This window comes from Scyliorhinus torazame, chromosome 5 (genome assembly GCF_047496885.1).
Source record: "Scyliorhinus torazame isolate Kashiwa2021f chromosome 5, sScyTor2.1, whole genome shotgun sequence".
NCBI classification, from domain to species: domain Eukaryota; kingdom Metazoa; phylum Chordata; class Chondrichthyes; order Carcharhiniformes; family Scyliorhinidae; genus Scyliorhinus; species Scyliorhinus torazame.
In genome coordinates, this window is record NC_092711.1 from 182,008,116 (window position 1) to 182,080,204 (window position 72,089).

Below are 72,089 nucleotides of genomic sequence, written 5' to 3' on the forward strand. Positions count from 1 at the left end.
TCACTAAAGCAACTATATTCAAGGCTAACACGTCCAGTTTAGTCCAGCTATATTCAGGCACTCATTTTAGTGTTCTCCTATTGGCTCTACAGTGGATCTCCTCTGCCTTCCTACCAAATTATGTTATTCATAGGACTTTGCACTAAACCTCTTTTGTCACTTGTCTACTATTCCAGAGCTTTGGTTCTGTCCTTTTGACCTTTATCACTATCAGGCTTTCCATCCATTCAATGAGCTCGGGATTTGTTTGCCCTTTCTTTTCCCATTCACAGGAGATACCCTGACTTTTCACGAACTATGTGATCTTTAAATTGTTGGTTTACAATGATCTGAACGTTTGGAAATCGTAAAGCTGGTTTGTGATGTACAGCGAGGCCAACAGCACGGACTCAATTTCCATAACAGCGGAGGTTATTAATGAATGGCCTTCTAAACGTTGCCCCTCCCTGAGTTATGATGACCCTCAGGTTAAATCACCACCGGGTGTCTGGGGCTAAATCATCTGGGGCTGTTGCCACGTTCATTACCTTCACTAGTATAGTTACCCAGGAGAAGATTGAAGAACTAAAATCTCCTTATTAACTAAAATGCTGACACCGCTATCACCTCTAGACCCCCAGACATCTCAGTTACCACCCCTTCATCACTCCAATATCCTCCCTACCCCTATAAACATTTGAATACTAGTTATAATCCAACTCCTCAGACAACCCTGCTGATCCAAACTACTCCTCAGCCGATGACTAGAACCCTACCTCCGTCAATATCGAAAAGAGCCGTCGGCTACAACCCAACTCCTCAACGACTTCCAGACACCACCAGCACCCATCGCCGATTATCTCTCCAGATGCTCTGGCTACCTCCGAGTGCCCCACCCCCACCCCTGGTAACAGCCCTGACCACCGTGATTACAATTCACGTCTCCACATGTCATATGACTATACCCTCCTCACCGCCCGATAACAAGGTCTCCGACGATTGGCTGCTGGATATCTCTGATATCTAACAGCAATTTCGTTTCTTACCCATGCCTGACATGACGTGTGACTTCATGGGATCAGAAGCAGATGTTAGAAACTCTAAGGGCCTCTCCCTCCTGACTCAACCCCACAGTGTTCTTTTGCAGATTTGTGGGTCTGGCGGTTCATGATACCGCTCTAATGTTTCAAAACAAAATGCACCAATTCAAGCAGCTTAAATGGTCCGAATGGTTTATTCTTGTTCTCAAGTAACTGTCAAAAGGTCGTACCTCGACGGGAATATTCTCTGCCTTACTCTGGTTGCCATGCACTGACCAGAGCAGAATGACAATGACAGGAACGAGCAACGTACGGTTTTAAGTGTGGTGCAGGAGGGAGATTTTCAGATTCATGGAACAAAAGAGTCATTCTGGGACATTGGGTATGTGTTACATAAACTTATACTAAACAGGGCTCAGCCCAAATTCTTTTCGGGAAGGTTCACATCGATGTTTGGAGAGTTTGTAACTTAAGTTGTTGTGCGCTGGGAACAGCAGAGAGAAACAGAAAATATGCATCATTTGTATGAACATAGAATGCTGAGCAGCATTCCAAAAGAAAGTAGTCTCACGTTAGTTTGAAGCAGAATAAAAAGGACGTGGAAGAAAATATAATGTAAGCACAAACACATAAACTGTGGCGAATAATTGTGCTAAGGGACAAAGACAAAAAAATAACTTTGGAGATACGAATGTATCAGCAACAACAAAAACGTGCCATAAACTGACGAGGAATTGCCGATTAATGTACATAGATATGATGTGGTAAGCAAAGGTAGTGAAAGAAACATGAATTTGGGTTGGCCGCACTTATGGCGAAAAACAGAAGTGCTCGAAAGACGGGATGGATTCGAGTGAGCAAGGATAGTGTTCTTTTGGTTAAAACTGAGGAACAGAAACGCAAGTTCATGGTAGTTGGGGCAAATTGTAAACCATGAGGTAATAAAAGATACATTGAAGTCCAAAAGTGGAATGAATTCACAAAGACATGCAACTATTGAATAATGATTTTGAGAGTCTATAATTACACAATTATCGATTGGGAAAATATTACAGTAAGTGACCCTGGAAAATGGCAAGTGGAACAAACGAATGTGAGGAAGATTTGAGAAAGAATGACTAAGATGCCACAAGGCTTAGGTCAGTAGTGAAGAAGAGCTTGGGAAAATATCACAAGAGTGTTCCAGTGTGAAGGAGGACTGATTTCAAAGAGAACGTGATAGGCAGGTGAGACTGGAATTAGAGACTGACTGTAGAAACGGCAACATAAAAATGATGAACTCGAACGAAGAGATGCTTCTGGTACTCGATCGTTAAATTCCAGCAATGGGACAGTAACAGAGAGAATGGCAGATAATTTTACTTGGTGAAAGTGAAAAATATAACGGCCAAACAACAGTTGCAATGTATGTAGTGCATGTGAGATTAATTCTTCAAATAGGCTTTAGGTCAAATAGTATTGTTTGCGAGGACAGTGAAGGGGGTAATAAATAGTATGACAATAGAATTATAGATAACAAAAAAGGGAACCTAAAGATCCAGGGCAGCACGGTAGCATTGTGGCTAACACAATTGCTTCACAGCTCTAGGGTCCCAGGTTCGATTCCGTGTTGGGTCAATGTCTGTGCGGAGTCTGCACATCCTCCGGGTTTCCTCCGGGTGCTCCGGTTTCCACACAGTCAAAAGATGTGCAGGTTAGGTGGATTGACCATGATAAATTGCCCGTAGTGTCCAAAATTGCCCTTAGTGGTGGGTGGGGTTACTGGGTTATGGGGATAGGGTGGAGGTGTGGGCCAGGGTAGGGTGCTCTTTCCAAGAGCCGGTGCCGACTCGATGGACCGAATGGCCTCCTTCTGCATTGTAAATTCTATGAAATCTATTGTAAATTCTATGAAATCTTCGAACGGATGTGACAATTAAGGGGGTAATAAGAGTATGGCGAGTTCTATTAGGCCAACGCGGGTGATATTCTCTTGGAGCTTCACGGGAAGCGCTGAAATAGTAAATTTGGTTCCTTTGTACCGGTGCTTACTAAGTATGATGTTTCTTAAAATATATAGGCAGAAAAACGAGCCAAGGAAAGCGGTAATGCGACGAGCACTGGAAAGTCTGGCCATGTTGCAATTAGACGTGTCCCCTTCTACGAATGGCCTGCATCCGTGTTGCTCAACCAAGTAGTGTTGGAAGGGTGTGTCTTACTATTGCTATCTGCCTTGTATGTGCGCCAGGTTTCAAATGATTGAAGAATAGTAATTGAAGTGCACACCTCGTAGGCACATGCTAGTCATGTGAATATTAGTGTTGGTTACGTTTGTGGGTATTATAGTCAGCGGGAAATTGGACAGATGCTTGGACTACGAAGCTCGAACAGCGAGTGTTTATAGCCGGTGTTATTGCACGAGGATCCATCATTGATGCAATGGGCCGAATCCCCTCCTTCTGTGCCGTTAGTGCCAATATGAGTGGATGAAAATTGTAAATCCCAGTATGAATTCTAGGTGATTTAGATGTCTGCTCCCAAGTATTAGCCCCACACTTTCACATCAGTAAGCAATCATATAGTAGGACGCAGCAGTGAGTTATGATCAACATGTCTCTTTAGCCAATCACTTTACTTTTCTCTTGCCATGCTTACTCGGGCCCGCTATATTTCTTCAATCCCATGGATTCCGATGTATTTTCCATTGTAGCAGAAGACAGACAGTCTGACAGGTCTGTAATAGCTCCTGGCATATGAGCGTCTCTGGAAGGACCACAATTTACTAGTTGTAAGGAGATGCTGGATCAGGTGTAATGTCACTGGGCCAATAATTCAGAGGTGCAGGCCAATGATTTGTGCACACGGGTTCTACTAAGTCATAGAACATAGAACAGTACAGCACAGTAGAGGTCCTTTAGCCCACAATGTTGTGCCGACCATTTATCCTAATCTCAGATCAACTTAACCTACACCCCTTCAATTTACTGCTGTCCATGTGCCTCGCTAAGGGTCGCTTAAATGTCCCTAATGATTCTGACTCCACGACTTGTGCTGGCAGTGCATTCCACACACCCACCACTCTCTGTGTAAAGAACATACCTCTGACTTCTCCCCTATACCTTCCTCCAATCACCTTAAAATTATGTCCCCTCGTGACAGCCATTTCCACCCTGGGAAAAAGTATCTGGCTATCCACTCTATGCATGCCTCTCATAATATTGTACACTTCTATCGAGTCACCTCTCTGCCTTCTTCGCTCCAGTGAGAAAAGCCCTAGCTCCCTCAACCTTTCTTCATAAGACATGCCCTCCAGTCCAGGCAGCATCCAGGTAAATCTCCTCTGTACCCTCTCCAAAGCATCCACATCCTTCCTGCAATGAGGCGACCAGAACTGGACACAATATTCCAAGTGTGGTCTAACTAGAATGTTATAAAGCTGCAGCAAGACTTCCGGTGACGGCGGGCGGGAGGCGGCCGCACAATGGAGAGCCCCCGCTCGGGAACGGCAATTTCGGGGCTTTAAGCCCGGTCCCAGGGTCCGCGGAGGCGGCAGAAGCAGGGAGAAGGCACGGAGGAGGCACTGAGAAGACACAGGAGGGAAAAAAACCCCAAAGAAAGATGTCGAGGGTGAGCAAAAAAACGGTCGAAAAAAACCCATCTGGAGGTCCGTCGGGGAGTGGAAAGGTCACCGCGGGGTCACCAGGAAAAATGGAGGCTGGAGCACCAGGGAAGGCCGCACTGCTTATGGCTGAAGAAATAACCAAGGTGATGGCTGCGGAATTTGAAAAGCAGTTGGCGCAGATTGCGAAATGCATGGAGACGGTGAGGAAGGAGATGAGGGAGTCTTTGAGTGTGCTGGTGGAGGAGGCAGTTTCCCCGGTGAGGACGGAGGTGGCGAGCGCAGTGGCGGAGGTGCGAGAGCAAGGGGAGGTGCTGAAGGAAGTGAAGGAGACGTTATTGCAGCACGGTGATCAACTTGCCTCGATGGGGAAAGAGATGCGGAAGGTGATGTATACTAACAAGGATCTGCAAGGAAAAATGGAAGACCTGGAAAATAGATCCAGGCGACAGAACTTGAGGATTGTGGGGCTGCCCGAAGGAGTTGAAGGACCGAAGCCGACTGAGTATTTTGCCGCGATGCTGGCAAAGCTACTGGGGGAGGGGGCGGACCCCTCCCGATATGAACTGGATCGGGCTCATCGGTCGTGGAGGCCTATACAAAGGCGAGTGAGCCGACAAGGGCAGTGACTCTGTGCTTCCGTAGGTACAGGCTGAAGGAGAAGGTCCTGAGCTGGGCCAAGCAGAAGCGGGTGGTGCAGTGGGCTGGAGCTGGTATACTGTATACCAGGACTTTACGGTGGAGCTGGCAAGGAGGCGGGCTGCCTTCAACCGGGCGAAGAGGGCACTGTACATTAGCAAGGTGCGGTGCGGCATTGTATATCCAGCGAAGCTGAGGGTGACTTACAAGCTCAGGGACTTTTATTTTGGAACGGCGGAAGCAGCGGAGGAGTTTGCGAAAGCAGAAGGACTGTAGCAGAACTGACAAATTGAGGAATGGCCATGTGCCGATGTAACCTCATGACTGTATTTTCTTCTTTTTTGTATCACTGCGCGCGGGTGTAGAGATTAAAGGAGCCAAGGTGGTATATATTTGGACAAGGGAAGAGACGGGACTTTCACTCAAAATGAGAGTTCTTTGGGGTGTAGGTGGATAGGCGGGGTTTGTGTGCTAAAAGGGGATCTTTGGGCTTTCCTGCGGCCGGGCAAGTGGGAAAGGGACCCGGGCGGGGGCCTCCACGCTGGCCGGTTTAAGCCGGCCAGTGAACGGGAGTGAGGTGGGGGGAGGGGCTGCGGCCATCGGAGCCTGGCAGAACAGGGTCCGAGTGGTCTAGCCAGGGTGGAAAGTTGCGGGGGAAGGAACCGAGGGTAGGGGGAGGAGTTTTACAAGAGGCAGTGGACGGGAGGAGCTGGAGACCTGGGGTGGGGGGTTGGGGGGGGGGGGTGTGGGTGGGGGGTGGGGGGGGGAGCTGTGTAAGATTAAGGGTGACTACGGGTAATCCCTGATTTATTTTTGTCATTTGTTTATGTAAACATGCGTGTTGAGGTTTGGGGATTGGTGGGTAGATGGGATCGTTGTTGTTATTATGGGGACTGACATATCTTGCTGATTATTGTTTATTGTTGATGGATGTAAATGTGGGAGAAAATGTGAAAATGGAGGAGAATAAATAAAATAAAAAAATAAAAATAAAGCGGCTCTTAAACTCAATCCCCCTGTTAAAATGAAAGCCAACACATCATACGCCTTCTTAACAACCCTATCAACCTGGGTGGCAACTTTGAGGGATCTATATTCGTGGACCCCAAGATCCCTCTGTTCCTCCACACTTCCAAGAATCCTGCCTTTAACCCTGTATTCAGCATTCAAATTCGACCTTCCAAAATGAATCACTTCACATTTATCAATGTTGAACTCCATCTGCCACTTCTCAGCCCAGCTCTGCATCCTGTCAATGTCCTGTTGTGAATCTGCTTGTGGAATTCAATTCAATTCATAAATCTAGAAATGAAAGTTATTCTTAGTAATGGTGACCATGAAACTATAATCATTTTTTATGAAAAACACATCTAGTTCTCTAATGCTGTTTATGGAAAGAAATTTGCCATCTTAACCCAACCCTGACTTCATGACAATCCATATTCACAACAATGTGCTTGACTGTTACCATCTCTCCTAAATGGTCAAGCCAGCCACCCAGACCACCAGCAATTTAATTGGATAACATGGGGAAACGAAACCAATGTCCGGTCTATTCCTAAGCTAATCACTTGTAGAATATTTTGTCCAGCTTTGATATTGTTTATTTAAGGAATGATCCAAATGCATTGGATTTATTTCACTTGCTTGGTTCCTGGAATAAGTTGTATCAGAAGAATATAAGGGGCATGGTGGATCTACTTTCTCTGGAGTTCAGAAAAGTGAGGTCATTTGAGGCAGTCAATAAGATCCTGATTTGATTTGACAAATTGGACGAGAAAAATGCACTTCCCCCTGTGCGTGAGTGCAGAACTCGGGAGAATTCTTTAAATTATTGATCGCCCTTTTAGGATATAGATTAGGAGATATTTGCAATTCACTTTCCCCGGCACCGTATGCCTGCCCACGGGTTTCCATGTCCGTGGAGTAGCTGCACTGGGAAGCCCTATTAACACGGGAGTATAGAATGCCACCAAAGGCGGACCCGCCACCGAGAAACAGGTGTGACCGCAGGATCAACTTTTGAACTCTGCTTCAGAAGGCTATAGAAATGGAGACATTTAACATTTTAAAAGCGGACGTAGATAGATTCTTGTGAGGCGGGGAATGAAAGATTATCGGAATACACAGGAATTTGGAATTCATAGCAATGTAGCCAGAATTCTTGGGTCGTCAGGATTCATTTTTCCCATCGGCAGCGCACACCGGCCAGCGTCATTCGCGGTGGTGTAGGGTGATTTTAATTGGACATCTCATTGACAATCAGCGGGAGGATAGAATCCCACCATCAGCAAACGGCGCCGCCAAGAAGTATACGGCTAGGGGACTGGAGAGTTCCGCCCCTTATTGAATTGCAGAGCCCTGTCGAGGGGCCCAGTAACTCATTTATGCTCGTATTGCAGGTGTTCGGCTGCATGTATATAACTGCCCATGTTGAAAATATTTTCATAGAATCGGCAAATTGCTACAGTGCAGAAGAACGCCATTCGACCCTACCAGTCTGCACCGACTCTCTGAAAGAGCCCTGCATCGAGGTGTAGGTGACCGTATCACACGTAAACATATTTGGACATGGGGGACAGTAATCATGGCCATGACATGACTGTGGGGAGAAACCAGAACAGCTGCAGTAAATCCACGCAGACACGGGGAGAATTCGTAAACTCCACACAGACTATGACGACTTTATTATAAGAATCGTGAAGCAAAGAATTTATGCAACAAAAGTGCGCCCATTGTAAAACGGTACAAGCCATTAATTTCCACATGGAAAAAGGGATTTAGTAAATTAAACCAGATTGTTCTCATTGCCGCCTCTTGTGTACTCCTGTTTATTTTGATTTCTGCCGTGTTGTAAAATGTTCAATACAAATATAATGAAGCTCTTGACTAATTGCAGGAATGAGGGGTAATACATCACAGGAGACGCAGGCACAGGTACATTAGTATCCTAATTTTAGAGAAGTACACGGACAGCAATCACCAGTTCCTCTCTGTAACACGTGAAGGGTTATTCTACAAAAGATGAAAGATCTTCGGATGTGATTCCCTGGTCAGGTCGGCAGTGCACCTCCGCCACTGGATTTTACGGTGGCATGAGTTGATTTCTTTAATAAAGACAGGGAGAAGTCCAAACCGAGTGAAATAACGTTTATTTACAAGAACAATATGTACAATAACCGGTAGATCCTTGCCGGATTCTTCTGTGGTCGGAGCCATAGTGGCCGACCTTTTATACAGCGATTAATGAGATACGCCGCTCCTGGACCTCGTACTCCGAAAGGAGCATGAAGAAGAGAGGTATTCCCACCCCGTAGGTCCCGTGCGGGAAATTACATTCCTCCCCGCCCCCCTCCCCCACAAAGTTCAAAGACCACTTCGACGAGCGATGATTTAGATTTAGATTTTGTTTATTGTCACGTGTACCAAGGTACAGTGAAAAGTATTTTTCTACGAGCAGCTCAACAGATCATTAAGTACATGAAAAGAAAAGGAAATAAAAGAAAATACACAATAGGGCAACACAAGGTACACAATGTAACTACATAAGACCGACATCGGGTAAAGCATACAGGGGTGTAGTGTTAATGAGGTCAGTCCATAAGAGGGTCGTTTAGGAGTCTGATAACAGCGGGAAAAAAGCTGTTTTTGAGTCTGTTCGTAAGTGTTCTCAGACTTTTTAAAATCTCCTGCCCGATGGAAGAAGCTGGAGGAGTGAGTAAGCCGGGTGAGACGGGTCGTTGATTATGCTGCCTGCTTTCCCCACGCAGCGGGAGTTGTAGATGGAGTCAATGAATGGGAGGCAGGGTGGTGTGATGGACTGGACTGTGTTTATGACTCTCTGAAGTTTCTTGCGGTCTTTGTACGGGCAGTTGCCATACCAGGCTGTGTCAGCCGGACAGATAGGATGCTTTTTATGGTTCACCTGTAAAAGTGGGTAAGAGTTAATGTGAACATGCCGAATTTCCTAAGTTTCCTGAGGAAGTATAGGCGCTGTTGTGCTTTCTTGGTGGTAGCGACGACGTGGGTGGACCAGGACAGATTTTTGGAGATGTGTACCCCTTGGAATTTGAAACTGCTTACCGTCTCCACCTCGACCCCATTGATGCTGACAGGGGTGTGTACAGTACTTTGCTTCCTGAAGTCAATGACCAGCTCTTTAGTTTTGCTGGCATTGAGGAATAGATTGTTGTCATTACAGAGATGAGGAGAAATTTCTTCAGCCAGAGAGTGGTGGGTATGTGGAATTCATTGCCACAGAGGACGGTCGAGGCCGGGACGTTGAGTGTCTTTAAGACAGAAGTTGATAAATCTTGATTTCTCGAGGAATTAAGGGCTATGGAGAGAGAGCAAGTAAATGGAGTTGAAATCAGCCACGATTTAATGGTGGAGTGCACTCGATGGGCCGAATGGCCTTACTTCCACTCCTATGTCTTATGGTCTTATGGTCTTACACCACTCCACTAGGTTGTCAATCTCCCTCCTGTATTCTGATTCATCGTTATTCGAGATCTGGCTCACTGTGGTCGTATCATCAGCAAACGTACAGATGGAGTTAGAACCAAATTTTGCCACGCCGTCGTGTGTGTACAGGGAGTATAGTAGGGGGTTAAGTATGCAGCCTTGCGGGGGCTCGGTATTGTGGCCTATTGTGGAGGAGGTATTGTGTTTATTCTTACTGATTGTGGTCTGTGGGTCAGAATGTCGAGGATCCAGTTGCAGAGTGAGGAGCTAAGTCCTTGCTTTTTGAGTTTTGATATGAGCTTGGCTGGGATTTTGCTGTCGAAGGCGGAGCTGTAGTCAATAGATAGGAGCCTGATGTAGGAGTTCTTGTTGTCGAGAAGCTCTGGGGATGAGTGTAAGGCCACAGAGATGGCGTCTGCTGTGGACCAGTTTGCGGCGGTACGCGAATTGTAGTGGATCAAGGCATTCTGGGAATATAGAGGTGATGCGCTTCATTACCAACCTCTCGAAGCACTTCACTATGACTGACGTCAGGGCCACAGGACGGTAGTCATTGAGGCACGTTGTATCAGTCTTCTTTGGCACCGGTATGATGGTGTTCTTCTTGAAGCAGGTGGGGATCACGGAGCGGAGTAGGGCCAGGTTAAAGATGTCCACGAACACATCTGCCAGCTGGTCCACGCAGTCTCTGAGTGCATGACCAGAGATCCCGTCCGGACCCGTCGCGTTCTGAGGGTTCACTTTCAGGAAAGCCAATCTGACTTCGGAAGCTGTGATGGCGGGTATGGGTGTGTTATGGGCTGCTTGGGCACTCGACAGCGGATTGTTGGTTTCCTGCTTGAATAGAGCATGCAATGCACTGAGTTCATCGGGGAGGGAAGCGCCGCTGCTGGAGATATTGCTCGGCTTCGCTTTGTAGCCCATTATTTTGCTTAGGCCTTGCCACAACCGCCGAGAGTCTGTAACGCTATTCTCTCTTTGCATCTCGGACGGCCGTGCGGAGGTCGTACCTCAATTTCAGGTATGGGTCAGGGTCGCCTGACTTGAACGCCTCACACCTGTCCTTCAGTAGGGGGTCAATCTCGCGATTGAGCCATGGTTTCTGATTGGGGAACGTACGCACTGCTTTCTTTGTCCACACATTTGCTGAAGTCTGTGCCGGTGGTGGCATACGTATTTAAGTTGGTCGCTGAGTTTTTAATTATCCTACCTAAGCCCACACCTCCACCCTATACCCGGAACCCAGTAACCCCACCTGACCATTTTGAACATTAAGGGCAATTTAGAATGGCGAATCTACCAAACCTGCACATCTTTGGACTGTGGGAGGAAACTGGAGCATCCGTAGGAAACCCACGCAGACACCGGGAGAACGCGTGTGGACACACAGTGACCCAAACCGGGAATCGAACCTTGGACCGTGATTCTATGAAGCAACAGTGCTAACCACTGTGATACCATGACGCCCAATATTTCAATTCCCGTTTGCTGTGTTAATTTCCTGTCTTTGTCATCTACCATCAATTACTTTATTCTATCCCCATCATGAGCCCAGGAAAATATTTGCTGCCCAGGGAAATATCTTCATAACATCTTCAGAAGAGACTGAAAGCTTTCTATTTGATTCCAGGCAATCAACTTTTGATTACTTGTTCTTTGTCTTAAACGGAATTTTTTTGTGTGAAGATAACTTGCTAAGTTACAGTGATGTTGCACTCTGTGAATTGTCCCAAATTCAAACAGTAGTGTTGTTGGCTTTCAGCTTTTCATTAGTGTCTACATCACCTGGTCTCCAAAAGAAGATTTATCCTTCTGGCCATGGAATCCACCTAAACTGCGTGTTTGCTTTATGGTCTTCTTAAAATCCCTTTAAATGTCAGTTTTTTTCATAACCATTCTCGTTGAATAGATTACACTTTTAATTTCGTGCCACCTTGTTGTATGTATTTCTCATATGCGACAGCAACCGCCGAGTGCCTGTTGGAGTAATGGACCACATGTTGCAAATTAACTCAATATTGTTGGGTCAGCAGGGCAATGTAATAATCCCCATTACTATGGCCACATACGTGGAAGGGGAGGGTAGGGGGGGGGGGGGGAGAGAGGACGTCTAATTTTGCTAATACTGTTGCGAAGACTTGTCTGATACTGATGAATGGGACCTCGCACTGCTCCATCTATTCTGTTTTTTTTAATAGCTTCTTATTAAATGCCCATCCCGCTTTCATTAAGTTTTAAATCGGGACGACTATTGTTGCAACATTGAAAGCCTTACTAAGGGGGTGGCACGGTGTTTAACACTGCGGCCCCACACCACTAGGGACCCGGGCCCAATTCCAGCCTTGGGTTACTGTCAGTGAGAGCTTGTACCTTCCCCCCGTGCCTGCGAGGCTCTCTGGGTACTATGTTTTCCTCTCACAATCTAAAGATGTGTAGGGGGAGGTATACTGGCCATGATCAATTGCCCCGTAGTGTCCAACAATGTGTATGTTAGGTGGGTTTAAGGGATTAGTTCGGCGGAGTGGCCCTGGGTATGGTCTCTTTCAGAGGTTGGGTGCAGAATCAACGGGCCGATTGGCATCCTTCTGCACCGTAGTGTTTCCATGATGCTATGATTCTGTCAAATACATGTTCAAATTCCTGCGCTACTGCAAATCTGTAAAACACAAACATCCATTCTGCTTGTGTCAAAATAGGTCAATTAATCTGAACATATCTGCCAATTCAAACTTAAAATTCACAATTTCTGGACTAAAATAGAAATACAACTTTTTCTGATAACAGGCAAGGGATAATTCTCTGCTGGTTTGAAAATAATGATGGGATCAAAATGTTCAACTGGACGTCATTACGTCAACCGAACCAGAGACTCAATCGGGGGCCCCTTTGTTTAATATTCTCGATATTAGTCTTTTTTTACGATCTCTCGAATCTTTCCTCCTGTCTTTCTTTCTCGTTGTCTCAGCTGTGTCCGGCATAAGTTGTATTTGAACCTGAGAAGAAGTTGTGGTACGAGATTGGTATGGATTGACCATATTCATTTATGATATCCCAAATACCAATCAATCCTGTTGAATTAAAATTATCTCACTCTTACAGGTGTGAATTGTATCCAGATTAAAATTCCCACATGTTTATCAAGAATATCCCGGAATCATGCCTCTGCCAGGAAAACATGACTCCAGGCTTTGTTACCTGGTTGATTCAAATATCTTAAATTATAACCTCAACGATCACAATTTCAGAGAGGAAACATTAACGCCTGAAACATTCACACACGAATATCATACATACACAAGCAGCGAAACACATCAGCTGCTTTAATTAAAAAATAAGAGAGATGAATTATGTAAATATCCTTACGGTTTCTGTTCTAATCTTCCAAAGTGTCTGTTATTAAAGACCTCAATGTTAATTTCCCCATAAAAATAAACCTTAACAATAACATGACTCTACGAACCTCCACATGAAAAAACAAAACACACAGCTCATAAATCGCAAACAGTTCATCCTCAGCTTTCTCTCGCACCTACCAATTCATAAAGGGACAGAGCACTGCTCACTCACAATCTCTTGATTAAAATAAATACGATCCTCCGTTCTACTTGCTATAAAACTTAAATTATTGCCGGGCTGCACAGTGGTGTGGTGGTTATCACTGCTGCCTCACGGCGCCGGTTACCCGGGTTCGATCCGGGCCCCCGGTCACTGTTCGTTTTCATATTCTCCCCGTGTCTGCGTGGGTCTCACCACCCACAACCCAAAGATGTGCAGGGTAGGTGGATTGGCCACCCTCAATTACCCCTTAATTGGAAAATAAATAGGAAAAAAATAAATTATTGTAATGCCTGATTATTTGTTGATTCGATATCTCAAAAACATTGTGACCAAAACACATTATGACCTACAAAACCGTTGTTCCTTATCTAGGGTGATGTGATAGCACAATACAATTCTCACATTTGTTCCAAATTCCGCCAGGGGTGATTAGATTTTCCACTTTTCCCACGTGTCATTGAGATCCCATAAATCCACAATTAAACCATATATCAAGTAATTTTGACACGTACGTTTCTGACAATTTAAAAAACAAATAATTGCCTGCTGAAATTTTCTGCTCCAATTTATTTTCCCATAACCTCTTGTTTTCCTTTAAACCAATTTCAATTTCGTTGCTTAACCAAGTTAAAAATAAATCTCAACAGTTCATTTTTAACTTGTTTTGAACAGTTCAGATTGGATCGCGGCCGAACTGCAAGCTTATAACGTGATCCTGGCCCGGAAATGAATTGAAGAATTGTTTAACACAAGCTTGTATTTTATCTACAACTTCATTAACTCTGTATTTGATTAATTTTGTTATGACGTTTCTCTTCACGGTCGCAAAAGACATTGTTTCACGATTTCTTGACTGAGTATGTTTGCGCAGTGCTTTCACAATCAGTTAAAAAGGGGCCATCTGTACCATTGGGCGGAGGTCAGCGGCCTCTCCCGATAAGCCACAATCACTGATGTTTCCGGGAGGAATTAGTCTGCTGTGGTGACCTGCACCGGAGCGAGGAGAACCACCATCACTAGATATGCCTGAAAAGGCTTGTTTGTGCTTTCCAGTCCCTTTTTGTACAGCACCTTAGAATGTTGGAATTCACCCTGTTTTTACATTTTATCAATTGGGATGATTTAGGAAAATGGACAGTCACGGACTTAAGTTGTACATGTCCAGATTTAACTTTCCCTGACATTCTATTTTATTTCCCTATCCCTGCCAAGAGACCAAACAGTATCTAACAGTAATAGAAATATTTAAACATTTATAGAAAGAAACGGCTGTGCGAATTCGGGCCACCCTATCTCACTTCTCTAGGCAGAGCGGCTCACTCCCCTCACCGCTCTATAGAGGAGCACTGCGTCGCTCCCTTTCTGGTCTCACTTGTTTCTCTAGGCAGATTATCTCACTCCACCCAATTCTCTGGAAATGAAAAGTACGTCGCTCCCTTTGGGGCCTCAGTTGTTTCTCTAGGCAGAGTATCTCACCACCACCCCCCCCCCCCGCCCCGCCCCGCCCCCCAATGCTCCAGAGATGAGCAGTAAATCGCTCCCTTTGGGGTCTCTCTGGAGAGAAGCGCTCTCTCTCTTTTCCACACACTCCCTTAATCTGGTCTTGTTTACCCTAAATTCGGATCCGCCCATCAGTTGGCAAAACTGCACGCCAGCACCCAGTCAGGAGTATAATCGAAGATAATACTCGCCAATCTGAGGTCCTATTGTTACGTATAGCCCAGGTAACCAACCTCTGCTGCCAAACTATTGCGGAGAATAGTAAAGCTATTTGACCTCAGTATATTTCACTGCTCCATTCATGAGATACCAGGAGAAGGCCCTTGGAGTTAAGTATCCAGTTTATTCAAGCTATAGCGAGGGCCTCTGGCATTCCTAAAGGGACACCAGGGAAGCGCAACTTTAGCGATGGTGCAGGCATTTATACTTCAAGATTCGATTAAGTTAGCATACATCAATCAGTTGTTACTAGTTATCTATGTCCAATCAGGATTATTGATTAAGGTTACATTATGCATCGCATATGAGAATAAATAACCAATCAGGTTAAGCGTATGCATGCTTAATTAAACTATCCAATAATTACAAAGGCATGTTGTTGCTTTGCAATTGGTGCTATCGGTGATCTGGTATCGAGGGTGCAGCCATCGATCACCTCCCCCCTGCCATTTTAATGGCTCCTTTATGCCATTCATCCATCCTCCCCGCTGTTATCAGCAGTTAGATCAGAGGCGCAGCAAGTGGTATAGTGTCCCGCGTTGAGCAACAAACCTTGAGACTTAAGACTTGCAATTTCCACTCCTGGATATTGGTCACTTCATTGACAAATTGGGTCCTTGTATTATTAGACTTAGCAGCTTATTTTTAACTCTGTACCTTCTCGCAGTATAATTGAACTAAAGGTTTTAAACTGACTTCAATGCAATATTTATCTACTGGTGCCCAAATGGCTCTCTTCAAGTAACAACGGTGCATATAACGATTGAGCGTCAAATTGAGTTCTGAGATACCAAATGTGTATACAACTGAAAGAAAGACCACACATAGAAGACGGCAAATCCGCATAAAGAAAAAATAAACATTGTGAACAAGGAATGAGCGAAGCTATTTATTTATAATTGAATAGATACAATAGGGGATTGGGAAGCTACAATTACAATTAAGGCACAATTTTCTTGCACATTTCAAAGATGAAAACGAAAATGCTGTCTATGTTTGTCACAGTTACAGATTCAGAATCATGAACTGGTCGTATTTCATTTCTAGAGTCCCCAAGAGAGCATGTTTTAATTTCGGACAGCCGAGTTCTTAATAAACATCTGAGGAAAATCTTTGGAGTCAGAAATTAAACGGATCACTTTACCTGCAAAAGAGGGAGGAAACAATGAGCAGATGTTTACATCGGAAATGTTAATCATTGATTCATTTAGAAATTTTCTAATCACTCTGACTGAAGTGTGATGGATTAAATATCCTCACCTTCACCAGTGTAACGGCTGTGCTGTAGAAAATACTCAAGAAGAACAGGGTGATGAATGTAGAAGCAGTTGTCCAGATGTTGCCATTATCATCCTCATAGTCTTCAGTCCAGATGCGGTCTGTAGAATCTATAGAGATAAAACCGAGGACATATAATTCGATCGTTTATGAATGCAGAATGTCCTTGTGATTTATTCATACATTCAATTGTAGCATCCTCAAGATACAGACTCTCATCAATTTCTGACTGCTATTGACACCACCGACGTTCTTCCTTTACATTCATTCTGTCCAAAAATAGGATTTTCCTGTGTGGAAGTTTCTGTTGGTTGACTTTCATACAGTCTCTAAATGTAGAATATTATAATGGATATTGCGAGAGGCTCACTAACTGAAAACAATTATTTTAATGACAAGTACTGATAATTAACCATCTGGCGACTGTGAATATACATGTTCAAGATACCTGATGTGAATTAACATCTTGTCCGTTTATGTGTGATCGAAATACTTTCACAACTCCATAACATAAATCAGTTTCCATGTGAGAACATTGGCTCAGTGTGTTTATTCGGCATTTCATTTTTACGGCAGGAAAGTCTGTTAGAAAAACGCATTGGAATTGTACTTTCGTCTATAGCCTGACACATGTATTTGTTTTAATGTGTGTGTGTGAGTATATGTGTGCGTGCGGTTGTGACCTTCTGTCTGTGTCTGTTTTCGTAACTTTCTCCTGTGTGTAAGCATTTGTCTGTGTTTGTGACTCTGTGTCAAAGTGTGTGTGTCTGTGATTGTGTGTGCCCGCGCATTTGAGTGTATCTTGTGTTAATGTGCGTATGTTTGTGTTTGAACCTGTGTCAGAGTTTCTATTTGTGTGTGTGTTGCCCAGCGTCAGTGTGTGTATGTGCCTGTGTGCGTGTCTGAGTGACCTTCCCACAGTCTGCTTAAGTGTGTGTGTGTGACCTTGTACCTGAGGAGAGAATGGTGTTTCTGTGGTTGTGTATGCGTGTGCTGATTAGATTGTGTCAGGGTTCCTGTGAGTCTTTATGAATATGAGTGTATTTGCGACCTTGTGTCAATGTGTGTGGGAGTGTGTTTATGTCAGTGCGTGCGTGTGCGGGTGCTTGAGTGCCTGCTTGCGTGACATTTTATGTGTGTGTTTGGGTGTGTATTTATGCTCCTAAATCAGTGTGTACACGCATGTCTGTGACCGTGTGTGTGTATGCAAGTGCATGCATGCTCCTATGCCGGACTGTGTATGCGTTTACGAGGCCCTGTATGTATGGCGTTATGTCAGTGTCTGTTTGTGCATGTTTACCTTGTGCCAGTACTCGTGTCTGTCTAATCTTGTGACAGCGTGTGTGCATGTGGTTGTGTGTGTTATGTGTGTTTGTGTATGTGTCAGTGTGTTTGTGTGTGTTTGTGAGTGACTTTGTCTTTGTGTGTATGAGCGTGTGTGAGTGTGTACGCTATGTTGTGCCACTGTGTGTATCAGAGTGTGTGCATCTGTAATGGTGTGCTTGTGAACTTGTCTCAATGTGTATACTGGAGTATGCGCTTTGGCTGTTTGCGCGGGTGTATGTGTGAACATTTTGCCCCCATATGTCTGTACGCGTGAGTGTGTCTTTCTGTGTGACCTTGAGTCAGTGTGTGCGAGTGATAACATTTGCGAGTGTTGGGTTCGATTCATTTTGTGTGATTCTGTGAACTTGTGTCAGTGTCTGTGAAGATGGGCAGCACGGTAGCATTGTCGATAGCACAATTGCTTCACAGCTCCAGGGTCCCTGTTTCGATTCCGGCTTGGGTCACTGTCTGTGTGGAGTCTGCACACCCTCCCCGTGTGTGCGTGGGTTTCCTCTGGGTGCTCCGGTTTCCTCCCACAGTCCAAAGATGTGCAGGTTAGGTGGACTGGCCATGATAAATTGCCCTTAGTGTTCAAAATTGCCCTTAGTGTTGGGTGGGGTTACTGGGTTATGGGGATAGGGTGGCGGTGTTGACCTTGGGTAGGGTGCTCTTTCCAAGAGCCGGTGCAGACTGGATGGGCCGAATGGCCTCCTTCTGCACTGTAAATTCTATGATAAAAAGATATGTGTGTGAGAGATGTACGTGTTTTGTGTGTGTTTGTGACCAAGTTTCACTGTGTGTGTGCGGATATGCATGCTCGCGTGTATGAACTCTTGTTTATGTATGCTCGCCTATGTGTGACCTTTTGCATGAGTGTGGGCATATGTGTGGGCATATAGTGTGAATGTTGGCTTGCGTGTCTGTTTGTATGTATGCATCTTTTTGTTACCTTGTGTAAGTGTGTGTCCCGGTCTGAGTGCATGCACCTGCAGGATTGTGCTTGTGAGCAGTGCGTGTATGTGAGTGTGGGTGTGTTAATGTGTGTGACCTTTTCTGTAAGCGTGTGCGTGTGTGTGTGACTTTGTGTTAGTGTATGTGGGAGTGTGTGTGTTCGTGTTTGTGTGACGTGTGTGTGCACATGTTTTGAGTGTGTACGTTGGCTTGACCTTGTATCAGTGTGCATTTCTCTGTGTGTGTATATCTGTGCGTGTGTATTGTGTATCTCGTTCTGTGTGTTTTTCTAAGGAATTGTGTCTTTGTGAATGTGTGTGTGTATTTATGTGTCTGGATGTGACGTGGATGTGTGAATATTCGTCTGTGTTTTTGTGACCTGGTGTGTATATTTTTATGTGTGCATTTGTGTGTTTGCGGCGTTATATCTGACCTTGTTTATATGTGTGTGCTCCTTTCTTGTTGTGTGTGTGCGTGTCTGCTTATGACCTTAGGTCTGTCTGTGCTTGGGTATGTGCAGGCGTGTATCTTGCATAACTGTGTGTCTTTGTGTGAGTGTACACATCGGTATGATTGTGATTGTGAACTCGTGCCTGTGTGTTGGTGTACGTGTGTGTGAGTGTGTGTGTCGTTTTCGTCATTGTGTGTTTGTTACCTTGTGTCAATTTAAGTGTGAGTGTGATCTTGTGATAATGTGTGTGTGTGCCTGCGTTCTGTGTGTCTGTGTGTGTGTCGGTGTGTGTGTGCAACCTGTTGTCAGCTGTGTTTCATTGTGTGTGTGTGTGTGGGGGGGGGGTACGTGTGTGTTCGTGTGTCAGTGTGCGTCTGTGTGTGTGCATTTGTGGCATTTTTGTCATTGTGTATGAATATGTGAGTGTCTGTGTGTGACCTTGAGCCAGTGTATGTGTGCGTGTCTGGATTTGCATGTGCGTCTATTTGTTTGCGACGTTATTTCAGCTTGCACACGTCTGCGTGTTTTGTGTGTCTGTGTGATTGTGTGACCTTGTGTCAGTGTTTGTGAAGATGCGTGTGTGTCCGTGTGTGTGCGTGTGCGTATTTGCATATGTTTGAGTGTGTTCTGACCTGGTTTTAGTGTGTGTATGAATTTCGTGTGTTTGTGATCTAGTTTCAGTATCTGTGGGTGTGTGATCGTGTATGTTTGTGACATTGTGCGTGTGTGTGTGTGTGTGTGTATGTGTGTGTGTGGGGGGGTGCATATGGTTGGGAATAGGTGTGTAGCTGTGTTTTCCCTGTGTGAGTGAGCATATCTGTATGTTTGTGCTTGTGAACTTGTACCAGTGCGTATATGTGTGTGGATCAGTTTGTGTGACCTTTACTGTCAGCGTGTGTGTATAGTATGTTACCTTGTGTTAGCCTGTGTGGGTGTGTGGGTGTTAGTGTGGCCTTGGGAAAGTGTGTGCATCTGTTTTGAATGTGTGTTTGTGTTCGTGACATAGTGAATCCATGTGTGTGCGTGTGTGACCTTGGGTCTGTGTGTGTGTATGTGTTTGCGTTGGATCAATATATGTTTTGTATAACATTACCACGATCGACTTTTAAAGTCAGAGTGCATGAAGCTAGAAGCTGCCTTGTATGGAGTCCATACAATAGGGAGCCCTTCAATTGCTCTGATTAGGAATGTAGTAAGTTAATTGTCCCCATTCCCTCCCTTTGGTCGGCTAATGTACCCATGCAACGTGTTTGACCAAGTGGAGGAGTAGTGGTTAACCAGTACCTCCCATCTCTGACTCTTAGAGAACTGGAGGGATATTGTGTTCACTGTGCCCTCGTCCCTCTATCTGTTGGGTAACTGGAGGTGCAGTGCATTCCCTAATACATCCCTATCGTTCTTTCCTTTTAATGCATTTCGCCCTCTCTCTGTTGGGATAGCGGAGATACATTTCGATTTTCTGGGCGACCCTTACTTCAGCTTCCAGTGGTTGTGTTGCGGCAACAATAAGCTGGCAGAATGTTCAAGCAATGGACATTAAACAAAGAAGGAACACCGAGATCTAAATGTTGCTGTGTTTGATTGTGAGGAATGAAAAAACGTCAGATTTCACCTCAGTGGGAGGAACGTTGGTTAAGACACTTTGCAGATTTTTGCAATGAACGATCTTTCCTCTGTCGCTAACCCAGGATTTAATTGACCATGTACCCCAGCTGTAAAAGGCTTGGGACTGAGAGCTGTAAATAGTCGGCTTTAATTAAATAGGCCGAACATTAGCAGAATTTAAAAAAAACAGTTAATTCTGAGTTTGTGTATCTCAATCAAAATTGGAGGGTAAAACTTTATTATCTTTACTGAAGTAAGACATCTACCCGATAGATTTTCATTGACATGAATTAATGGTGTCCATCAGTGCAAGGGAAATGTTCACAAAACTCGGTTTACCGCTGGATTTATCAACCGTTCTGTTCGTGATCTTCAAGGGAATCGCTTCATGTCCAACTACACATGAGTACGAAGCGCCGCTGGCCCACTCCTCCGCTGCAATGGATAACAGGCTGTACAAGAAGTAGGAGTTTTTGCCGTTCTCCGCCGTCACTTCGGTGTTCTTATAGTTCCCGGGATTCAGCTGCTTGCCATTGACGGTCCACTTGACGAAGATCTCTCGGGGGAAGAAACCTCTCACTAAGCAGCTGAGGGAGATGAATGTCTGAGTGGAGGCTTCTGACGAAGGCAGGAGGACAGTCACGGATGGTTCCTGCGGGTTTGTAACTGCAGAAAAGTTACAATAAATGTGAATAAAATGAGAATTCCAAACAAAATTACATTGGTGGAAATATGTGAGATATGTGATTGGTGTTGAATTTTAAAGGTTTCAATTTTCCATTTTAGAATCTGTCCAGTTTTCCAGTTTGAAGCACAATCAGATACTATCCCTTACTTTGATAACATACGGCACAGAAACAGGCCATTCAGCCCAACCTCGCTATGCTGGAGTTTAAGCGCCACACCAGGTTCAGTTGACCTGACTTAATCGAACTCTAATATAATTTCCGTCACTTGCTTTCCTCTTCGTTCACGTTTGTATTTCTCCTTAGCTGCATCATTTACAGTCCCAGTGGTTTCATTTGGTGGAAAAATCAATCAGAATTGTCCTATAATGCACTAAATGCTAATAATTGATTCTTAGATTTGCACAGGATAGGCACTACGGTTTTTAATTGATTAAATTCCACTGCTCACCTTCTTCTTTGCGGATGGATTTTTTTAAAGGAGTCGGCAGATCCTGATCGGTCACCACGCAGTAGAACCTCGTTCCACTCAGCCAGTCTTGTGTTGAGATGTTTAACTGGCTGAACACACTGTCAGGAGGTTTGACGGCAATCTCTGATTGCAAAGTCTTCTCTCCTTGTGACCAGGACAAATTGACCCCGTAACGGGCGTTAGTCACGATGCAGGTTAAGGTCACTGTGGCCTCCAGTAAAACCTGTTCTACTGGTGGTGGCAGTATAGTAATTACGGGATCTGTGCTGCTGCAACTACCTGGGGAGCAGAAGTGAAAGTCGATCAGAATAAAATCAGAAAAAGAACACCAGGATTCAGCTTTCTCCCTCACAGGATAAAGGTATATTTCTGACACTTAACATCTCCCTGTCGTGCGAACACCATCATTGTTTGACGGAAAGGGACTTGCAACAATTCCGGGAGACTCAATAACATTGCCTCTGTATTTCACCCAGAGTCACTGGTAAGGACCAAACGAGGTAGCCGGTGCAGCAATTAAAATATATTCTGGTGCAATCCTGATATTGAATCGTTCTTATATTAATCAATCGGGCAATAACAGAACGATTACAACAGACAATGAGTTCAAATCGCGTCACACACATTTATTTGATCTGCAATTACCGATTACCAATTTATCTATTTTCTTTAGAAGATGGCAATTCTTGCAACGAATGGTAGTTACAAATTCTCAATGTGAAAACAATCTTTTGCCAATATGACTATCAGGCAACTTGGCTGCGTTCATAAGGCCACAGTCCCATTTCTGAGGTCCAGTTCAAATATTTTCTCTTCACCTCCAATTCCATGAAACAAATTAAGCACCTGAATTCGATAACACATTAATCCTATAAGGTCAAGTAAATGCTGCGTAGCCCATGACACCTGTCACCCGTGCTGTTAAACTAAAAACGGTAGCAGCCATACTGTGCATATAATTGTTAGATGTCGACTTCAGCATGAATCTTTAAGCCTTGGTAATGTCTTTTTTGTCAGTGTGATAGAACATAGAACATAGAACATTACAGCGCAGTACAGGCCCTTCGGCCCTCGATGTTGCGCCGACCTGTGAAACCACTCTAAAGCCCATCTACACTATTCCCTTATCGTCCATATGTCTATCCAATGACCATTTGAATGCCCTTAGTGTTGGCGAGTCCACTAATGTTGCAGGCAGAGCATTCCACGCCCTTACTACTCTCTCAGTAAAGAACCTACCTCTTATATCTATCTCCCCTCAATTTAAAGCTATGTCCCCTCGTGCTAGACATCACCATCCGAGGAACAAGGCTCTCACTGTCCACCCTATCCAATCCTCTGATCATCTTGTATGCCTCAATAAAGTCACCTCTTAAGCTTCTTCTTTCTAACGAAAACAGCCTCAAGTCCCTCAGCCTTTCCTCATAAGATCTTCCCTCCATACCAGGCAACATTCTGGTAAATCTCCTCTGCGCCCTTTCCAATGCTTCCACATACTTCCTATAATGCGTCGACCAAACCCAATGATGATTTATTATTCCCAAAGCCAATCACTGCAGAAGCTGGAAATCTAAAATTATATCTATCTATATATATACATTTTGAAACACTCAGCTTCAGTGTGACTGTTTCTTTCTCAATATGTATCCACCTGGAAACAGAATCAAACCAATAAAAATCCATATTTCCGAATTTCGGTGTATTTCGAGGTTTGTTGTGCACGCAATCGCTGCTGCATTTTCGACTTTGCTACTATTAATGCAATGTCAACGTCATCAATTGACTGCTAAGTGTTTTGAGGCAATCGAATGTTCGTCTTGTGCTGTTTAAAAAAAAATCCTGAATTTGATTTGACTTTGGAAGGACTACACGGTTCGGGAATAGGTCTAATTCTAGGGCGCTTTGTAATTCCAATTCAATTATTGCCTTAGATTGAGATCAGAATGGAATTTCGCGCGTTCGTGGTTTGTATCTCTTACCCTGGGGTCTAGTGATGTTCCGGCTTTGAGTTGCGTCTTTATGAATGACCTGGCAGGTATAGACCGTGTTACTGAACCATTCTCCGGCGGGAACTGTGAGCCGACTGGTGGCCGAGTAGTTACCGTTCACTTCAAAGGCAGGGGAAGTGACGATTCCCGAGTTGAAGGCTTGGCCATCCTTCAGCCACTTCACGGCGATTGAATTCGGGCTGAAGTCAAGGATTGAACAGACGATCGTCGCAAATCTCCTGCTTGTGATTTCTTCACTGGGACTCAGTGTGAGGAGAATAGTTGGATGATGGACCACACGGTCTTCATGAAAATACATATTGTTTGGAATTAATTTTGGTACAAAGCAAAGAATTAAAAATTGCAAAATGATTCACTTAAAAGCCACAAAACAGGGCTAGGCCACTCGACTGCATAGCGCAAGGACTAACATCCTTGCTAGTGGGGTTGCTTGTGCTGTTGGGAGGAGTTTAAACTAATTCGGCAGAGGGAGGGGACGGAGACTGTGAGCAGAATAGGGACACCGTGTATCATAGAAAAACAATCAAGCCGGAGGGAATTCAGCCGGTAGTAAGGTTCAGGAGAGTATGACAAGGCTGACTGAACTCTACTTTAATGCCTGGAGTACCACAGGTAAAACGGACGAGTTAAGAGCGATGGTTGATACGTGGAATTGTCGTAGCCATCACGGAGACTTGGTTAAGGGAGGGGTAAGATTGGAAGCTTAACACCCCGAGATACAGAATCTTCAGGAGGGACAGGGGAGGGGGCAAAAGGGGGGGGGGGTGGCATTGCACTATTAGTTAATTAGTCAATTACTACAGTAAGGAGAGATGATATCTTAGGGGATAGAGCTTAGGAATAAAAAAGGGACAGTCACATCGTTATGTCTTTATTATAGACCCCCAGATAGTTAGAGTGAAATTAAGGAGTATATATGTGCGCAATTTGCAGAAGCATGTAAAAATATCAATAGGGTAATTATAGTGGGTAATTTCCACTTTCCCAACATTAGCTGGGATAGCCATTGTGTTAAGGGCTTAGATGAAGCAGAGTTCACAAAATGCACACAAGAGAACTTTTCAGCTCAAGATGTGGCGGGTCCAACAAGGGATGGTGAAGTGCTGGACATAGGTTTGGCCAATGAAGCCGGACAGGCGGTTGATGTGATGGTAGGGAGCATTTTAGTGATAGCGACCACAATATGGTGCAATTTAAGTTTGTTATGGACGAGGAAAGAGACAAATATCAGAAATTTTGATTGGGGGAGAGCAGACTTTAGTAAAATAGGGCAATCTCTGGACGAGGTAAATTGGAATCAGTTACCGGTGGGGAGAGCTACAGAAGAGCAGTGGGGTGTCCAAATGCAAAATGAGGGGGGAGGGGGGGGGGGGGGGAGATGGACACAGGCCCAACATGTTATCTGTAGGTTAATAGGAAGGAGTAAGAAGCCCGAAGAACCAGGGATGACCAGAGAAACTCAGGAGACAATGAGAAGGAAGAGAGGGGCGTTTAATACGTACAAGGGGAGAAAATCAACAGAGGCATTAGTGGAGTAAACAAAGTGCAGGATGGAGCTTCAGAAAGCAATTAGGAGAGCAAAACGGGGATATGAGAAATCTCTAGCTGGTAAAAGTCCGGAAATCCCAAGATATACTATAAGTACATCAATGGGAAGAGGATAAACATCATAAAACCATAGAATTTACATTGCAGATTGAGGCCATTCGGCCCATGGAGTCTGCACCGGCGCTTGGAAAGAGCACGCTATCCAAACCCACACCTCCACCCTATCCCCGTAACCCAGTAACCAACACCCAAACTTTTTGGACAATAAAGGCAATTTAGCATGGCGAATCCACCTAAAATGTACATCTGTAGACTAAGGAAAGGGTAGGCCCATTAGAGACCAAGGAGGGAATCTGTGGGTGGAGCCTGAGGACATTGGTAGGGTGTTAAATGCATATTTCGCACCTGTCTTCACCCAAGAGAATAAGGAGGCAGATATGGAACTTCGGGAAGAGTCTGTGAGGTTTTTCAGCACGTTGTCATAGAGAGGGTCAAGGTATTGGAGGTGTTGGCAGGAATAAAAGTGGAGAAGTCTCCAGGTCCGGACAGATTGTGTCCCAGGTTGCTGTGGGAGGCGAGGGAGGATATCTCAGTGGCACTGATCCAAACTTTTAATTCTTCTCTGGTCACGAGGGAGGTGCCAGAGGACAGGAGAACCGTGAATGTGGTGCCACTATTTAAGCAATACTGTAGGGATAAGTCAGGGAACTACAGGCCAATGAGTCTCACGTCAGTGCTGGGGAAACCAATGGAGAAAATTCTGAAGGGGAGAATCTATCTCCACTTCCCCGGGAACGGTTTGATCAGGATTAGTCAGCATGGCTTTGTGAGATGCAGGTCATGCCTAAAAAAATTAATAGATTTTTTTGAAGACGTGACTAAGTGTTTAGATGAGGGTAGTGAACATAGAACAAACAGTGCAGAAGGAGGCCATTCGGTTCATCGAGTCTGCACCGACCCACTTCCACCCCATTCCCGTAACACAATAACTCCTCCTAAACCTTTTGGACACTGAGGGCAATATAGCATGGCCAATTCACCTAACCTGTACGTCTTTGGACTGTGGGAGGACACCGGAGCACCCGGAGGAAATCTACGCAGACACAGGGAGAACGTGCAGACTCCGCGCAGGCAGTCTCCCAGCGGGGAATCGAACCTGGGACCCTGGCGCTGTGAAGCCACAGTGCTAGCCACTTGTGCTACCATGCACTCCGGAAGTTGATGTAGTTTACATGGCTTCAGCAAAGCATTTGATAAGATCCCACATAGAGACTTATAAAGAAGGCATAGGGTGGATAAGGTGGATTCAAAGCTGGATGAGTTGTGGGAAACAGAGTGCAATGGCAGATGGCTGCTTTAGTGACTGGAAGCCAGTGTCCAGTGGCATACCGCAGGGACCTATGCTGGGTCCACTATTATTCGTCATTTATACAAATAATTTAGATGAGTATATGGGGGGTAGGATCAGTACGTTTGTGGATGACACAAAAATAGGCCGGGTGGTTAGCAGTGAGGCTGAGAGTCTTGGGTTACCGGAAGGTATAGACGGGATATGCAACTGGGCAGAAAAGTGGCAGATGGAATTTAATCCTGAAAAGTGTGATTTGTTACACTTTGGAAGGAGCAATTTGACAAGGAAACATTCAATGAATTGCACCACACTGGCAAGTCCTGAGGAACAAAGATACCTTGGTGTTTATCAATCGTTGCATAGATTACAAAAGAAAGGAAGTCATGCTGGAGTTTAATTGAACAGTGTTGAGGTGACAGCTGGAGTACTGTGTGCAATTCTGTCGCCACATTATAGGAAGGATGTGATTGCACTGTAGCGGGTGCAGAGGCCTTTCACAGGATGTTCCCTGGGGTGGAACATTTTAGTTATGAAAAGAGGTTGCATAGTCTTGGGTAGTTTTCGCTGGAGCAGAGAAGACTTAGGGGCGACCTGATCGAGATGTACAAGATTATGAGGGGCATGGACAGGGTGGCTAGGGAAGAGTTGTTCCTCTTAGTTGAAGGGTCGTTTCCGAGTGGCACATGTTTAAGGTGTGGGGCGGGAGGTTCAGAGGAGATTTGAGGAAAAACATTTTTACCCAGAAGGTGGGGACCGTCTGGAACGCACTGTCTATGAGGATAGTAGAGGCGGGTTGCCTTGCACACTTTAAGAAGTACCTGGATGAGTACTTGGCACGTCCTATCATTCGAGGCTATGGGCTAGTACTGGCAAATTGGATTAGGACTGGCAGATCAGATGCCTTTCATGCGGCGATGCAGACCCAATGGGGTTTTTCTGCACTGTATCCTTCTGTGAGTCTGCTATTCTGGAGTTTATCTTCCACATGAATATCTTCTCGCCCTATTTTCTCTGTGGAATTCGGTACTGCGGAAAGCAGCTGAGACCAAAACCTGATTCGTTTTCAAGAGGAGATGGATATAGTTCCTGCAGCTAAAGTGATAAAGGGATAAGGGAGGAAACGGGAACAGGTAACTTATTTAGACGATCAGTCCTGATCACATCGAATAGCGGAGCTGTCTCTAAGGGCCAAAGGGCCTAGTCGTGCTCCTATTTCGTCTGGTTTTATCTCACTGTATCAAAACAACGTTTTGATCTTTGTCCCTTATCAATCTGCGAATATTACCCTGAACACAATCTTTATCTAATATGGCCCCGAAATGGGCTGGTTTAGCACACTGGGCTAAATCGCTGGTTTTAAAGCAGACCAAGGCAGGTCAGCAGCACGGTTCAATTCCCGTACCAGCCTCCGAAAAGGCGCTGGAATGTGGCGACTAGGGGCTTTTCACTGGAACTTCATTGAAGCTTACTTGTGACAATAAGTGATTTTCATTTCATTTCATTTTCATTTCCCCATTCAGCTGACTCTGTAAAAAAGATTTTAATTGAGGATTACATATTTATTCGTCATTCTGTTCAATTCGGAAAGGCTATGTTTGGTCTAATCTACCAATGTTCTTCATAAATCTGAAAGGTCTTTGTTCGGTCACATCTCAGACTTTTAATTTGTGCTACAAAGCGCGCCAGCCTATTCACTGTGTTGACAGTGGTGATCAATCAGCTTTAGGTATGTTCCCTCCTATTCCAATAGCCCTATATCATTCTACTGACTTGCAAACTCAATTGCATGTAGCGTTGCAGGTGTGATCATGAACGAATGATTGTTTACAGTAAACTAAGAATTGTATGGAGAGCAAAGTACACCACGTTGATGTAGAGACTAGAAATGCACGCTGAATACTCAGTGTGATGTGGGGACTAGAACCGCAAACAGTAAATTAAGTGTAATGCGGAGAGCAGAGATTCAGACAGTACACTATTTTGTCACGTGCAGAATAAAAATGCATGCAGAACACCAAATGTGATGTGCAGATCAGAACTGTAGACAGTTCACGAATTGTGATGTGGATAACAGAACTGTACACATCACACTAAGTAAGAAATGGAGATTAGAGTTGCTCCAAGCATTGCATCAAGTATAAAGTGGAGACCAGAACTGCACATCGTACTCTACGTTTGTTGTGAAGTGGCAACTGCATACCTAAAACCTCGTGTGATGTGAAGAGTCGGACGACCCATAAGACAATAATTATGATATGGAGATTAAAACCGTGCACAATACACCACATATGTTGTGGAGACGAGAACTGTACATTGTCCACCAAGTGTGTAGTATAGAATAGAAGTACCCCCAAGACAGTAAGTACACCATGAGAAACTGAGCACTACACATTGCTCAATTTAAACGCTGTGATCCAGAATTTGGGCACTTTCACCCTTCATCCACCGCTGGCCCCGTGCATCCCATAACACTAACCTGGCATTTCCTTTTTCCAGACAGCGTCGCCGCGTTGAACCTCGCAATAGATAGTGCTGCTTCCCATCTCTGATTCAGAGATAGTTAACTGGCTGCTCAGGGTGTGAGTTCCCCTCTTGTTCAGCACTGATGGATAAGTCCTCAATCCAGTCGTGATCGTCTCTTGATCTTTCTTCCAGGAAACACTGCTGATTTCGGGGGAGTAATCCATCGCCAAACAGCCGTAGGTGACTGAGCCGGCAATGTTTGTTTCTTCACAGGAGGAGAGCAAAGCGTAGAGGGTGGGCGGAGACGGCGTTGCTGGGAAATAACCGTCAATTCAACAAGTTAGCATTTTGATTCGTGCTATGAAATCAGCAAAAACTTAGAAATTTGATGACAGGTAACATGTAATTCAAATAACTTCTGATCTGGAGCTGCATTTATGAGTTGATGGACCCAACGGGACACACCGTCATAGGTTAATATTTTTCAAAGGAGAAGGCACAATTCTGAAAATGGAAATCCTGTCCATAAGGCTACCTTATTGCCAAAGAAGTTAGGGGCACTTTGCCTTGTACATCCTCGAACTCTTGGTCCTCTGTTGAGGTTAATATCTTTCCTTCACCCAAATAATTTCAACTATAGGTTCGCCGATATTATTTCAAAATATCTGTTGTTGACATTATGTTGCTCTCACCCTCTTACAATCAACATATATTGGATCATTCAATGGTAAAAAGATTTAGCAATCACTGTCTTAAGTCCGACATTTCGAAGAAAGATTAAAGTTACTCTTTATTTATTTATGTTTTGGACCTGAATATGGGCGGCCAGGCCAACATTTGTTTCACATTCCTGTATACCTTTAAATCAGAGGCTCATTTCTAAGACTGTTAAGAGTCAACCAAATTTTTGTGATGGGTCTGAAGTCACATGTGAGTAAAACCAGGGAAGAATGGCAGATTTCTTTCTTGAAAGTGGATCACTGAACCAGCATGATTTGATGACAGTTGCATTGCTACCATCATTAAGACACCTTTCAGTTCCAGAGTTTACTAATTGAAATTAATTCTCATCAGCTGCCGGGGTTGGATTTTAATCAGAGCCCCCAGCGTTTGGGTTCTTGGTATCCTACCCGAATGACACTGCTCCAGTACCACTGCCCGGATAACTGCTCCGGACAAACCTGCACATTTTTTCAGTATCTAGATTCCTCTTATTAATCTATTGTCAACCATCTTGTGCCATTGCACTTGGTTGAATGCACAGTATAAACTTATGTTGTTATTTTCAGATGTTATACTTGGATAACTTAGGCCAACATCTGTTCGACTGATCATGCAACTCACCCAGGCAGATATACTAGTTGTATTACATTTAGATGAATCTGAATTATGTAACCACCAATCCCGTTCAATATCGAATGTCTAATATTCGTCCCATGAATTCTATTTATATGCAGTTATTTTGGATTCTTCTCACAGCGTTTTTTTCTCCGTTAGGAAATCTCAGGTGCTATGAAACACGTGCCGTGGAGCATAAATTCAACCCCACCCCGCCCTTCCAATGGTTTGCTGCAGATTGAGTCACCTAACTGGGAAAATAAACGTCTCGAATTTCACCAACTCACCGAACTGGGAAAATAAACGTGCCGAATTACTGTGAAATACCCTTATTCAACCTCCCTGATCAGAATTAATCGCATACGTACTTGTTCCCGTGTCAATGATAGCTAGATGGATAGCGAGATAGGTAGATAGACAGACAGACAGACAGATAGACAGATAGATAGATAGATCGACAGACAGACAGATAGACTGACAGATAGATAGATGATAGATAGATAGATAGACAGACAGACAGATAGATAGATAGACAGATAGACAGATAGATAGATAGACATATAGATAGATAGATAGACATATAGATAGATATATAGATATATATATATAGATAGATAGATAGATAGATTTGAACATATTAGAACATACAGCTTTCCAGTCAGTTCCTTCAAATATTGTGTTTCTGAGCTCTAGATCAGGTCGATCTGATTCAATAATCGCTTGATATTGCAACGTTTTACCCATCATCAGCATCAACTTTGTAATTGTTTTACGATATAAATACAAATTAAATTAACGATCTGTTACTTAATGGGAGGAATTAAGCTTTTAATTTTTGAAATGTAGCTCGAAATACTCACACCCTATTTTTGATAGAGAGTCATGTTTCTGACTCGTCCAGGAGAAGTACCATCACATCAGATACAGAACAGAACATCTATTCTAAATCTCCCTTCACATAGTCCTGTAAAGCTATCCAAGATCACACACAACAATTGTGAAACGTATTCTGAAACTCTCCCGAGGCTACACGGTGAGTTAAAACGTCTGCTTAATCTGGACAACCAAGATAATCCGGCTCACATGCAGGGAACACTGAGGACATAAAATCTGAACCACAAACCTGAAATACAGAACAACACACCAGAAGGTTTACGGCCAGTTAGGGGGATTCTGCATTCTCACACAGTGACCATTTTCACAGAAGCAGAGCAGTAATATTTTTTACAGAAAGGTTCGAGAGGAACAAGCATGGCAATTGAAGCAGCTTTCCTTAATTCTAAATAGAATCTTTTAAGTGAAGAACCGTAACAAACGTCCAAAGCTATGCCCTATGTGAGATAGAATTAAACAAAATGGACAACTAATAACTGAGAGGTACACTTAATGTTTTATTAAAATTACTGTTTATTCTGCCCATTCAGTTTCACTGTGTTAGATAATTCAGATTAAATGTTATCTGTCAGCTTTGTACTGCTCTCCGTGAATCCTAGTTCAACAAGCAACATATCTTTCAAATGTATTTATGTGGATAATGTGGATTACGGGATTATTATCGGGGCCACCGAAATTGAACATGAACTTCCATCACTGTAATCCAGGGAGAAAACAATTAATTTATACTGCAATAAGACGAGTAAGTTTTAGTTTCAATAAAAACAAAGTCAATTGGATATTGCCTTTAGCCCCAGTAATGTTATGGTGCATGTTCATTATTCTGCGTGTGCAGGCGGATTATGGAAGCCAATAGTATCTAAAACATTTATATGAAATGTCTTGAGTTTGAGTTGATCTACTTTCATTCCTTTGAAATTAAGCCAATACTTCATTGAAAAACTGCATTTCACTGGCAGCACTTTATCCCTATCGGTCTACAATTCATAATTGCCAAGGCTTGTTTTCCCTTCGAACAGGTACATTAAAATGACGTACAATCAGTGCAGTTTTATGTTTATTACAAGGACTCTGTAGCAGGGTAAGAATTACATAAATCTGGAGACATGCAGTATTACAAATTGTTGATCATTTTAATTTATTAAACGCGACATGATATAGTTGTCCAAATTTGCATGGTGTTATTTGACTATTTTTTCAAAACTTTATTAATTCAAATAAGAATCTATGCTTATAAAGGCATAACTCAGGAAGATGTAGACAGTTATTCATTCATTTGGAATAATCGGGTGAAACATCATCAATACAAAAATAGGACATATGTCTGAACACTGATCATCCACTCGTAGGATTTCTTTATTTTTTTAAATTTAGAGTACCCAAGTCATTATTTCCAATTCAGGGGCACTTTAGCGTGTTCAATCCACCTACCTTGCAGATCTTTGGGTTGTGGGGCGAAACCCACGCAAACACGGGGAAAATGTGCAAACACCACACGGACAGTGACCCAGAGCCGGGATCGTACCTGGGACATCGGCGCCGTGAGACTGCAGTGCTACCACTGCGCCATCGTGCTGCCCTCACTCGTATGATTTATTACTTAAATATGAACTTTGAAATTGTCGAGACTAAACAGGATGCTAATTAATTAAATGTCTGGAAATGACCTAAGGAGATGATGGCAGCTGAGGAAGAAACATGTTGATTTATCAATTCATTCTAAATTATTAATAAATATCTCCAATCATGTGTTTCAACATTAATCCTAGACACAACGCCAGCACATTTGAGAGAGGTACCTAATTTTTAAGGAGCTTGCACGGACATATGTCCTATTTTTGTATTGGTGATGTTTCACCCGATTATTCCAAATGAATGAATAACTGTCTACATCTTCCTGAGTTATGCCTTTATAAGCATAGATTCTTATTTGAATTAATAAAGTTTTGAAAAAATAGTCAAATAACACCATGCAAATTTGGACAAATATATCATGTCGTGTTTAATAAATTAAAATGATCAACAATTTGTAATACTGCTCTGCCCTTTACGTACACACCTATAAACACTTTATATTTATGATCAGGTTCGCACGACTGAAAGCTCCTCTGTTCTACATGTATCATTCACATGTTGGGATTTAGAAATGGGTAATTAAAAATTGTTCAGAAATGATCAGGTTGCTCATGTCAATAATGAACAATGGATTGTTAAATCCTCTGGACACAGTAAATAACTTTGGAGTTGAAATGTCATTCCAAATTGCAATGACAGTTGATAAAAAATAAACAAATATAACTGGCAGTTTTGATTATTATCAGAGCTTATGATAGTTAATAATTCAGGCAATGTTTTATTTGCTACTGCAGTCCACACACTGCACCTAATTGAGTTAAAAATACAGCGATTTTAATAAGAATTAAATATAGCTTTCAGTGCTAAGATGCCCAGCGATTTAATTCTATCCCACATATAGCACAGGTTTGGGAGATTCGCTGCAGTTCTTCAAATCAAATGTTACGGATAGAAAATAGTTAAGCTGTTTCATTTGCAACGTTTTCACACTTCCAGCTTCATGCAAGCTTCACGTTATTTGCATTTAACTAGGACGAAATAGCAATCCGTTGACTATCAAGGATGCCTATTCCGCTGACAAATTGTTTAGGGCTGGATTTTCCGGTTCACCAGCCGCGTGTTTCTCGGCGGCGCACCGTTTGCTGGCGGCGTGATTCTATCCTACAGCCACTTGTCACTGGGACTTCCTATTGAAGCCACCCACGCCTCCTGGAAATCCACGGGCGAGGGGCGGTGCTGGCGGGAAAAGTGAATCACCACAGCCGGAACCGGAGTCAGAACAACACAAGTGAAGGATAATTGAAGTTCTGCTGCACAGTAAAGTTTCAACAACCAGCCGGTCATGCTAAATTAACCAACTCCAATTATCAACGGCATTTCATTGATAATTAATGGGCAGCATTTAATTATCTGTGGAAGCCAGGGAAAAATAAATTAATCTAAAGTCCCCCTTTAAGCAGGACACCGCAATTAGATAAGTATTTTTGAAAAATTAAAATAACCAAAAAAAACTGGATATCGCCTTGAGCCTCTGTATTTTCTGGCTGAGTTTAATTGTGCTTCATGTCCTGCAGAATTGTGCAAGCCAAGCAAAATGTCTTATACATAAAAGCAAAATACTGCAGGTGCCTGAAATCTGAAGTAAGAACCAAAAATGCTGGATAAACTCAGCCGGTGTGACAAAATCAGTGGAGGAGGGATATAAAGGTAACGTTTCGAGTCTATATGTAGCAGAAAAGAGGCATTTAGACTCCTAATGTTTATTTTTCGCTCTCTGCAGATGCTACCAGATGCTGCGATTTTAAAATAATTTTTATTATTAATGCTAATAAATGCATATTGATTCTATTCTTGTTCTAGTAATCTTGTGCCATATTATCGCATTATATTTTCTGTGTTATAGTAATTTCACTCTCCAACATCCTTCAAATCATTTAACTAAATACTTTAGCATTACGGTGTCACTTCATCGGGGCATCGTATACAAGATATGAATAGCTAAATCTGTATTTGTCACATTAATAAAAATGCGTCTGATATCCAGAAATATTTATTGATTCAGAAAACGTTTCTTTTCTCTCTACAATGCCTTTCAAACACGCTTAAATGCAGAACCAACATCATTTGATCGTGATCTTCAATAAACACCACATAATCACCAGTCTTTTTAACTTCAGGTATTTCAAGTACCACAGACACATTCTCTCCTCAGCCAATAAACAGCAAATCACAACACCATTAGACTCAATATAACAGCTGCTTAATTCTTTAAATCCTTCAACAAAATCAAATGTAACATTTAAAATGAATCTCGACACATTGCACCTAAGCTGCCTGCCAATGAATGAATCATTTATTGAAATAAACAGAAACATGAAATTATGGCAAAATAATTAATTTTGAACGTACCATGTTTAATATATTGCTGTTAACTTTCGCAGCATTTTTAAAGGAATAATATGCTCAATTATGGTAATTTGTATTAATTTATGTTCTATCCAGGCAACAAATGCATTCTTAATTTTTCTCTTATTATTTAGCATTTATCTTATTAAAGATGAACGTTCGTCAATAGTATACTCATATATTGCAATGTTTTGTGCAAAACACAAAGTGACTCAATTCATTTTAATTTTTTGACCTTGGTTTTTCTGCCTGAAATCACATTTCAAATATTATCAAACAAATAATGTTTCCTTCATAAACCTTGCAGCACTCAGATGTCACAGCGATTAAAACCTGGGAGAAACGCCAAACTGTTTAACAAGATTCTTGTATTTAAAGTAAACCGGGCCAAAATCTCACCAGGAGATACAAACCACATCACCAATGCAACTCCTTAACAGCTTTGCTACATGAACAATTGAACTATTGAGAACACAGAATCCACCCACTCAAGAGATCTGGTGAAATACATCAATTATTAAAAGAAACATAAATATGAATTAATGACACAAATCCAACAGCATAGAATGAGCGAATGTTTCTTACCTGAAGTCACCGTCACCATGGTTCCTTGTCCCCAGTAGTCAAGATAGTCACAGTGTTACATTCGCTAGTCTGAGTCACACAATAACTGTTCTTGCACATAACGGGAGAAATGCATAATTAGTTTAAATGTTGCTCAGCGAGAAGCAAACTAAAGTGATGATGTATTTTATCAAAATGATAAATGTGGTAAATACATGTTTTAACTTCAGAAATTATCCTGAAATTTTATATTTCGCAGATTAACGCAAGACCATGTATTGGAATCAGAAACTGAAAATGTATTAAGTATTACATTACGACACATTGGGCATGTCAATTTAGCGGTTCGGGATAGACATCGGGCTTCCTACATATCCAGGCGAAATGTAAAAAAAACATGTATTAGCACAAATTGAATCAATTAGCGCTGAGCTGGTTTTTGTATTGACAGTAATTGCTGTGCTCCCAGTTATAGCACGATGAGACACGCCATGTCAAATACTGCGGCTGAATTTTAACGCTAAAATACCGGGATTAAACTACACAGGGCTCTTTAAAAGTTATTGCAGTTACACTGAGAATGACTCACTGTCACATTTCAGAGAATAGTGGTCATTTTGTACATAAATCTTTTCACAAGCCTTTGTTCATCTTTGACATGACAATGAAAATGAGGAAAAACGGCGACTTTAATGCAATTTTTCAATATCATATTACTTATTTCGCATCTTTCTGGTTAGTTTACTTCTTCGTTGATATTCTTCCTATGGTGCTCATGGTACGTTTGAGGAAATTCCGTTTCTGCGGTTTTTGTATGAGGAGCTCGCTATGTACAGCACCGTGCTCCCGTATTGTGCCACAGTGTCATGAACCAGTACAAATACTGCACTCAATCAGTGACCACTGAATTTAGGAATAAACCCATTCAGTGAACAGAAAAAATTGAAGGTTTTGATTATAATCCATCCACAAGTTTTACTGACAGGCGCAGCTTTCGACTAAAATTATTCCCATTCATAAAATAACATGTATTTTCCATTTAGCCCCAAGTGCTGAATTCTAACTTAACAATGCTCAGTGTCTATACGTACTTAGATTTTATTTTTAAATTCTTTCCCAGTTGAATTTTGTAGGAGATGCAATTTTACAATTTAGTTTAAATGCGTCTCCATTGTTTGCCTTAATACTGACCTATGGTTCACTGTAATTACTCTTCTTCGGTTTCTGTACGGGCTCCGGATGTGTTCAAATCGCTGTGGTCTCTTGCACAGTAATACATGGCCGTGTCTTCGGGTCTCAGATTGTTGATCTGAATGTAGGTGATGGACGAAGTTCTTGATGGGATGATTCGACCTTCGACTCCAGGCGCGTAATACTTGGTACTCGACGGTTTATGATAAGCAAGGAGCCACTCCAACCCTTTTCCGGGAACTTGTTTAACCCAGCTCATATAGTAACTGTCCAGATTGAAGCCGCTGACTGAACAGGACAGTTTATGAGATTCGCCGGGCTTTATCGTCACAGAAGCCGACTGGGTCAGTACGATCTCCGACTGGGCATCTGTTAGTGAATGAACAATACAATGGTATTAGATAACAATTAAATAAATTACTATAAATAACTTTACGATATCAGATAATAAGCAGACTTCTATTGCGTCGCTATTTAGTCTGAAATACACACAGGCAAAAGTCGCCAGGAAGAAGCAGAGACACGGCACAAATCCCATCATTCTGCCTCTGGGGAGAACTGATTCGGAACGGATCTCGACGCTGCAACAACGTCTTCTGATCGTGAACCTGAAGCTGAACGGTCGAAATATTTATACTGGCTGGACATCCGTATGACAGAGAGAGTTGGAGATTGCGAGTCACCGCCTCCCCCAGAGCAACCTGACTCCTCCTCTGTCTTCCTGCCTGACTGCAGGTAAAAAAAAACCAATTATCAAACGTGATAGATCCGTGTGTCCGCCCCCCCCCCCGCCCCCCCCAGAATACGGTGTTTGGTTGTCGATGTGTTGTTTTGAAAGAGACATCGTCTGTCCCACGTATTTAGTTTAAATTTTAATCAGTGTCAATATTTACATTCCCAAAAAACACTCCACATATTTTCCGTGTTCACTTCCTTTTAAAAGGACGGAAATATTCCTATGGAATAATTTATAAGGTCAGGAGCGCTATGTCCTCTATTCCAATACATATACTTCAACCAGAATCCTTAATTCAGATTATTTGGTGATATATCACATCGCAGTCTTTTGGGATCATTCTGGGCACACATTCACGGCTGTCCTCCCGTGCACTATAATGGTGATTATATATTTCAAAAGCGACAATCCCCAGTACCTGAAAAGTGCTTTGAGATTAGCCTAACTTCGTGACAGGCGCTACATAACAACTAACCTTTCTTCATCTCTTTGGGAAATATTGGTGGGGTGAAAAATATATATACATACAGACATGTGTTCCTGCACATCGTAATTTGTGAAATAATAACACATTAGGAGATTTAATCCACCGTTAAATGTGCAGCTTCGCTTTCAAATAATTCCCCCTGGATCAATGGGTCACTGAATCTTAGTTTGTCTGTGTGAAGTTTGTTATTTCATATCACAGAATTTACAGTGCAGAAGGAGGCCATTCGGCCCACCGAGTCTGCACCGGCCCTTGGAAAGAGCACCCCACTGAAGCCCACGCCTCCACCGTATCCCTGCAACCCAATAATCCCATCCAACCTTTTTTTGGACACTAAGGGCAATTTATCATGGTCAATCCACCGAACCTGCACATCTTTGGACTGTGGGAGGAAACCGGAGCACCCGGAGGAAACCCACGCAGACACGGGGAGAACGTGCAGACCCCGCACAGACAGTGAACCAAGCCGGAAATCGAACCTGGGACCCTCGAGCTGTGAAACAACTGTGCTGACCACTGTGCTACCGTGTTGCTTCATTTCACACTGATCTATACTAACTGCGAGAAGTTGGCTGTTACACTGTTCCGTTTTTGTCTGGTGAGACTGAACAACTCAGATCGCCTAATTTATTTAAAAATTAGATCCATGCGTTTCCGTTTCTATTCGTTGTGAAATATTTATTCCACAAACTATGGGAACATCTTGGAAATTAGTCAATATCGATCAATGTAAACACATTATAGAAAATTTATGTCCAGAAGTTAAGAACATGAAGTTTGATTCTTTTTATTATCGATATTCACGAGGAAAGAGAATTCATATAATTCGTGTCTGCAGATATTAAGATACGAAGAACTCGTTTCATCGAGCTGTATCAGAGCGGGTTTCATTTTGAAATATAAGCACTGCCATTAAAATTTCTCTAAGATCTTTGTTGATAATTTGAGTTGCAATCTGCATCCGGACTGAATTTTTAACTCGGCAGACTCCCGGTCATGCGGACAAGTGGAATATTATGAATAGGATAAAACACTGATCTTACATCGATTATTGTTTTATTTATATCTGTTTGATACCAGTACAGCTGACAGTGCCTTCTACACGATTGCAAAAGAGCTCCACAATTGGCAGAGTCAAATTGTCCTTCATTAATTAAAGTCTCAAACTTTTTGGCTAACCAGATTCATTCTTTTCTAAACACGTGCCTGACACCAATATCAATTTCCAGAATCCATATCTCTCCTCAACAGTTTGTGAACGAAACCCAAGATCTCAAAAGCAGGGAGGGGCGATAATTCACATTGAATTTTCGCGGAAACATCTGTGGATTCTGTACAGAAAAGTCAACAAGTTGTTTCCAGCCGACTGATCAGACATAGCAAACCAGCTAGAGCCCAGGCATTAGCAATGGAACCCATGCATTCACAGATGAGCCCAGCATCAGTCTGTTCACACAGACCAGTCACATCCCAATTGGTTAATATGGAACTAGGAAATGCGATAGATTGCCAGAATCAGTAACCTCTCTGAAGTACTTGGACAATGAATCCTCTGAAACTGACAGCCTCTCCTGACACACCATTCTTCACAACCAGAAAGATGATTCTCAGAACATTGGGTATTTCCAACACTGTAGGAACTACGAACGTTTCCGTGGTTTGTAGAGGTTGGGAAATATTTTAAACACTAGGATGCACAAACCCCGCGATAGTTTTAAGATCGTGGATCCAGTTGACTCACCAGCGAGCCCATACGATGGTAATCATCTCCCGAATATCGGCCTACCGACATATGCCTATTTGGATTGTGAAACCCAGGCGATTGCTTCCAGTTTTTACCTGACAGGGAATATCCTGGAAGCACGAACCCAAATGCTAGGCCAATGTAACAGGCGTACACAATTCCTTGGCATTAATTCCAGATGCTGTGACTACCATGCAGTCGCGATGGCACAACCCTTTTTAAAATTTGTACATTTGCGAGATGTGGGCGTCGCTAGTTAGACCAGCATTTATTGCCCATCGCTAGTAACCCTTCAGAACTTGTAGGTGAGTTGCCATCTTGAACCGCTCCAATCCCTGAGGTGTAATTCCTGTTTCTAGGATTGTATGACAAAGAAAGACCAGGGCGTACAATTTGCGACTGATTTTTGATAGTAGTGAATGCATATGCACGCTGAAAGGATAATGACATCAAATATGAAAGGACATGGAGGAAATAGTCCCGCATGTCATTTATTTTAAAATAGTTGTCGAAAAGACGGTGAGAAATCCGCTGAATTGCAACAGATTACGGCGGTGACGTCTTTGCCACCCATAAAGTGTAATATTGCAATATTTTCCTATGTCCAACCTTTCTTAAATAGAACACAGAACATACAGTGCAGAAGGAGGCCATTCGGCCCACCGAGTCTGCACCGACCCACTTCAGCCCCCACTTCCACGTAACCCAATAACCCCTCCGAATCTTTTTGGTCAGTAAGGGCAATTTATCATGGTCAATCCACCTAACCTGCACGTCTTTGGACTGTCGGAGCCAACCAGAGCACCCGGAGGAAACCCATGCAGTCACGGGGAGGACGTGCAGACTCCACACATACAGTGACCCAGCGGGGAATCGAACGTGGAACCCTGGCGCTGTGAATCCGCTGTGAAGTCACAGTGCTATCCACTCGTGCTACCGTGCTGCCCACGGTAGGGACTCGTTATAAATGTTGCAACAAGTGCCATTGGAATATCATTTAAAAAAATTAAATTGCAGGATGTGGGCGTCGCTGGTTAGGCCAGCGTTTGTTGCCCATCGCTCGTTCACCTTCAGAAGGTGGTGGTGAGTTACTTTCTTGGCCCGATGCAGTCCTTGAGGTGTAGGTCCACTAACTGTGCTGTTAGGGTGGGAGTTCCAGAATGTTGTCCCAGCGACAGTGAAGGAACGGCGATATACTTCCAGATCAGGATGGTGAATGACTTGGACGGGAACCTCCAGGTGGTGGGGTTCCGAGGTATCTGTTGCACGTGTCCTTCTAAATGGTAGCGGTCGTGGGTTTGGAAGGTACTGTCTAAGGAATTCTGGTGAGTTACTGCAGTGCATCTTGTTGATGGTACACACCTCTGCCAGTGTTTGTCGGTGGTGCAGGGTTTGAATGTTTGTGCAAGAAAGAACAACGAAACATGTAACTGACCTTGTAAGCAAATATCTACGAGAACCCACTACCGTTGGACTGGGGTTTGTGGAAGTGGGAGCAATCAAGCGGGCTGCTTTGTGCTGGATGGTATCGAGCTTCTAGAGTGGTGTTGGAGCTGCACTCGTCCAGACAAGTGGAGAAAATTCCATTAAACCTCTGACTTTTGGCTTATAGATGGTGGGCAGGCTTTGTGTGTGTGTGTGTGTGTGTGTGGGTGGGGTGGGGGTGTGGGGGTGTGAGGGGTGGGGAGGGGGGTCAAGAGGTGAATCATGCGCCGTAGGATTGCTGGACTTTGATCTGCCCTGGTAGCTAAAGTATTAATATAGATATTCCAGTTAGGTTTCTATACAATGGTAACACCCAGCATATTGATTGTGAGGGATACGGCGATGGTAGTTTCATTCCATGTCAACGGGTGGAGGTTGAACCCACTCTTGTCGGAGATGGTCATTGCCTGGCACTTTGTGGTGTGAATGCACCATGCCACTTATCGGCCCAAGCCTGGACATTGTCCAGGTTTTGTTGCATTTGGGCATGGACTGCTTCTTTTTCTGAAGTGCCGCGAATGGCGCTCAACATTTTGCAGTCATCCGCAAACATCCCAACTTCTGACCTTATGATGGAAGGGAGGTCGTTGCTGAAGCAGCTGAAGATGTTTGCACCTTGGGCACAACCCTGAGGAACTCCTCCAGTGATGTCCTGGAGATGAGATGACTGGACTCCAACCGCCACAACCATCTTCAGTTGTGCCAATTATGACTCCAACGAGTGGAGAGATTTCCTTCTGATTCCCATCGACTCCAGTTTAGCTAGGGCTCCTTGATGCCATACTCGGTCAAATGCTGCATTGATGTCAAGGGTAGTCAGTCTCACCTCACCTCCCGCATTCAGCTCTTTTGTCAATGTTTGAACCAAGGCTGTAATGAGTGACCCTGCCTGAAGTGTCCGCGATCAGGTTATTGCTGAGTAAGTGCCGCTTGACAGCACTGTTGATAACTCTTTCTACACTTTGCTGATGATGGAGAGTAGACTGATAAGGTGGTCATTGGCTGAATTGGATTTGTCCTGTTTCTTGTGTACAGGACACATCTGGGCAATATTTCAAATTGCCAGGTCGATGCTAGTGTTGTAGCTGTGCGGGATCAGCTTGGCTAGCGGTGCAGCAATTTCTGGAGCCCAAGTGGTCAGTACTATTGCCGGGATGTTGTCAGGAGCCATAACCTTTGCAGTATCCAGCAGTGCCTTCCGCCACTTCTTGAAATTTCGTGGAGTGAATCATATCGGCTGAAGACTGACATTTGTGATGCTGACCTGTGGCTGAAGGTTGTTGCGAATGCCTGACCCTTTTTTTTTTTTTTGCACATATGTGCTGGGCTCGTCCATCATTAAGGATGGAGATATTTGTGGAGTCTCCTTCTCCAGTGAGTTGTTTATTGTCCAACACAATTCTCGGCTGGATGTGGCAGGATTACAGTGCTTAGATGTGATGCGTTCATTGTGGGATTGTCCAGCTCTGTCTATTACTTGCTGCTTATACGCTTTGGCACACCAGTAATTCTGTGTTGTAGCTGCAGCCTGATATTGCTCCTGGCTTGTTCTCCTGCAGCACTCTTTAATGAACCAGGGTTGCTCCCTTGGCTTGGTGGTAATGGTAAGTGGGGAACATGCCAGGCCATGAGGTTGCACATGTAGTTGAATACAATTCTGCTGCTGCTGATGCCCCTCCGTGCCTCATGGATACCCAGTAACTATGTGTAAGATCTGTTCGAAGTCTATCCCATTTAACACAGTGGTAGTGCCACAAAACACCATGTAGGGTATCCTCAATGTGAATACGGAACTTTGTCTCCACATGGACTGTACGCTGGTCACTTCTACCGACACTGCCATGAGCAGATGCATCTGCAGCAGGCAGGTTAGTGAGGATGAGTTCAAGTAAGTTTTTCCCTCTTGTTGATCCCCTCACCACCTGCTGCAGTTCCAGTCTAGCAGCTATGTCCTTTAGGACCCGGCCAGCTCGCTCTGCGGTGGTCCGACCGAGCCACAATTGGCGATGGGCATTGAAGTCCCCCACCCAGAGCATAGGCTGCGCCCTATCCACCCTCAGTACTTCATCCACGTGGTAATCAACATGGGGGAGTACTGATTCATCAGCTGATCATAGAATCATAGAATTTACAGTGCAGAAGGAGGCCATTCGGCCCATCGAGTTTGCACTGGCTCTTGGAAAGAGCACTCTGCCCAAGAGCATCCGCACCTCCACCCTATCCCCATAACCCATAACCCAGTAACCCCACCCAACACTGAGGGCAATTTCGGACACTAAGGGCAATTTGGCATGGCCAATCCACCTAACCTGCACATCTTTGGACTGTGGGAGGAAACTGGAGCACCAGGAGGAAACCCACGCAGACACGGGGAGAACGTGCAGACTCCGCACAGACTGTGACCCAAGCCGGGAATCAAACCTGTGACCCTGGAGCTGTGAAGCAATTGTGCTAACCCCTATTCTACCGTGCTGCCCAAGGGTGTGTCTGTGTGTGTGTGTGTGTGTGTGGGGGGGGGGGGGGGGGGGTGGGGGCGTACATGGTAATCAGCAGGACGTTTCCTTGCTCATGTTTCACCTGAAGTCTTGAGACCTGCCACCTCAGCTCACATTGACTCTCTGTTACGAATGCATCAATAACTAAATTATCATATTCCTAATCCCTCATGTAATCGTTCCTCCGCGTCCCTTTAACTTTCTTCAGCCTTAAAACGCTCACATAGTTCTATCTTTCTCCCATTGTCGCACCTTTTGATCCGTGAATCCAATCACTGCAACATTGGTGCTTAGGACCTGGAATTCCCTCCTAAAATCTCTCCCTCTCTGCTCTTTGCGATCCCTATTAAATGTTTTGTAGCGGACTAAATGTACGATCGACTGGCCGTGTCTACTTATGGCCACCTATTGTCGAATTTAGTACGTTAATGGTTTTGTGAGTCACCTTTGTGCAAATTACGATAGTAAATATGCTATACAGATGCAGTTTGTTGTCGGATAATTTTACATTTCTTGCCACGTGAAGGAAATATTACGTGAAAATAACTACAGATCAGGCGTGGTTAGATTTTCACTTTTACTCGAACGCGGAAAAATCATCCAGTGGTCGATGTCGATATTGACTGCTTCCCGGGATGCTTTGATGATTAATTAAAAATAATTCACGGAGGGCAATGTCTTTTTAAAAATTCATTTATAAGGATGTGGGCTTCGCTGGCTAGGCAGCTATTTGTTGCCCATTTCTAATTGCCCTTGAGAAGGTGATGGTGAACAGCTGCAATCGCGGAGGTATTGGTACACCTACTGTGCTATGAGGCAGGGAAATCCAGGATTTTGATACAGCGACAGTGAAGGAACGATGATATATTTCTAAATCAGAATAGTAAATGTCTTGGATAGGACCTTCCAGTTAGTGGTGTTCCAATGTAACTGCTGCCCTTATCATAGAATCACAAAATCATAGAATTTAGAGTGCCATTGAGTTTGCACCAGCCCTTGGCAAGAGCACACCATTTAAGCCCACACCTCCACCCTATACCCGTACACCAGTAACCTCACCTAACCTTTTTGGACACCAATGGCAATTTAGCATGGCCAATCCACCTAACCTACACATCTTTGGACTGTGGGTGGAAACCGGAGTACCCGGAGGAAACCCACGCAGACCTGGGAGAACATGCAGACGCCGCACGGACAGTGACCCAAGCCGGGAATCGAACCTGGGACCCTGGAGCTGTGAACCAAAGTGCTAACCATTGTGCTACCGCGCCGACCTTCTCCTTCTAAATTCTAGTGCTCGTGGGTTTGGAAGCATTGGTGAGTTCCTGTAGTGCATCCTGTAGATGGTACACACACCATTGCTACTGTGTGTTGGTGGTGGAGGGAGTGAATACTTGTGCAATGGATTTCAATCAAGCGGGTTTCTTTGTCCTCGATGGTGCCGATCTTCCTGAGTGTTGTTGGAGTTGCGCTCATCCACGCAAGTGGGGAGCATTTCATCACTCTCCTGATGTGTTCCTTGTGGGTTGTGGACTGGCTTTGGGGTGTTAGGAGGTGAGTTATGCACAGCAGGATTCCTAGTCTCTGACCTGCTCTTGTAGCCACATGATTTATATTGCTCGTCCAGTTCAGTCGATGGTCACTCTCAACCTCCACGATGTTGATAGTGTGGGCTTCAGAGACGGTAATGCCATCTAAGTCAACGGGTGATGGGTTGATTCTTCCTTATTGGAGATGGTAATTGCCTGCCATTTCTGTGGCGCGAATGTTACTTTCACTTGTCATCCCACGATTGGATATTGTCCAGGGCTTGCTGCATTTGGACGTGGACTACTTCAGTATCTAAGGAGTCACGAATGGTGCTGAATATTGTGCAATCATTAGCGAACCTGCCCACAGTAACTTATGTTGGAAGAAAGGTCACCGATGAAGCAGCTGAAGATGGTGGGGACCAGTTTGTTTATTATCCAAAATTTAAGTAATCAATTTTCTAACTGAATATTGAGGCCTGACAAACCTCTCCTGGTTATTGAATGCTCGGTGTGATAGTAATTTCAAAACAAGAGGAGAGCACTGGTTGAATATCAGTACGTTTTTGATTTATTAAATGATGGAAGGTTATATGTTGAATGAAAGGAAATCAAAGTTTGAACCATAATTGAAAACGATAATAATTTTTCATTATTCAATACACATAGAAGTATTAAGAATGATTTGTGTTAGCTCAACACACGCTCATAGTCACACTCAGTCTACCTCACACACAAACTCTCGCTCTCACACGCACACACACATGCACTTTCACGTACTCTCTTTCTCACACACATGCAACAGACACACTCACAAACACTCACACAGAGACTATCTCACACACAAATACTCTCTCTCACACACACACAGACGCACATGTGTTTACTGCGTAACCGTCGAGTATAATAAGAACAGAGGCAAAATATATTATGTTAGTCCTGACAGACAACCCAGTGTTACTTATAGGGCAGTGATAACTGAAACACGTAGCATACGATATTGTGTGTATGAATATGGTCCTATACAGACCGTTGTTTTCAGACGCAGTTTGAACTCACCATGAAGATGAACACTGCTCTGATCAAAATTTACCACTAAAATTAAAGCCAACAGAGACACATCAACAGGATTCGAACCACTTTTGTATTTTTCTTGCTTCAAATATGCCAAATTCATAAGAACCTAAGAATATAAGAACTAAGAGCAGGAATGAGGCCATCTGTCCCCTCGAGTCTTTTTGTGGACTCAGCTCCACTTACTCGCTCGCTCACCATATCCCTTAATTCCTTTACTGTTCAAAATCTATCTATCAATCAATCAATCAATCAATCTATCTATCTATCTATCTATCTATCTATCTATCTATCTATCTATCTATCTATCTATCTATCTATCTATCCAACTATCTATGTATCTATCTAACGATCTATCTATCCATCTATCTATCTATCCAACCATCTATGTATCTATCTATCTATCTGTCTATATTTGCCTTAAATTTGCGATTCTTATAATTTTGAGCCTTTGGAACATTCTGCAGAAGGTATCTGCTCAATGATCTGTTTTGTTTTTAGGTTTATTAATATGAGAAACAGCAAGCGATGGCGATATTTTAATAATTAACAAGGAGAATAATTCGCCACCAGGTGGCAATGTTAGTGTGCTTGCATGCATGAGCAGGAGCAGACACTGCATCATTTTCCTACTGCACTATAGCATGCCAATGTTTATATTACTCTAGGTAGGCCCGTCGTCATTTATCACTAGTTTTACTTAATCACAGATTTGGAAGTTTCTGAAAACGTCAAAAAGTATGATACATTCCTCGTAGCCCTGGTGAAGATGTTGATGAGACACATTGGAATACTGTAACCGTGAAGCGCAAAGTGAACAGTGTTATTAGAGAGGGAGTACCTGGATTTTGACTCAACAACAACGAAGAAAGTACAACAAATTTGAAAACCAGGATACTGTGTGTGACTTGGAGTGCAGGGGGTTGTGTAGTCATTGATCTGCTGTGCTTGTCCTTCTACACAACAGAGCTTCGGGCGTTGAAGCTGCTGTCGATGGATGTTCCACGATATAACGAGAACCGTGCATTATTGGATAAACGGGAGAAGCTGCGGATTTTGCCTGCAGCAGTTTGGATTAAGATATATTTTGAAAGAAGTGTTTAGGTTGTTGAGGGTGTTGATGGGCAATAACCTGACCAGGTTTCCACGTATATCATGCTGAATTTGATACTCCGTATATGAGTGTAATTAGTCTGGGCCCAGCTACATTGTAAACTCCGCCATTTTTCAGTCATCACTGCACTAAAACATGCACTTGCTTAAATTGCACTGGACCACATCCCCGTTTATAACACAATGGACCTTGCCTCAGTTACTTCTGCACCATTGAAGACTGCGGTTTATATTATATGAGACCATCTCAGTGCTTAAGTTCCACGAGTCCTTTCATAGTTGTTAGTTCAATAAATCTTTGTTACTTCACCAAACCATATCACCGTTTATATTATACATGGCCCTTTATCTGTCTTGACTGCAGAGGATATTACAATATTCTCAGGCCAGACTCCTTTACTTTTACACTGTATTATGCATGCATTAAATAGTTAGACGGATAAAGGGAGATGAATGTCTCTTTATAAATTAAGATACATAGTGTTAAGTGTTTGGGAAGATGCAATCCTTTTTTGTTGAAATAATATTCTTAGTCTCGTCACGAGCCATTAGCAGCTGCATACATTTTCTGGTTTCTTTAATATTTTGTGGGTTATTGTTGTGCTGAATTTTTACATATATTTTACCAATGTCTCAAAGGTGGATTTAAGTTTAGGAAAAAAACTAAAGATGAACCATACTGCAATCTGAACGACGTCTTGGGAATATTTGGCGTGTTGGAGATTACTAACTTACGAATTACTTGCAACTGTGGATATTGCACACATTACTTTAATTCGAATGATTAATTTCGTGTGGGATTTGACTTCTACTTTTGCCGTGGTTACTGGCTGTATCAGACAGATCCTAAATATATGGTAATGCATGTATTTATTTCTGTGAGCATATTCATAAAGAGCATATTATTTCTAATATTTGCGAGCTAAATTCACAATGGCAGGTTTGCTTCATCACTTATTCAGCAATATTTAATTTCCTGTTAGTAAAATTCCATTGACGTGTGTTAATACATTGGTAAGAACAACTGGACCAAAATCAAGAATTTCGCAATAAGAGAAATGACAATCATTGGTAACCAGGTGGCTGTGAAAGATGGTTCGTTGACAATACACGAGACTGGCAATGCCTTACGCACTGTGCTGCCACTGTTCATATTACGTTAGATACTGCCTCAGTTTTCACTTATTTTCAATCACCTGATGTGGAAATAGTTGTCAAGGTCGGAATTCTTTCTTTGGTATTATTTGCCCTTTAGAAATTGTAAAATGTCACCTTCTTAAACAACTGCTTTCCCCTTGATGTAGGCATATCGCACTAAAATATAAAATACAATTCACATAATGAGAGAGAAAATAATAATCAGTTTAATACGTTTGAAAGTGGATACAACCCATGGCCTCAGCCTGCCATCCGGTGACAGGGTGGCACAGCATTTAGCACTGCTGCCTCAAAGCACCAGAAACGCGGGTTAGTTTACCGCCTTGGCTGACTGTCTTCTTGAAGTTTACACATTCTTCCCATGTCTGAGTGGGTTTTCTCCGGGGCGCCGGTTTCCCCCACAGTCAAAAGCTGTTGAGGTTCGGTGGATAGGCCGTGCTAACATGTCCCTCAAGTTCCAAATATTATGTGGCGTTCCTGGGTAACGGGGAGTGGGTCCAGGTAGGGCGCTCTTTCGGAGGGCCGAATGGCCTCCATCTGCACTGTAGGGCTTCTATGGATTCTATGGAATTAAATGTTTGGCTGTGAAGTAAACCAGGGAAGTCATGACCATCAGTTTCTATTACTTTGTGATATCCAGCAATGCAATAAATGATAAAAGCACGGCGTACTTTTACGGTGGTTTAAATAGGGGCGAAACGGATAGACCGAGTGACTACAAGACAGCCAAAAAAACTCAGTTGTAGGAAAATATTGGAAACAGAAAAAAATAAAGAGACGTGATACGTTTTCATTCAGAAAGACGCAGATGAACCAAAGTTTCGTCAGGGAATATAGCATGTGATCAATATAACGGATTTTTTGCATACGTAACAAAGAATACATAATGCTGCTTCAGTTATGTTGATTATGTATTGTGCTCCCACAACAATCTTGCTTGTCTCGGAGTCAGCGTTGGTAAATTCTTTAAATATTAAGTGGAGATGTTTAGATTTTGTCTTAATAGAATGACCAATGATTGACACTATTAATTGAATGCTGCTTCTCCCTTATCGAGCAAAGGCTGAATGTTACCTGTCTTTTTCTGCATGGAGGCCGAGATTGCTTCTGCATCTGCGGATTCGTGCTTGGTGCTGAAAATTGCGTGATGATGAGCGAACGTCTCTACTCCTGAACGGATTATATAAATCAGATTATTGACAATGCAAATTAACATAATTGGGTCGATGACAATCTCCTGACAAACTCCTAGAACGTTGTACTGTGTTGACACCTTGGTTTACACCCACCACCGCCACCTACCGTTATGCGAGGTATGACTCCAGTAAATGGAGAACCTTCCCTTGATCATTATCAACTTTAATTTTACGAATGTTCATGGTGCCACGATTCGTCAATAATATGTAAATGCCGCTCTCACATCGGACATTTAGTTCGTTTATCTATGTTCTGACCAAAGGTGTAATGGAGCATGGGGATGAAGGTTTCTGGTGTAACATAAACTGAGCATTTGTGAGCAGTTTCTTAGTGATGATGTCCTATCTGATTGAGATGTTTGTGACACCATTTATGAACTTACTGAGGATTGAAATTAGACGGATTGGGTGCCAATCGGAAAGATTGAATTTGCTCAGCATCTTTCTCGGTGGTATAACTTGGATAGTTTTCTCGTCCTTTCCAATTATTGATGCTACATCTTCCCTGTTTTTCTACATTCCTCATTGAGTAGTTGATCCTCTCACGCGATGGCAACAAGAGAGACAGTGTTATGCCGAAACACCCCGCACCCCTGTGACATTTAGTTTGTGGTGACAATTGTTCTGATACCGATGGCCTGTCCATAGCCCAGTTATTGCTGGAAAATGTACTTTGAACCTGGCGGATTTAACACGGTGGCAATTCCACAACACGATGGATGCTATTCTCAGTGCAAAGACTGGTCGGCACATGGAAAAAAGGTTGTGCGGTGGCCAGTCCCACCATTAATATCGTCGAAAGGTGGGTCTGTGTCAGGTAGAGTACCGCATGCCGTCTCTCGTGCCCTTTCAGCACTTTGCTGCAGCAGATATGCACAACAAGCCTCGGTCAACTCAACCAGTAGTGTTGGTATGGAATCAGACTTTTTGATTGGCATAGAACTTCCGTTTCCTTTGCTATCCTTCGTGTTTCTTCCAAGTTTTGTTTAACAAGGAGGAGTATTTTTTCCATTAGTTGATGGAGGCCAATTGTGACGCTAATCAGCAAGAGGCTATTCCACCCAATGTGTGATCTGCTGGTATGAGAGTTCATAACTTCTGGAGTAAATCCTGAGTACTCCCCGTGTGACTTCTTCCTGACTGTGTACTGTTCTTGCGTAAAATATTATGTTACACTGTCCATTCCAGCACGAAGGTCAACCTAACTGTTTCTAATAATCAGTTTGCAATGAATTACTCAAACGGTGAATAAAGAATAGAAACCCAGCAGCCCTTGCGATTTGTTGTCACGTGATCTGCAGTGTGCATTTGGAGTGGGTTTCAGTAAGTCAAGTTAAATATGAAAGTGTGCCTTTACCTGATGTGAGACCATGCAAACTATAATGCTCGTACTGGGAAAGGAATGTAACTCTTGCCGCACTTCAAAATGTAAATATATGAAAGAAATTGTATTTTCTTTGCTTACAATATCTTTTCTTGTGTCACCTTCACTATATCCGTCCCAGTTCCGAATACATTTGGGCATGGGCGGGACGGTACGACAGTGGTTAGCACCGTTGCTTCACAGCGCCAGGGTCCGAAGTTCGATTCTGGGCTTGGAACACTGTCTGTGCGGAATCTGCACTATCTCCCCGTGTCTGCGTGGGTTTCCTCTGGGCGCTCCGGTTTTCTCCCACAAGTCCCGAAAGATGGGCTATTAGGTGAATTGGAAATTCTGAATTCTCCCTCTGTGTACCTGTGTACCCGAGGTAGCGACTAGGGGATTTTCACAGTAACTTCATTGCAGTGTCAATGTAGCCCGACTCGAGACAATAATTAAGATTATTATTATGATCCAATCCAGCATTAACTGAGACGGAAGTAATACGAAACAAGCATAAACATGGTCGAGGGTGAGAATAACTGAAACAATGTAAGCACTTGAATCGTCCAGTGCAATGTTGACAGCAATACGGTTTATAATTAGAGACAACGTGCACCGCAGGTACGAGGCAGTTTAGACACGAGCTGGGAGAGAAAGAGAATGAAGAAATATTACCTCTCGAATGCCCCATCAAACATCCCTGAGACATTTCGGACGTTGGATAATTACACAGAAAATCTCTCTATGTCCTGAGTTACAAATACTCGCAGGACAGGTTCGGCATGGGATTGATGCAAAGTAAACCTCATGCTGCACGAGCCAATCGAACACTCCCAAATTGTTATGGCATGTGTTAGATATAAATTAGAAATCCATGTATAATGTCTCATTTAAAGTTCGCAATTCATGTAATAAACTGCTAACATACAAAGACGTTAGACAGTCCGTTCAAATTCTTAAATATTGTTGAATGCACTAGACACAGTTTAGAGTTAGGTTCCCTCAGCGGACTCCCATCTCTTGGTTAGAAGAGATTGGATATGGTTGAGTTTAAACTTTCGTAAGATGTTGAATTCATGTTGTTATGTAAAGCCAATGGTCCATGATTGAGAGCAACAGGGCGGCACGGTGGCACAGTGGTTAGCACTGCTGCCTCATAGTGCCAGGGCCGCGGGTTCGTTGCTGCCCTCAGGTAACTGTCTGTGTGGAACATAGAACATAGAAAAATACAGCACAGAACAGGCCCTTCGGCCCACGATGTTGTGCCGAACCTTTGTCCTAGATAAATCATAGATTATCATAGAATTTACAGTGCAGAAGGAGGCCATTCGGCCCATCGAGTCTGCAACGGCTCCTGGAAAGAGCATCCTACCCAAGGTCAACACCTCCACCCTATCCCCACAACCCAGCAATCCCACCCAACACGAAGGGCAATTTTGGACACTAAGTGCAATTTATAACGGCCAATCCACCTACCTGCACACCTTTGGACTGTGGGAGGAAACCGGAGCACCCGGAGGAAACCCACGCACATACGGGGAGGACGTGCATACTCCGCACAGACAGTGACCCGAGCCGGGAATCGAACCTGGGACCCTGGAGCTGTGAAGCAATTGTGCTATCCACAATGCTACTGTGCTGCCCTTAAGAACAATTTAATCTACACTATATCATTGTGCCGTAATCCATGTACCTATCCAATAGCTGCTTGAAGGTCTCTCATGTTTCCGACTCAACTACTTCCACAGGCAGTGCATTCCATGCCCCCACTACTCTCTGGGTAAAGAACCTACCTCTGACATCCCCCCTATATCTTCCACCATTCACCTTAAATTTATGTCCCCTTGTAATGGTTTGTTCCACCCGGAGAAAAAGTATCTGACTGTCTACTCTATCTATTCCCCTGATCATCTTATAAACCTCTATCAAGTCGCCCCTCATCCTTCTTAGTTCTAATGAGAAAAGGCCTAGCACCCTCAACCTTTCCTCGTAAGACCTACTCTCCATCCCAGGCAACATCCTGGTAAATCTCCTTTGCACCTTTTCCAAAGCTTCCATATCCTTCCTGAAACGAGGCGACCAGAACTGTACACAGTACTCCAAATGTGGCCTTACCAAAGTTTTGTACAGCTGCATCATGACCTCACGGCTCTTAGGTTCAATCCCTCTGTTAATGACCGCAAGCACACCATAGGTCTTCTTCACAGCTCTATCCACTTGAGTGGCAACTTTCAAAGATGTATGAACATAGACCCCAAGATCTCTCTGCTCCTCCACATTGCCAAGAACTCTACCGTTAACCCTGTATTCCGCATTCATATGTGTCCTTCCAAAATGGACAACCTCACACTTTTCGGGGTTAAACTCCATCTGCCACTTCTCAGCCCAGCTCTGCATCCTATCTATGTCTCTTTTCAGCCGCCAGCAGCCCTCCTCACTATCCACAACTCCACCAATCTTCGTATAGTCTGCAAATCTACTGACCCACCCTTCAACTCCCTCATCCAAGTCATTAATGACAATCACAAACAGCAGAGGACCCAGAACTGATCCCTGCGGCACGCCACTGGTAACTGGGCTCCAAGCTGAATATTTGCCATCCACCACCACTCTCTGACTTCTATCAGTTAGCCAGTTCGTTATCCAACTGGCCAAATTTCCCACTATCCCATGCCTCCTTACTTTCTGCATAAGCCTACCATGGGGAACCTTATCAAATGCCTTAATAAAATCCATGTACACTACATCCACTGCTTTACCTTCATCCAAATGCTTGGGCACCTCCTCAAATAATTCAATAAGACTTGTAAGGCAAGACCTACCCCTCACAAATCCGTGCTGACTATCCCTAATCAAGCAGTGTCTTTCCAGATGCTCAGAAACCCTATCCTTCAGTACCCTTTCCATTACTTTGCCTACTACCGACGTAAGATTAACTGGCCTGTAATTCCCAAGGTTATCCCTAGTCCCTTTTTTGCACAGGGGCACGACATTCGCCTCTCTCCAATTCCCTGGTACCACCCCTGTTGACAGTGAGGACGAAAACATCATTGCCAACGGCTCTGCAATGTCATCTCTTGCTTCCCATAGAATCCTTGGATATATCCCGTCAGGCCCGGGGGACTTGTCTATCCTCAAGTTTTTCAAAATGCCCAACATATCTTCCTTCCTAACAAGTATTTCCTCGGGCTTACCAGTCTGTTTCACACTGTCCTCTCCAACAATATGGCCCCTCTCATTTGTAAATACAGAAGAAAAGTACTCGTTCAAGACCTCTCCTATCTCTTCAGACTCAATACACAATCTCCCGCGACTGACCTTGATCGGACCTACCCTTACTCTAGTCATTCTCATATTTCTCACATATGTGTAAAAGGCCTTGGGGATTTCTTTGATCCTACCCGCCAAAGATTGTTCATGCCCTCTCTTAGCTATCCTAATCCCTTTCTTCAGTTCCCTCCTGGCTATCTTGTCTCCCTCCAGCGTCCTGTCTGAGCCTTGTTTCCTCAGCCTTACATAAGTCTCCTTCTTCCTCTTAACAAGACATTCGACCTCTCTTGTCAGCCATGGTTCTCTCACTCGACCATCTCTTCCCTGCCTGACAGGACACGTAGTACCTATTCCTTGAACAAGTTCCATATTTCACTTGTGTCCTTCCCTGACAGCCTATGTTCCCAACTTATGCACTTCCATTCATGTCTGACAACATCGTATTTACCCTTCCCCCACTTGTAAACCTTGCCCTGTTGCACGCACCTACCCCTCTCCATTACTAAAGTGAAAGTCACAGAATTGTGGTCACTATCTCCAAAATGCTCCCACACTAACAAATCTATCACTTGCCCTGGTTCATTACCAAGTACCAAATCCAATATGGCCTCCCCTCTGGTCGGACAATCTACATACTGTGTTGGAAAAGCTTCCTGGACACACTGCACAAACATCACTCCATCCAAACTATTTGATCTAAAGAGTTTCCACTCAATGTTTGGGAAGTTGAAGTCACCCATGACTACTACCCTGTGACTTCTGCACCTTTCGAAAATCTGTTTCCCAATCTGTTCCTCCACATCACTGCTACTATTAGGGGGCCTATAGAAAACTCCTAACAAGGTGACTGCTCCTTTTCTATTTCTGACTTCAACCCATACTACCTCAGTAGGCAGATAATCCTCGAACTGCCTTTCTGCAGCTGATATACTATCTCTACTTAACAATGCCACCCCCACCTCTTTTACCACACTCCCTAATCTTATTGAAACATCCATAACCAGGGGATTACCTACGGGGGGAAGGCCCTAGCGGCCAGGTCTCTGGCACTGAGTCTGGCTCTGGGGCTCAGAAGGGAAGGGGGAGAATAGAAAAGCAATAGTAGTAGGAGATTCAATGGTTAGGGGAATAGATAGGAGATTCTGTGGCCGCAAGCGAGACTCCTGGAAGGTATGTTGCGTCCCGGGTGCCAGGGCCAGGGATGACTCGGATCGTGTCTTCAGGATCCTTAAGGGGGAGGGGGAGCAGCCAGAAGTCGTCGTGCACAATGGTACCAACGACGTAGGTAGGAAAAGGGGAGTGGAGGTAAGAAAGGAGTTTAGGGAGTTAGGCTGGAAGTTAAAAGCCAGGACAGACAGTGTTGTCATTTCTGGTTTCTTGCCGGTGCCACGTGATAGCGAGGCTAGGAATAGGGAGAGAGTGCAGTTGAACACGTGGCTGCAGGAATGGTGTAGGAGGGAGGGCTTCAGATATTTGGATAATTGTAGCGCATTCTGGGGAAGGTGGGACCTGTACAAGCAGGACGGGTTGCATCTGAACCAGAGGGGCACCAATATCCTGGGAGGGAGGTTTTCTAGTACTCTTCGGGAGGGTTTAAACTAATTTGGCAGGGGAATGGGAACCGGATTTGTAGTCCAGTAACTAAGGTAGCCGATATTCAGGACGCCAAAGCGTGTAGTGAGGCAGTGGGGAAGGGAACACTTACAAAGAAGAGTACATTGGTGGGGGAACTTACGGCATGGATCGATGTCTGACAACATCGTATTTACCCTTCCCCCACTTGTAAACCTTGCCCTGTTGCACGCACCTACCCCTCTCCATTACTAAAGTGAAAGTCACAAAATTGTGGTCACTATCTCCAAAATGCTCCCACACTAACAAATCTATCACTTGCCCTGGTTCATTACCAAGTACCAAATCCAATATGGCCTCCCCTCTGGTTGGACAATCTACATACTGTGTTGGAAAAGCTTCCTGGACACACTGCACAAACATCACTCCATCCAAACTATTTGATCTAAAGAGTTTCCACTCAATGTTTGGGAAGTTGAAGTCACCCATGACTACTACCCTGTGACTTCTGCACCTTTCGAAAATCTGTTTCCCAATCTGTTCCTCCACATCACTGCTACTATTAGGGGGCCTATAGAAAACTCCTAACAAGGTGACTGCTCCTTTTCTATTTCTGACTTCAACCCATACTACCTCAGTAGGCAGATAATCCTCGAACTGCCTTTCTGCAGCTGATATACTATCTCTACTTAACAATGCCACCCCCACCTCTTTTACCACACTCCCTAATCTTATTGAAACATCCATACCCAGGGACCTCCAACAACCATTTCTGCCCCTCTTCTATCCAAGTTTCCGTGATGGCCACCACATCGTAGTCCCAAGTACCGATCCATGCCTTAAGTTCCCCCACCAATGTACTCTTCTTTGTAAGTGTTCCCTTCCCCACTGCCTCACTACACGCTTTGGCGTCCTGAATATCGGCTACCTTAGTTACTGGACTACAAATCCGGTTCCCATTACCCTGCCAAATTAGTTTAAACCCTCACGAAGAGTACTAGAAAACCTCCCTCCCAGGATATTGGTGCCCCTCTGGTTCAGATGCAACCCGTCCTGCTTGTACAGGTCCCACCTTCCCCAGAATGCGCTACAATTATCCAAATATCTGAAGCCCTCCCTCCTACACCATTCCTGCAGCCACGTGTTCAACTGCACTCTCTCCCTATTCCTAGCCTCGCTATCACGTGGCACCAGCAAGAAACCAGAAATGACAACACTGTCTGTCCTGGCTTTTAACTTCCAGCCTAACTCCCTAAACTCCTTTCTTACCTCCACTCCCCTTTTCCTACCTACGTCGTTGGTACCATTGTGCACGACGACTTCTGGCTGCTCCCCCTCCCCCTTAAGGATCCTGAAGACACGATCCGAGTCATCCCTGGCCCTGGCACCCGGGACGCAACATACCTTCCAGGAGTCTCGCTTGCGGCCACAGAATCTCCTATCTATTCCCCTAACCATTGAATCTCCTACTACTATTGCTTTTCTATTCTCCCCCTTCCCTTCTGAGCCCCAGAGCCAGACTCAGTGCCAGAGACCTGGCCGCTAGGGCCTTCCCCCCGTAGGTAATCCCCCCAACAGCATCCAAAATGGTATGCTTGCTTTGAAGGGGAACGGCCATGAGGGATCCGTGCACTGCCTGCCTCTTTGTTTTCTTTCCCCTGACTGTAACCCAGCTACTCTTGTCCTGTACCTTGGGTGTGGTTAGCTCCCTGTAACTCCTTTCCAGCACCGCCTCTGCCTCCCGGATGATTCGAAGTTCATCCAGCTCCAGCTCCAGTTCCCTAACACGGTCTCTGAGGAGCTGGAGTTGGGTGCACTTCCAGCAGGTATAGTCAGCGGGGACACCGGTGGTATCCCTCACCACCCACATCCTACAGGAGGAGCATGGAACTGGCCTAGCCTCCATCCCCTCTTACCTTACAGAATGTAACTGCCCAGTGGACCAACTCGACCTCCGCCCTCCGACTCTGCTCCCAGTCAGCTGTACTCTCTGTCAGTTCCTCGCTCCCTTTCTGCTCTTTGCGGAAATGTAGGAAACGAAATGAAAGGAGCACCTTACTCCCTCCTCACCGAATTCCCTCAGTCACCAAACTCTCACTATAGCACTCAAATGCACCAAATTCAGGACTTAGTGCAAACAAAGTCTGCACTGTAGTGGATCACTTTTATACTGTGAATCTAGCCTCTGAAAACTGGCCTAATCCAAAACTAATTAACAAGCTCCAGCTGCAAGTACCTACACGTAGAACCTTTGTTTAAAGCTGATTGAAAATTCACCTTCTTCTAAACCAAACAACAACTTTTAAGTTAATTAACTAAATAAAAGAAAGACTAGACTTTAGATAAAAATGAACCCTCATACTCCCTCAGTCACCAAACTCTCACTATAGCACTCAAATGCACCAAATTCAGCACTCAGTGCAAACAAAGTCTGGAGTTTGGAAATTCTCCCGGTGTCTGCGTGGGTTTGCTCCAGGTGCTCGGGTTTCCTCCCATATTCCAAAGATGTGCAGGCTAGGTTGATTGGCCATGTTAAATTGCCCCCTCGTGTGGGTTTGCCGGAATATGACGGGGGATTGAACCTGAGTAGTGTGGTCGTTCAAAGGGTCGTTGTGGACTCGATCAGCCGAATGGTCTCCTTCTGCACTGTAGGAATTCTATGATCTTATGAACTGCTGGTGAAGTGAAAAATCTAAACGTTATCCAATTACAGGCCATTCCTCCGGTCTCTGTCTTTAATTGCTGGACTACACGGCTGGCTATTCAATTGGAAACCAGTCTGTTAAGAGAGACTTAATTGTTACATGCCGCAGAACTTTCAGAAATGCATTTTTAAAATTAATCTATTTTTATACCAATTGATTTTCGGGTGTTTGAGTATTTTTACATAAGGTGAAAATTCTTAAAATAAACTCTCGTTTTGTGGTGAACATAATCATAAAGTGACTGCAGATCTCCTTTTGATGTCATAAGCACTTCATTGAAACCAATGAGCCGTTTATGTAAATATACACAGAAATGAAAATCTGAAAATAGATGACTGAGCGACAGAAACATAATAGATATTCCCCCACCAACAGAAAGCAGAAATAATCAGAGACAGAATGCAAATTAAGTAAGAGATTCCAATAAATCTCGATATTTGGAACAATACCAACAGTTATTGGAGAACAATAAAAATATTATTTCAGTGTTTCATATTGGTAAAATCTCCTCCAATCACAGTATAATTCAGCAGTAAAAATGTGTTTGCGCAGTTTATTGTATCGCTGAACTCTCTTTATCGCCTATTTCGGCCGTTTCTTTCCTCTCAATTGGACCTTTGTATTTCCATCACAACATGAAGTCAACATCGTATCAACATTTGAACTGAACCAGATCCAATGACTTCTAACCAAATAAATGAGAGTCATAGAATCATAGTATCTACGGCACGGAGACAGGCCCTTCGGCCCAACCTGGTCCTGGCCAACCAAAAAGCCCATCTAAGCTAACCCCATTTGGCTGAAATTGGCCCACATCCCCCAAAACCTTCATATCCACGTATCTGTCCAAATGCCCTTTAAATATTTTCAAAGTCCCTGCCTCAACTACTTCCTCCAGCATCTCATTCTACATACATACCGTCCTCTGTGTAAAGAGGTTGCTCCTCAGGCTCCCATTAATCCTTCCCCTCTTAACCTAGAACTGTGCCCTCGAGTTCTCGATTCGCCATCCCTGGGAAAACGACTGAGTGTGTTTATCCTATCCATGCCTCTCATGATCTTATACACCTCTATAAGATCAGCCCTCAGTCTCATACGCTCCAAAGAAAAATGTCCTAGCCTGTCCAATCTCTCCCGACAACTTAGTCCCTTGAGTCCTGGCAATATCCTTATAAATCTCTTCTGCACTCTCTCTAGTTTAATAACGTCTTTCCTATAGCAAGGCGACCAAAACTGAACACAATACCCCAGGTGCGGCCTCACAAACGTCCTGTACAACTGCAACAAAACCCCTGAACCTCTATACTCAATGCCTGATGAAGACCAGCATGCCAAAAGCCTTCTTCACTGCCCTATCGACCTTTGACTCCACCTTTGGAGAACAGTGTCCCTGAACTCCAAGGTCCTTTGTTCCACATACTCGCTGAGGTCCTACCAAGCACCGTGAAAGCCCTACCTTGATTTGAATTTGCAAAATGCAACACCTCATACTTACCTGTATTGAGTTTAATTTGCCATTTCTCGGCCCACTTCCCCAGCTGATCAAGATCCTGCTGCAATTTTTGATAAACTTCCTCACTGCCTACAATATCATTTTAGTATCATCTGCAAATTAGTGATCATACCTTGTACATTCTCAGCCAAACCGTTGATATAGATAACAAACAGCATGGGGCCAGCACTGACCCCTCGGGCACACCACTAATCACAGGCTTCCAGTCCGACAAGCTTTCTTCCACAATTACCCTCTGCTTCCGGCCATCAAACCAATTGTATATCCATTTTGCCAGCTCTCCCTGGCTCCATGTGATCTAACCTTCCAGTGCAGCCTACCATGTTGACCATTATCAAAGGCATAACTGAAGCCCATATAGACTACGTCAATCGCCCTTCCCTCAGCAGCCTTCCTGGTCACTTAATCAAATAACTATTTGTAAGATATGATGTCCCATGCGCAAAGCCGTGCTGATTACTCCTAATCAACCCCTATCTTCCCAAATATCTGTATATCTTATCCCCCAGAATCCTCTATAGTAAGTTATCCACCACAGATGTTTGGCTTACCGGTCTATAATTCCCTGCTTTTTCTTTGAAGCACTTCTAAAAAATGGGCACAACATTTGCCAACTCCAGTTTTCTGGTACTTCACCCGTGGCTCACAATGATGCAACTATCACATCCAGGGCTCCCGCATTTTCTTCTGTAGCCTCTCGCAGTGTTCTTTCATACGCCTCGTCAGGGCCAGGGGTTTTGTCCACCTTCATCCATTTTAATATCTCCATCACCTCCTCGACTGCAATGCGCACTGTCCCCAATATATCACTACTAACCTTCCCAGGTTCCCAAGCCATCACGGAAGACACAGAGGAGAAATATTCATTGAAAACCTCACCCATCTCCTGCGATTCCACACATATGTGTCCACTTTGGTCCTTGAGAGGTCCTAGCCTCTCTCTAGTTATTCTTTTTCCTTAAATATGCTTAAAAATTCCCTTTGGATTCAACTTAATCCTCCCAACCAGAGATACCTCATGCCCCCTTTAACCCTCCTAATTTCTTTGTTGAGAACACAGTTGAGTGTACTCCTGTGTCCCCTGTATACTTCCGGGGATTCCCTTGATTCCAGCTGCTTTCACCTGGGCCATACCTCCTTCTTGTTCCTGGCCAAAACCTCAGTATGTTTTGTCATCCAGGGTTCCCCACTCCTGCCAGCCTTGTCCTTCACCCTAACAGGAACAGATAGGCCCTGGACTCCAGCTATTTCACTTTTAAAGGCCTCCCACTTGCCGGAGGTCCCTTTGCCCTCAAACGAGCTACTCCAATCTACCCTTGCAAACTCCTGTCTAATTCCATCAAAATCCGCCTTTCCCTAATTTAGAAGTTGCACCTGTGGACCAGTTTTGTCCCTTTCCATAACTATTTTAAAATTAATAGAACTATGGTCACTGGTTTCAAATGGTCCCCCACCGTCACCTCAGCCACTTGCCCTGCCATAGTTCCCAAGAGTAGGTCAAGTTTTGCCTTTTCCCCAGTAGGACCCACAACATACTGTCTGAGGAAACATTCCTGAACCCACTTAACATATTGTACCCCATCTAAGCCGTTAACACTAAGGCAGTCCCAGTCTATGTTGGGAAAATTAAAATCCCCAACTATGACAACTCTATTACTCCTGCAAGTTTTTCCAATCTCCCAGCATATTTGTTCTTCTCATTCCGTTGACAATTTGGCGGCCTATAGTACAACCGCAATAAGGCCACCATTCGCTTCTTAATTCTTAGTTCCACCCACAAAGCCTCGCTGGATGATCCCTCGGTTTCTTCACCTCTGACTACTGTCGTGATGCTCCCTGTCATCAAAAATGCAACCCCCTCCTCTCTTTACTTCATCTCTCCGGCCGAAAGCACCTTTATCCTGGAACATTAAGCTGTCTGTCCTGTCCCTCCCTTAGCCATGTTTCAGTTATGGCTATAACGTGCGAGTCTCACATACCTATCCATTGCCGGAGTTCTTCAGTCTTACCTCATAGAATCATAGAATTCACAGTGCTGAACGAGGCCAATCGGCCCATCGACTCTGCACCGGCTCTTGGAAAGAGCACCCTCCCCAATCCAACACCTCCACCCTATCCCCGTAACCCCACTTAACCTTTTTGGACACTAAGGGCAATTTAGCATGGCCAATCCACCCGACCCTCACATCGTTGAACTGTGGAGGAAACCGGAGCACCCGGAGTGAACCCACGCACACACGGGGAGAATGTGCAGACTCCGCACAGACAGTGACCCAAGCCGTGAATCGAACCTGGGACCCTGGAGCTGTGAAGAAACTGTGCTAACCATTATGCTACCCTGCTGCCCACGGGCATGTAGCTGCCCGTGCTACCTGTCAGCCCTCTTGCATTGAAATAGATGCAATTTAATCCAACAGGTTTTTTGCCGCTTCCTGCCGTTCTCCTGCCTATCTTATTTATTCACTTGCCTTTGCTGAGTACTGGATCTCCTTTCAGCGCCTCGTTTCTTTCCCTGCTGCTTCGGATGCCTGTGGGATCCAGTTTAAACCCTCTCTTGTCGCACTAGCAAATCTGCCCCCAAAATATTGGTCCCCCTCCAGTTCAGATGCAACCCATCCCTTTTAGACAGGTCACCCCTGTCCCAGAATGACACCAATGAACTAAGAATCTTAATCCCGGCACCCAGCATCAATTCTTTAGCCACGCATATATCTGCCATTTTCTCCTTTACTTATCCTCAGTGGCACATGGCACTGGAAGTAATCCAGAGATTCCCACCCTCGAGGTCCTCCTTCTTAAACTTTTTTTTAACTCTCTATAATCACTCCTCAGGACCTCATCGCTATTTCCATTTACGTCATTTGTGCCAAAGTGCACAACAAATTCTGACTTCTCCCCCTCCCCATTAATAAAGTTCTCCTGGGAGTCCGCTGAGGGAACTTTTCTCTAAATTGTGCCCAGTGCATTCAACAACTCTGAAGTATTTGATGGGCTTGTCTGGAGTCTTTGTATGTTTGCAGTTTTATACCTGAATTGCGAACTTTAACTTGGATATTATACATAGATACGTACCGGGACAGAGACTGGACTACACGGATCAAATTAATTCTAAGAGATTAGTTTTCTTGCCAGCCTGTGTTATTACTCTGACACAGTTTCAACAGCACATTGCATTTCTACTCGTCCCATGTAAAGGGATTGGCGATTTCAAAGGCTGGAAACAGCCAATGTAGATGATTTCCTGGTACTTGAGTTTTAAAGCGCATGAGGTGCTCCATCGGCAAGAATGTAGGATCATTCTTATCACAATCGGCAATCTTATGAGGCCGCGAATGGTTTAACTTCTGACGGATTGTGGTTGACTGATTAGAAAGAAGACGTTTTGACTGGCATTTATTTGATATGAGAAATTAAACTGTCAAAATTAAACCACTAATTACACTATACCATAAGTGTATATGGTAAAGGGCAGCACGGTAGCATAGCGGTTAGCGCAATTGCTTCACAGCTCCAGGGTCCCAGGTTCGATTCCCGGCTGGGTCACTGTCTGTGCGGAGTCTGCACGTTCTCCCCGTGTGTGCGTGGGTTTCCTCTGGGTGCTCCGGTTTCCTCCCACAGTCCAAAGATGTGCAGGTTAGGTGGATTGGCCATGCTAAAATTGCCCTTAGTGTCCAAAATTGCCCTTAGTGTTGGTTGAGTGGGGTTACTGGGTTATGGGGATAGGGTGTTGTGGGCTTGGGTAGGGTGCTCTTTCCAAGAGCCGGTGCAGACTCGATGGGCCGAATGGCCTCCTTCTGCACTGTAAATTCTATTCTATAACCTGATTCTGATTATATACCACCAAACTATATCTCTCTTTATATTAGTATACGTTACATCTTCATTGTGACTGCAAATCATGTTGAATATCCCACTATGTTCACAATTAACATTTGCCAATAAGATTTATCTTTTGTTAATTTGCTCGGGCTGTGGAAATATTTAAAGCTTTAGGCCTTGTCTCAGTTTTATTAAACTGGACCCTGCACAGTTTATATCAATCTAGGGTCTTTATCAAAAAACACTGTATATGACGCTCTGACAATTTATATTAATCTTGGTCTTGGATCTATAATTAGTGCACAAGGTCCGGTCTGAGTTTATATTAATGCAGACCCTGTATCAATAATTACTGCACTAGAACCCGTCTCCATTTTTATTAATATGAGTACTGGAATTTATCTCAGGTTTTACAAAAATAGAGGCCCTGTATCAGTAATGAACGCACTAAATGCTAACACAAATGATATAAATCTAGGCTATTTATCATTAAAATGGGCATTCTACCCTGCTTCAGTTGATATAAATCTAGATTCTGTACTGGTAATCAATGCGACAGACACTGTCACAGTGTGCATTAATTTAGACCTCTGAACAGTAATCATTGCACTTGATCCTTTCGCTGTCTATATTAATCCAGCCACTTGCAAGTATTCCCAACACTAGATCCTCTTTTATTAATATTAATCTATGTCCTCGAGCATGAAATTCTGCAAATCATCACGTCTCCGTTCATATTAATACAGAGCCTGTATCAGTAAAGCTGCATTCACCATGTCTCAGATTTTAAAAAAAACATAGTGGCAGCAATCATTACACTAGGTCCTGTCTCAGTTCCTATTAATCTAATCCCTGGGTCAGAAAATAATTTATGAGACCGTGTCACTGTTTTTTTTAATCAATCCGCCATTTATCGGTAAACGCTGCACTAGACCCTATCATTTTTAAAATTAATCTACACAAACGCTGCACTACATGCTGCCTCAGTTTATATTTATCGGGAATCTGAATCAGTAATTTCTGCAACAGCCAGAGAGTCAGTTAAGATTAATCTACAGCCTGTGTCAGTAAATGTTGCGCCAGATCCTGTCGCAGATGTTTTAAGTCGCGGTTCTGTGCCAAACTGTTCACCCAAACCTCGTCTCAGTTCATATTAGAACCATAGAACCAAGGAGGCCATTCGGCCCATCGGGTCTGCACCGGCTCTTGGAAAGAGCACCCTACTTAAGGCCTCATCTCCACCCCATCTCTGTAACCCAGCAACCCAATCTAACCTAAGGGCAATTTAATATGGCCAATCCACCTAACCTGCACATCTTTGGACTGTGGGAGGAAACTGGAGCACCCGGACGCAACGCACGCAGACACGGGGAGAACGTGCAGACTCCGCACAGACAGTGACCCAAGCGGGAATCGAAGCTGGGACCCTGGCGCTGTGGAGCCATTGTGCGAACCACTATTGTACCCTGTCTTAGGTTAAAGCGCGGTAGACCCTATCACATTTTATATTAATCAAGGTCCTTTATCTCTAATCACTGCTCTGGACCCTGTCTCCGTTTATATTAATTTAGACAAAGTATCAGTAAACACTGCGCTAATGAATGTCTCCTATTTTATCAATATGGATCCTGTATCAATTATCACAGCAGAAGACCCTTACTCAGTTTACATTAATCGAGACCCTGTATGAAGATTCGCCGGTTCTCCAGCCGTGTATTTCTCGGTGAAGCACCGTTCGCTGGCGGCAGGATTTTACCTTCCTGCTGATTGTCAATGGGATTTACAATTGTTACCACAGTACATCTCCAGGAACCCCACGGGCGTATGAGCACTGCTGGCGGGAAAGGTGAATCGCAACAATTAATCTGAAAGATGTACCAGTAAACACTGCAGTGGACGGATCGCAGAAGCCGAATACACTAAGTGTTGACGGCGGGAACAGGATTAGTGGCCTTCTACAACAGCAAAACTGGCACCACAACTGGATGAATTCAATGACCTTTAAAGGGCCAGCACTGGTGCCACATGGAACATGATTGATTCCAATGAGAAATGGTACAGGATTGACCGGATTCGGGATTGACAATCAGGAGGTTGACAAGCTACAACCGCAGAAACACACTTCACTCCCGACACATGCGCATCCCAGCCAACAAGATAGCTGAAAAATGAGACGCACCAAGGTTTATCAATGATTCTGCTGGACGCCGTGGAAGGGAGGCAGGTGACCCAGTACGCAGGGAGGTTGGGGGGGGGGGGGGGAGGAGGGGGGGGGAGGGGTGGGGGGGGGGTGGAGGGGAGGAGACTACCAGCTGCCACCGTTCACCAGGCCTCAGCGCAGGTGACAGAGGTCGTCAGCGCCGTGGCCCTCACCGTCAGCACTGGCCAACAGTACAGACAAAAAATGCATGACCGCCTCCGGACCGCCAGGATGAGTAGGCAGCGCTGTAGGCCGAACAGGAAATCCCGTCCCAAACATTTGTAACCCCCCTCCCCAAACGTGATGGCATCCGAACCCCATTCCTGCACCACAGGGCGGCACTCACACCTGCTGCCATGACCAGGTGCCCTGGCCACTTAGGCCACCAGCCACCCAGCCCCTGTGCTGCATATGTTGGACTGTCTAACACTGTGCATTTTCTCTTCTTCCCCTTCCACCCAGGAAAAGACCGCTCACAACCACCGTGGCGGAAGAAGAATGGAAGGGGACCGTTTGACATGTGGCCCATCGCAGCAGCAAAACAGGAAGCACTGGACGTGGTCGGATGGCCGCATAGAAAGGGCAGTCGCCAGGACGGAGATCGGCATCGGGCAGGAAAGTGAGACACCGCTGAATTGCGGTTTCCCATGGCATGTGCATCACCCTCACCCTCCCCACCACGTCCGCCGTGACACCTCCCTGACCTCCATACGCACCCCACCCCACTACCCACCACCACCACGACTGGCCCCACAATCTTCTCCACCACCACCCCATCCCCACACAGCCGCCTACCACGCCTGCACACCCCGACAACTTCCACTCACCCCTGGGCCAGGATGCAATCATGCATCTTGTCTTGTGTCTTGCAGAAGCTGCTGATGGTTGCATGTGCCCTTCTGCTGTCACCAGACACCAGCCACAATCAGAACCCATGTGTCGACCAGCGACGACGATGCCACCGACAGGACGGGAGCCATCGACGCGCTTCACTGACAACCCAAAGATTGAGTCCAGAGAAGTCACTGATTTCCCGTCACAGCTGTCTACAACACTATCCACCATCCCAGAGACACTCACCTCGGTTGGGCACTTTAGTGAAGAGGCTCCTGGGACACTGTCTGATATGAAGCACACAAATGTTCCGCTACAGCAGGTGGAGGTAGGAACCCGCGGAGGGGTGGACGGCTGGAGAACAGGCAACCCCAGGGACGTGCTGCCGACCAGGCGAGTCCCATCGATTGTGGAGGTGCAGTGACAAAGCCAGGGACTGCATGCGGGGTTGAAGGCTTTCATCCAGCACCTGTATCTGTCGTTGGAGGAGGCCAACTGCGTGCAGGATCAGGAGGTGGTGCCGACCATGTGTGCCACCCAGACTAACATTGCACAGAGGGCGTCCGCGGTGGAAGCCGTCAGTTTCAGTCACGGCTCAACATGTCCAAGGCCTGGGGAAATCTGTGCAGGCAGTGGCCCAGACCGAGGACAGGGCTGCGCTATCACAGGCAGCCATGCACCATAGCCAACTGGACATTGCAGGTGCGCTTCAGATCGTGGCCCAGTCACAGCAGGCCATGGCTGAGAGCGTTGGCGACATTGCCCAGATGTTGCCGACGTGACGTAGACCCAGAGGGAGGTGGCCCAGCCCCACAGTGAGATGGCGCAGACAGTGGTGGAGGTGGCACATACCCAGAAGATGGTGCAGTCGCTGAGTGATGCGGCACAGCCCGCTATGGAGTTGGTCCACTCCCTGTGCTCCATGGCTGCGAACCTACAGACCCTCGTCGAGACGAGAGCAGCCTCCAGAACTGGCAGTGCCACGTGCCGGTGGAACGTCGGGGGTTAGTTCCGCCATCACCCCTGTCCCATGGAGTAGTCTGGGGCCATTGCGCACCCCAAGGGAGGAGGAGGCGATGGGGCCCGAATTGGTAATTGCTGAAGGGGAACACTGCAGTGCCTCGGACCCCGCCACCCCTCTCCTGTCCCAGGCTCTGGGCTCGCTGCGAATAGGAGGGTGGGGTGGAATGGGCGTACGTTGTGGGCTGGCTTGGCCCAGGGGCCGATGTTCAGCCAGCGCTCACCGCTCCGGTGTCCTACCGACAACTCACTCCCCCCACTCCCCCTACCGTCCAAACCTCCGCTACGGATTTGATGGCACTGTGTGATACCGTGCTATCAGAGTCCATCCCTGAGCGGGTTATCATCATTCTCCACCCCCTGGGCCGCTGTTACTACAACCCAGGGCCAACACCCTGTAATGAGGCAGGTTGCAGTCACGGAGCGTTTTACCAGCGGGGGAGGGATGTGATGTTCGTGGCCAGTCGCCCTAGTCGGTGAACCTGGAAGTGCTCAGAGCGTCCCGAGAGCGGAGGCCATCGCGAACTCGTTGTGCGTCCTCCTGTGCCTCCCCGGGCCATATGTCTTACCCATCCACGCTCTGCCCCGCATCTTCCCTATCAGGCGAGGACTGAATTTCATCCTCCTCTTCCAGCACGTTGCCCCTCGCAGCGCGATGTTATGGGGGACAGAAAAGGCCACCACGAAGTGGGAGACCCTTCTAACGCGGTACTGGAGGGCCCTTCAGGGCGATCCAGGCACCTGAACAGCATCTTGAACATTCCGAAGAAACACTCGATCACGTCCCTTTTTGCTGCATGGGCGTCACTGTGGCGGGTCTCTACGTCGGCGTGTGCCCTCTGGATAGGCATTATCGGCCACCAGCACAGAGGAGAGCCCCTGTCGCCCAGGAGCCAAGATCCCTGTCGGGCGGAGGGGGGGGTGGGGGGGGGGGGGGAGACTGGGTGTCCCGAAGAGGCCCGGAACCATCCAATGTGCGAGGCTGAAAGCGTGGGCGCTGACACGCATAATGTGCACCTGATGGTCACACGCCAGCTTCACTTTCATCGAGTGGAATCAATTTCTTCCTTTGCAGAGTGGCCTGTCATCTGAAAGTGCCCGAAGGCTGACATGAATCTCGTTGATCAACCCCCAGCCCCGGAACATCTCAACGATGGCGGTGTGCCCTGCTGTCCAGGCATCGTGGTGGGTTGTGTTAACCTATAATGGACATATGGTGCTGACAGGGCCCATCTGGCCTCCGTGAAGGCACGGATGCATCTGTTCATCGAGCTCTGTGTGCTTCCGGACAGGTCCACACTTGGTGCTTGCAAGAATTACAAGGCATAAACGTTCAGAGAAAACATCAGGTTGACGGCCACCGGGAGTGGGTGTCCTTCCACATACCCCCGCGGCTCCATGTGCGCCACATTCTGGCAGATATGTCGAACTGTCCCCTGCTCAGTTGGCCCCCCTCTGGCGCCCCCCCTATAGTGGCTACTGTGTGCGTAGTCCTTGAGTGGGCCACGCGATCCGCTGCCGGCAGGTGGTGGCTGGTTGGGAGGGGTTGGTATGGCAGAGGGTGGGTTGCGGCGTTGGTGGAGTGGGGGCACACGAGTGACTGGTGTGACTCTGCAGAACCAGGGGCCACAGTGGGCGGTCAGCAGAATGACCAGAAAGGTGGCTGGATGCGGCAATGGTGGTCAGTGCGTGGACACCCTGGTCCAGTGGGATGGTCACCCCGGCCCCACAGTCCATCCCCGGTCAACCCCGTCACCCATCGCCGCCCCCGTCCTGCCCCCCCCCCCGCCCCCCCCCACCCAGCCACCCCGGCCAGTGTCAGGACCAGCGACTCACGCCCATGCCTCTCCATGTCCTACCTCCTCTTTCTCCCTCATCAGCACCTGTTCCCCGATTTTTAAAAGCACAAGACAACCTCGCCATTGAGAAATCCCCCCACGGAGACGGAGGATTGCGGAGGCCCTGGAGAATACCGGCTCAGGCCCGCTAATGAATTGCAAACGGCGTTTACTGTATGTGCAGAGTAGATCGCATTGATACCGCTGTTGAGGCACGGGGGAATGGCGATTTGGCGCGAACCCGGCATCCACCACGATTTCGGCATCAAGACCGATCGTATGCCCAATCGCCTTTCCCAATTTTGGAGTCGGCCGACGGAGATTCCCGCCCCAGATGTTTTAAAAATGTCTACCTTTGTCAGCAATCATTACCTAGACAATGTCCCATTTTATAATGATCTAGGCCCTTTATCTCGAAACACTGCACTTGGTTTCTCCATTCATATTGATCAAGTCCCTATATCAGTAAACACTGCACTTTAACGAGTATCTGTGTATATTTAGGCAGACGCTGGATCAGTCATCACTGCAATGGACTCTGGCTCATTTTATATTAATTCATACTCTAGATCAGTAATCACTACTCTCAACCCTATCACAGTTTATATGAATCGAGTCAATGGATCTGTGAGCACTGCGCTAGACCCTGCCACAGTCAAAAAAAATGTTTTTATTTAAATTTCACATTTTGTATTTAGCAAAACGTTTTACATTATAGGTTTCTGATTTGAACGTTGCGTTACAGTACCGTACCCACGGGCAGTTCTTTACAAAGCCAATTGGCACGCGGTTCTGGTTTCTACAAGTGAAAAATAAAGAGAAGAAAGTAAAAAACAAACGATTAAAAACTCAACAAGGTATGAACGGGCTAGGCTCACTGTACATATTTACAATTGCCTGCTTCGTCTTCCTTCGGTGCAAGTCGGCCTTCTTTGGACGGTCTGCTGCCCAGCCTGTTGTTGACCCAAGTTTGTGCTTCTCTGATTGTCGCCATTCCCTCTGGTCTTCCTTTTGCTCTTGGATTCATCACATTGCAGTAATGCCCTTTGCATCTCGTGGTCGTCTTATGGGTTTTTATGCTCCCTCCTCCTCCGTCCCTCTTTCCCCCTTCTCTTTCTGCTATCCATCAATCTCCCGTGCCTCCGCCCGCACCATCCCACCGCTCGATTTGCTGTTGGCTACAAAGACGTCCTGATACAACGTCTTGTGGAAGCCCTCATCCGACCTTTGGATTGCGAATTCGAGTTTCTCCAGTTCAACAAATTCTGGTAGGTTGGCCAGCTAGTCTGCAGCTTTCGGTAGTGCTGCTGATCGCCACGCAGTAGGATTCTTCAACGGGCGATTCGGGAGACAAAGGCAAAGGCGCCAGCACCCTCCACATGAAGAGTTTTGGCTGGTCTGATACCCGGAATCCTGCCACTTTTGGGGTTGGCTCCATCCTCATCCCACAACCTTGGATATTGCCTCAAAGAAGACTGCCCAGAATCCGGCAAATCTATGGCATGCCCAAAACATGTGGGTGTGGTTGTCCGGGCCCCCCTGGCAACGTTCACATTTGTCCTCTACCTCCGGAAACAACCTGCACATTCGGGTTCTGGTTAGGTGTACTCTATGCACCACATTCAGCTGCATGCGGCTTAGCCTTGCACATGCGGAGGTTCAGTTTCTCTCTTCAGTGATTCTCTCCAGAGGCCTCACCCTATTTCTATCCCTAGCTCTTCCTCCAACCTTTCCACTGTCTCATCCAGCGGAGAACGTGCCTCATCTAACAGTAGCCCATACAGATCCCCACAGTTTCTAGGTCGCATGCGTCCAACAGTTCCTCCCCCATTG

At 44.8% G+C, this 72,089-nt stretch overlaps 1 long non-coding RNA gene and 1 gene segment (V, D, J or C); both read right to left on the minus strand.

The window, feature by feature from the left end:
* Positions 1-15,871: 15,871 nt before the first annotated feature.
* LOC140422727 (uncharacterized) lies at positions 15,872-16,424 on the minus strand. The gene is made up of 2 exons (XR_011947566.1): positions 16,258-16,424; positions 15,872-16,141 (listed from the first exon to the last, which is right to left on the minus strand). It is a non-coding gene; the product is annotated as an uncharacterized lncRNA (long non-coding RNA).
* A 4,385-nt stretch (positions 16,425-20,809) lies between these two features.
* On the minus strand, positions 20,810-36,025 carry LOC140420778 (Ig heavy chain C region, secreted form-like). The segment is given in 5 exon segments: positions 20,810-21,274; positions 21,746-22,045; positions 23,746-24,057; positions 29,151-29,450; positions 35,936-36,025. Coding segments are annotated over 5 exon segments (1,320 nt in total).
* Positions 36,026-72,089: the final 36,064 nt, after the last annotated feature.